The sequence below is a fragment of the Dipodomys merriami genome, unplaced genomic scaffold (assembly GCF_024711535.1).
Source record: "Dipodomys merriami isolate MVZ:Mamm:240054 unplaced genomic scaffold, mDipMer1.0.p SCAF_5, whole genome shotgun sequence".
In the NCBI taxonomy this organism is placed as follows: Eukaryota; Metazoa; Chordata; class Mammalia; order Rodentia; family Heteromyidae; genus Dipodomys; species Dipodomys merriami.
Window position 1 is genome coordinate 45,012,576 of NW_027206068.1, and position 72,089 is coordinate 45,084,664.

Consider the following 72,089-nt stretch of genomic DNA (forward strand, 5'->3'; position numbering starts at 1 on the left):
AGATAGATGGATGGATAGATAGATAGACAGACAGACAGACAGACAGATAGTCTCTTTTGGGTAATCATATCCAGTTTCAGAGTCCAACATCACCTTCCAGTGATTAATCCTTTTATCTCCCTTATACTCAGAATTCCTAAATTACTCTATTGAATTCATTTCATAGTATTTTCTGCAGAAAAGATGTTTGATTGGATATATGAGTTTTGTTGAATACCTAAGCCATCCCACTGTTTTCTGGCCTCTTGATGGTTCAACAGTATATGCTGAGATCCTTTATATACATTGTAGCCTTCTTGTTTTTATTGTTTTCCTCACAATATTTGCTTGCTAAGAATTCCATTCAAGGTGGAATCCGCTACTTGAGTATAAATTGGCATCTTCCAAACTGCAGTTTGTGGGACCATCAAAAATCTTGTTTTGTTCTTTCTACTTCCTCTGCATAGTTGCTAAATCTGTGTATGTTTTGTACAGTGCTGCTGTTATCTGTGGTGGAAAGTTGGGTAAAATTCACTGATGTTTTGACATTCCTACAGATACTTTCAGGAGAATGTGGTGTGACTTTTTGTATTCTAGCTGTTCAGTACGTGTTTAGGAAAGGATTGGGGAAATGTAAAAGATATGCATCATGACCTTCATGATCTTGACCTGACCAAAAATATCGAGTTTATTTATAAATCATGAATACATCAAGTGTCTGAATCTGTGTCACTCAGTCAGCCTGACTGACTTGTAAACTGTAATTTCTCTCAATATATTTTCTCTTCAACTTAGTTTAGTGTTCATTAGGTTTCCTAAAGATATTCTTCTGAAGTATTATCACCTTTTATCTCAGAGATTTCTATATTCTTGTCCCACTTTCATTCTCTTCACTAGCGCTCTTTAAATTTTAGCTTCCTTCATTAGCTAACCTCAGCCAAAGTACAGACATGTAATTCTGAACAATTCCTTCAATCAATGAGATTCTTTTCCCTTTAACATCAGACTTCATTTGAGAACTGTCTTAACACTAAAATTGCTGTATTTTCCTCCTAGGCATGTTTCAAATTGTTCTTTGTATTTTAGGAGCACCAGTCAGAATGCCTAGTTTAATGTTCAGAGAACTTGCTAAATTGAAAATGCTTTCATCAAGTTACTATTACATTAACTTTATAGTACATTCCTTTCCAATGAAAATTGGCATATCTAAGCCTATTACTCTCACACTGCTAAGATATTACTGCTGAAATTACTATATTTCTCTGAAATTTTGTAAAGTCCTACCAACTGCTTGGAATCCCTTAGACTGTCCCACTTTTCTCTAAAGAAAAGACATTAAATGAGAGAGGAAGATGGGTAAAGGGAGAGGGGTCTCTAGTCTCCTACTGCAGGATTTTATACTTGACTCTATTCAGCTTAATTCAACCACTTTCCACAATTCCATGAGTACCTCCTAAATGTTAAGTTTTGTGTTGAGTAGAAAAGATAAATGAGAAATCATTTAAGAGAGCACTGGAGTTACACAGAGGTTAGGATTTGGATTCTACTATTGAATAGCATGTGGTCTGAGTCAAATATCTAATCTAAGTCTCAATTTCCATACTTTAGTGACACAGCTGTTGTGAAATTTTTACATATATACTTCATGTTATATATACTTTATATGTTATGTATTTGTAAATATATGTGTGTATTTGTATATAGTTTACTCTGCATGTCTGTGGATTCCATATTCACAGATTCATCTAATCATGGAACAAAAATATTTTTAAAAGCTGCATATGTACTGGACACATATAGACTTTGTACCTTATTTCTTAAGAAATGCAATATAGCAACTCTTTATACATATTTACATTATATTAGATATCATAAGTAACTAGAGATTTAAAGCACAAAGAAGAGCTAGGCACTGTGGCATGTGCCAGTGATCCCAGAACTCAAGAAGCTGAAGCAGGTGGCTTGTGAATTTGAGGCCAGCCTGAGCTACATAGTAAGTTCCAGGACTGCCTGGGCTATATCGTGAGACAGTCTCAAAACACCCAAAAAAGCACACAAGAAGATGTTCATACATAAATAAAATTCATTTTAGATAAAGGACTTGAGCAGGGCACTGGTGGCTTATACCTGTAATCCTAGCTACTCAGTAGGCTGAGATCTGAGGATCATGGTTCAAAGCTAGCCAAGGCAGGAGATTCTTTTTTTTTTTTTTTTTTTGGGTCCGGTCATGGGGCCTGAACTCTGGGCCTGGGCGCTGTCCCTCAGCTCTTCAGCTCAAGGCTAGCACTCTACCACTTGAGCCACAGCGCCACTTCCAGCTTTTTTCTTTTTGCTTATGTGGTGCTGAGGAATCAAACCCAGGGCCTCTGGCATGCAAGGCACGCGCTCTACCACTGAGCCACCTTCCCAGCCCCAGGCAGGAGATTCTTATCTCCAATTAACCACCAGAAAACCAGAAGTGGCACTGTGGCTCAAGTGGTAGAGCACTTGCCTTGAGCTGAAGAGCTCAGGCACAGTGCCCAGGCCCAGAGTTCAAAACCCATGACTGACAAAAAAAAAAAAAAAAAGACGAGTACTTGTACATTTTGATATCTGGAGGGTTCTGAAACTAATCTTCCTGAGATACTGAGGTATCACTACATACATATACATTTCTGTATGCATGTAGTCTGTATTAATAACTTCTTACAATAACTGTACCTTATAGGAGTCATACATACATATTTATAAATTCAAACATAAATGCACGTATGTATAGTAAGTGTTCAAGAAATATTTGTCCCTTTTGGATTTACTTGTAATTGTACATTTCTCCTTCTCCCCCCACCCCATCCCAACCACAGAAAATGGCTACTACATAATCTAATATTTTTTGTGGGTCATGGGGCATTATCCCTGGGCATTTTTGCTCAAGGCTAGTGCTCTACCACTTTGAGCCACAGCTTCACTTCCACTGTTCTGGTGGTTAACTGGAGATAGGAATCACATGAACTTTCCTGACTGGGCTGTCTTCAACCCGCTGTCCTCAGATCTTAGCATCCTGAGTAACTAGGATTACAGGCATGAGCCACCAGTGCCTAGCGGCTGAATTATTTTTGTAAAAGTAAGTTAAAATTTATTATGTTTTAAGACCCTTTTCCTATTTCAAATTCTGTGACATTTGTGAAATATATTGAGACACTAGCAGGTTCTAAAATCAATAAACTCCAGTGAGTTGTTGAACCTTCTGAAATCATAGTCAAACGGAATATATCTATGACTTACACATTTTTTAAAAGAGGCAATTCATTGCTCTCACCAGATTTTAATGGGATTGAGAAACAGAAAAAAAGGATCATGAGGATGTTATAAAATCCACAGCTGGTATTCAATAGATTTATAATCTTCCAGAATGCAAACTGAAATTTCCTTCTTATAATACTTGAAAGAGAGCCAGAAGAATTGAGAAGTCAATTTTTTTTTTTAATGATAGCAATGATATTCCTTTTTCTACTAGAAGGGGCAGGTATAAACACTGGAACTCAGCAATGAAAAGGGAAAGAATCCGGGAACTCGTGGCTCACACCTGTAATCCTAGCTACTCAGGAGGCTGAGATCTGAAGATCACAGTTCAATGCCAGCCAGGGCAGGAATGTCCTCGAGACTCTTATCTCCAATTAACCACCAGAAAACCAGGAGTGGCACTGTGGCTCAAGTGGTAGAGCGCTTGCCTTGAGCTGAAGAGCGCAGGAACAGTGCTCAGGCCCAGAATTCAAGCCCCACTTACCAAGCAAAAAAAGCAAGCAAGCAAGCAAGCAAGCAAGCAAGCAAGCAAGACTGGCAGTGCCATAAAGGGTCAGAAATCAAACAGGAGGAGGAGAGGGAAGAAGAGGAGGAAGAGGACGGGGAGGAGGGGGAAGAAGGGGAGGAGGGGTGGGGAGGGGGGAGGGGAGGGAGAGGGGGAAGAGGAGGAGGAAGGGGAGGAGGGGGAGGAGGGGGAGGAGGGGGAGGAGGGGGAGGAGGCGGCTGAAAGAAATAGACTGCGTAAGTAACTGAGACCTCCACACTCATAGAAAGAGAGTTGGACTATTGTGGTTTGTTCTCTTCCTTCCCATCCTCCTCAATCATCTTTTCAAGGCAAAGGCTCCCTTGAGGTTCAACAGATAAAGAAGTTTTACAAACTGAATAAGAGTTCATCAAATTGTAAATTAGGCTGAATTAATTAGACAGCGATGCCTTTGGCAAGTCACTGTTTTTCTGTCTTAAATTTCCTTTTCTGCAATCTTTAGATAATTAATGTTAGTAAAATAGAAAAAGATCCCTCTCTCCATATGCTCTATATTCCAAAAGTTCATTTTAAGATGATGCAGTTCAAAGAATGTACTTTTCTACACAAATAGTTCAACAGTTCATAAAAACACATTTAACAAACAATGGAAGAAAAGGGAACTGGCCATTCAGTCAAGTGTTGCAAGTCTGGCAAATTGGATATTTCTTATCATTTCCTTTCTCATACACTGGGTAATTTTTCTCCCCTATCCTCCTTCATATTCACAAATTGGGGAATATGTCTGTACTTCAAAGGCAGATGACTACAGAATCATAAATGAAGTAAAACTAGTTAAATTCCCGGACCTCCATTCCCTCCCTCATTCTTTCCTTCATACATCCAGTCTTTACATTTCATATTGGGTACTAATTTCAGTGTCCTCACCTAACTAGAGCTCTGGTTCTTCTAAACTTGGGGAGTTTCTTTGATTTCTATTTGTACTTATCTCTTGACTTTCCTTCTTGATCTTTCAGTCCTTCAAGAAGATATCTTCCTCTTCAATCTCTACTTTCCACCTCCAATTCTAATTAATACCTATTATTTTCCTATTTCTTAACTGCAGTCTGATGTATAATAGAGTGTATAAAGAGTATACTCTTGGTTGACTGTCCTAATATATACATTAGGTGGTTGACATACAGAAGGAAAGGAAACAAAATATTACCCTGTTTCTTGTGAGAAATCAGACTCTTTTTCTTAGGTAAGAATTAGGAAGATGTATGTAAAGATAAATATGTGGAAGAGGAAAAAAAACACCATCTATATGTTAGTTACCCTGGATTGATTCAGTAAAAGATGCCAAGTTCAGCTCAAAGTAGAGATAAGGTTTGATTCTAACTTCATTCTAACTACATACATGCAACTTATTCCTAAACACAAAAGATGAAACAAAAGGTATGTGTTTAAGCATCTGCCCAAAAGTATATAGTGCCGGTTGCAATTATATTAGAGAGATCAATCCCCAAGACTAATATGTTGACAGATGATAAATAGAAAGCAAAACTCTCTCTTTTGTTTAGGTCTAACAAACCTCCACACATAAAGACAGTAATCAACAGAAGTAATTATCATTGAGAGAAAAATACTGGGCCATAATAATTTAAATAGGGTAGGTAACTGTAAGAGTAGAACAAAATGATGGGTAGTAACTTCCACTTTCATAAAAAATTGTTACTTTGACACTGATAAATATTTTGTACAATGTTAGAGTTTAAATTTTTTTGCATCTGATCACTAAAATAATATTTATTGAAATGAACTTCAGGAAACGGAAACAAGAGTTGTTTTTTTTCTTTGTTGGTTTTTTTTTTTTTTATTGTGAAAATACCGTACAAGGGGTTACAATTACACGGGCAAGGTAATGAGTACATTTCTTATCAAGCATTGTAGCCTCCTCCTTTGTTTCCCCTTCCCATCTCTTCCCCCCAACCTCCCGAAGCCAAAGTTGTAAAGTTCGTTTTTCGACATAACGTCTTGTACATCTTACTGTTGCAATGAGTCTGCCTTCCCCTGCACAAATTATGCCTACATCAAATACAGTGAAAACAGGGGTTATACCGTGGGGGAGGAACATACAAAGCAACAAAGAAATCATCTTATAAATATGTTAGAAACAATAGCAAGAAAGAAAAAAACATTTGAGTCCTTATCTTGGGGTTCATTTGAAGCAGTGACAGAAACAACTGATTCTAATTTTTGGAGGGCCATTCTATCCACAGACTTTTGTGGCTTTACCAGTTAAAAAAGAACCCAGAAATCATTTAGTCCAATTCATGTGGTTTAGAGATAATTGCCTCTTGGATAAAAATCCACTTACACACATTTCAGTATAAGCATCTTTATAGTGAGTATCTTTATGTTTGCTAATCAGCACTTGCTGCTAAGGGACTAAAAATGTGGTAATAACTTGAAGTGTTTGTGGAAAAGATACTGCCTCTTAAAATTTCAGTCAATCCATTTTTTATCATTATAATTGTTGATAAAAATAACTACCATTTACTGAGTACTAGCAGTGTGCTTAGGCCCACAAATATCCTCCCATTTAACTAATACATCCACTCTAAAAGATGAGCATTATTACCTGTCTTTTACAACTGAAGACCAGTGGCTCAGAAATAAGTAACAGAGACAGGATTAAAATAACATCATGTCTCATACCTTATACTCTATAAATAGTTTGTGGAATTTAAATAAAACATATAAACATAGGAAAACATGAATTCTTTCCATTCCATGTATTGTTATAAGAAGCGTGAATAGAGAGGGTGAAGGAGGTTGAATGTGGTCAAAATACTTGATGTTTATGTGTGAAAAAAGAACAATGAAGCCTGTTGAGACTGGTTGAGGAAAGTGGGTGGGGAATGAGGGAAAGTGATGGAGGGGAGGGGAGTCTAATCAAGGCACATTGTATGTATGGGAATGTCAAAAATGAGAATCCCTTGTGCAATTAATTGAAGCTAATAAAATGTTTTAAAAACTTCTTAAAACATACATATATATATATATATATATATATATATATATATATATATATATATCTTCTGCTTCTATTGAAGTTTGCCTTAGCACAAAGACAAGCATAATAAGGATATCAGTATACCTGTCACACTGGAAGTATTTCAAAATTCTCTGATTAAAGGTAAAAGTTAAAACAAAAACAAAAACAAAAAACAAAAAACTTCCTTAATTGCTCAGGTCACCAATGATTAGCATGGTGAAATGATCTTGAGCCATGCACCCAGTTCCATTTGTATATAATTTTAGAAGAAATGTCTTCTCATAAATTTCTTTCCCTATTTTTTAGTCATGTTGTACATCTTTTAATATGTTAATAGATTTGTTTTACTGTTCATTTGTTAATCTATTCATTTGTCACTCTTCATTTGCTAATTCGGTATTCGTAAAGGATATTAATCTATATGTTGTAATATTTTTTCGTGGGTATGGAATAAGGTTAATGTTGGTAGTTTATCTCTTCTTTGTTTCCTACCTCAATTTTGGGATTGATGATGTTCTTTAAATATTTAGCAGAATTCAACAGTGAAGCCATAGAGTCCTAAACTTTTTGTAATAACCCAGCCTTTTTCATTCCTTAATAACCCCCAATTCCAAGCCTGAATCTCTGGCCTCCAGAATACTGTCTGCCTGATCCTGACCACAGCTGAAGAATATCCCCTCCCCCAATCATCTTTGAGCTTCTGTAAACCGCCACCTGTGTGTGATTCTGACTTATAAAACCTCTGCCCTACTGGAGGTTGGGGCTGTTCTGGGTTCCTGGAGGAGGCTCACAGCTAGCCAAATAAAAACTCCTTGTCACCTTTGCCCAAGCCCCTGTGGATTTTCTCCACCCTGAGGTCATAACATTGTCTTGTTGGGAGGTTTCTTAACACTGACTTAATCTCTTTATTTCCTATGGTTCTACTGAGATTTTCTTTTTCACTTCCAGTCATTTAGCTAGTGTTTCTAGTAATTTTCCCAGTCAGTGTAGGATATCCAACTGTTGTACAATTACTCACATCGACAATAAATATTCCTTTATAATTTTTATTTATTAAAGCCAGTAGTATTTCCACACTCATTTCTGATTTTCAGTTGTCCTTTCTCTTTTTTCTTTGCCAGTTGAACTAGACGTTTGTCAATTTTGACAGTCTTTTCAAATATCAATTTTAATGTTGCCAGTTATTTATTTTATCTTTATCATTTCCTTCCATCTGCTAGTTTTGTGTTAGTTTGTTCTTCCTTTCCTAGATTCTCAAGAGATAAAGTTAAGACACTGATTATTGTTGTTTATTTCAGGTAGGTATTTACAGTCATAAATTTCCCTCAGCAGTTTTCACTGCATTGTGTAAGTTTTGATGTGCATGTTTTTATTTCATTAGCATTAAATGTTTTCTAATATTCCTTGTGTTGTTTTTATCCATTTGTTGTGCAGTAATATGTTGCTTAATTTCCACATATTTTGATTTTTTAGTTTTCCTTCTATTCTGATTTCTAGTTTCATTATATTCTAGTCAGAAAGGATATTTTGTACAATTTAGCATTTTCACCTTTATTGAGACTTGTGTTGTGGTTTAACATACAACATGCCTGGAATGTTCATGCACCTTTGAGAATTTTTTTTGTTACTAGGTAGACTGTTCTATATAATGTCTGTTCAACCAGATTTGCTTGATGGTCAAATCCTCTAATTCCTTACTCTTTTATCTTTATGTCTAGAAATTCAGTTTTTGAAAGTGTCATCCTGAACTATGATTGTAGAATTATTTGTCTCTCATTAATTTGACCATTATTAGCTTCAACTACTTGGGGTCTCTGATGTTTGGTACCTATGTGTTAGTGACTATAATATATTTCTGATGAATTGACCCTCTTAATAATATATAATGTCATTGTTTTCATTAGAATGTTTGCCTAATGTAGCATAGTCACCCCTCCTCTGTTGCGGTTACTACTTAAATGCAGTATCTTTTCCCATTGTTTCACTTTTAAGTTATTTTTGTCTATTGATCTAAAATGAATCTTTTGTAGACAACAGATGAATGAGTCATGTTTATCTATTCTTCCTGTCTCTGATTTTTGATTGAGAATTTAGCCCATTCATGTTTAAAATGGCTTTTTGTAACAAAGAACTTTTGCCATTTTCCCACTCACGTTCTATATGTTTCACACATTCTTGGTTTCTTATTCCCTCCATTGTTGCCTTCTTCTACATTTAGTTGATTTTTCAAGTAAACCATTTTCATTCTCTTTTCATATATCTTCTCAGTTATTCTTTGTAGTTGCCATGGTGACTACATTTCACACCCTTAAATTTACAGCAATATATTTTGAACTGATACTAACTTAACTTCAGAAACATGAAAATTGTGTTCTTCCTTGATGTTGGTGCTGTCTTACTACACCTTTATATAGCATGTGCCCAACAGATTTGTAGTTTTTCCTACATGTGTCTGTGAACCCTATAGAAATAAAAGACAGAGCTGGGTGCTGGTAGCTCATACCTATAGTCCTAACTACTATGGAGGTTGAGATCTGAGGATTGTGTTTCACAGCCCACAGCATGTGAGACTCTCATCTCCCATTAAATACTAATACTAATACTAATTAATACTAATACTTATTAATACTAATTTTTTCTTTTATGACTTTAAATATCTTCTTTATTGTCATCTGCCCTCCATGGTTTCTGATGAGAAATAGGCCTTTTAACTCTCATTAAGGATTACTTGTATTTGATGACTTGCTTCCCTGCTTTTTACTGTTCTTTTTTTTAAAATAATACTTTTATTTAAATTAATTTAGTTTCACAATGAAGTTATTAGGAATCTTCATGTATATATAAAACTTTCTCCACTGTCAATATGCCATATCCATGACACATCATCAGCAAGAGAGTCCATAAAACTACACTACCATGAATCTGTGGTTATATATTCTATATATTTAAAAGGTGTAATTTCATGTATCCACTATTTTAGTATTATATAAAATATTTTCCATAGCCTGGTGGTATACACCTGTAATCCCAGCATTCAGGAAAGGCTAGGCAGTAGGATTACAAGTTTAAGACTAAATAATGAGACTCTATATCCAAAATACAAAGCAAATATAAAAAAGCAAAAGAAAGTGAAACCCACTAGATACATGTTGCAAATGAAATCTACAATCCTGGAGGGAGGGAAGTCTGGAGGGGAAGAACTAGGAGGGAATGAGGGGAAAAGGGGTGACACTGATCAAAAGGAAATATACTCATTACCTGACTTATGTAACTGTAACCCCTCTGTATATCACCTTTACAATATTAAAAAAAATTAAAGTAAAATAAAAATCATTAGATCACTCCAAAAAGAAAAAAGAAAAATTTCCCTATCTTAAAATCTCCCATATGTTCCAATTTCATCTTTCCTTCTCCACAACTTCTTAGTAACACCTGATCATTTTATATAGTTTTGCCTTTCCAGAATGTCACCTGGTTAGAATCATGCAGCAGGGAGCCTTTTCAGATTTTCTTTTTTTTTTGTCAGTCATGGGGCCTGAACTCTGGGCCTTGGCACTGCCCCTTAGCTCTTTAGCTCAAGGCTAGTGCTCTACCACTTTAGCCATAGCACCACTTCCGGCTTTTTCTGCTTATGTGGTACTGAGGAATTGGGCCCAGGGCCTCATGCATGCAAAGGCAAGCACTCTACCATTGAGCCACCTTCCCAGCCCCTCAGATTTTGTTTTTATTTAGTAATATGCATTTAAAGTTCCTTTACTATCCTGGAAGCTAATCTCTTTTATTTACTGAATGGTATTCTATTGTCTAAATGGACCACAGTTTATCCATTTTCCTTGTGTTAGCCTGCTCAGACTATAATATCACCAGCTTGGTGGCATAAACAACATAAATTTATTTTCTCAAAGTTCTGAAGTCTAGAATGTCACATGGAAAAACTGGTTTCTGGCTAGTGCTCTTTTCAGCTTCCAGCTGCTCACCTCTGTTGTGCCCTTACATAGCCTGTTCTGTGTGCCCTTGAAGAACAACAGACAGGAGTAAGAGGCCACCAGCTCGATCCAGCCCTTCCCTTATGACCTCACTTTCCCTAATTACTTCCTTATAAGTCCTGTTGCATTGGAAGTTAGGGCTGCAACAAATGAATTTGAGGGTGGGGAATTGCCCAATTCGGACTATAGTATACCCATTCAGCTCGAAACAGACCATATTCAAACTGACAATCATTTTCAAAGTTTGCTTTCTTCCTTCTGGAACATAGTAAACAGTGCTGTACATAGTAACATTATACCAGCAGCTGCTGTACCAGACATGCCACTGCAAGACTACTGCCACTACTGTCCCTGTGAAGGGAAGAGGACAGGGAAAGAAGAAAGCAAAATCGCCACAAAACATAGTTTTCAAGTGTGTTTCTTGCGACTCGGCTTGTTTAATTGGTATAACCTTATGACTTTTCCAGAGTTCTCAGAAAACTGGCTCTAACAATTTCATCTTGCTTTTAATGTTTATATGGGAGGACAAGAACTTTGAGCTTCTCACTCTGCCATTTGGTTCCTGGATTCAAAAGACTACTTCATGCAAGCTTTTCAAAAGCCTTGTTATTTCATTAGACCAGATTTCCTAGAGACACAAAGAATTGTCTTAAATAAAGTGATAGAATATATTGTATTTACTTATATGTTTGTTTGTTGAGAGAGTCTCACTATGCTGTCCAGGCTGGCCTCTATCTTAATGGCTCAAGCACTGGGATTATAGGCATGCACAAGCATACCCAGCTAAACCTTATTCTATGTGTGTATGTTTGGATTGAAACCAAGGCCTTGTGCATGGTAGATAAATGCTGTACTACTTAAGCATTTCTCTAATCCCAAGAAGGAACACACACACACACACACACACACACACACACACACACACACACACACACACACACACACACACACACACACACACACACACACACACACACACACACACACACACACACTTGAACTCAGGGTGGGGGCACTGTCTCTGAGTTGTTTTTGTTTTGCTCAAGGCTAGCACTCCACCATTTGAACCACAGCTCCACTTCTAGCTTTTTGATGGTTAATTGGAGATGAGTCTTATAGCTTTCCTGCCCAGGCTAAACATGATCCTCAGTTCTCAGCCTTCTCAGCTAGAATTGCAGGCATGAGCCACCAGTATGCGGCTCCAAGAAAATATATTTTAAAGAATGGAAAAAGTACTCATTCAAAGTAATTTACTAACAGCCAAACTCTTATAATTCAATATAAAAACCAGGGTAGACATTTAAGGAACGAAGCTATAAAGCCATTTATGGAACCATGGCTATGGAAACATATGGAAACCTTTCTGAGAATTCAGAAAGCTAGTTTCCTCTTTCTTTCCTTCTCCCTCAGGGAGCCCCACAGGTCAAGGGCTCTACTCAGATTATCTGCTGCTTTATTATTCTCTCCTTGTAGAATGACTTCTATCTGTATATTGTTTATGTGCTTGGTTAAAACCCATGTTTGGTTATAGTTTTCTATATTTAAGAGATAAAAGTTAACACTTCTGTGTCCCAATTTCAGATTTTTAGAAGGAACGTGAATCAAATTCTTCCATAGATCCACACTGTCTCATCAGCTGTAGGCAGGGAGGGAGAAAGGTCCCCTCGCACAAAACCAGCCATGGGGTCTAACTTCTCAATGAGACTGAGGAATAAGGAAAAAGGGCTACTCAACAGAGATGGACAGAAATCCAAAAGCATTTACACCAGTTCTTTAAATAACAGCACATATTATATATATATATATATATATATATATATATAGTCATTTATGTGTGTGTGTATATATATATATATCTGTTGTCATTTCATAGTAAAGCAAACCACATATTTCATTTACAACATATGTGTTCTGCTTTTCATGAGCCACAAAGGAAGGAAAGTTATGACTCTTATTTCAGGGAACTAAAGGAATATAGTACAACATCAGGGAGGGAGTATTTCTTGAGACATCACTTCCTCGGTGCACACGTGGCAACCTTTGAGGTTATAAGTATTACCTAGACTTTATCTTCTCCTCTGCTCTATTCTCCATCTTTGCCTCATTCTAATACCAGTCAGAATAACACCAAATTGTCTCAAACTCTTGAAAATATAGCTGTAAAGAATAAACACCTGGGGCTGGGAAGGTGGCTCAGTGGTAGAGTGCTTGCCTTGCATGCATGAGGCCCTGGGTTCGATTCCTCAGCACCACATAAGCAAAAAGAAAAAAGCCGGAAGTGGTGATGTGGCTCAAGTGGTAGAGCGATAGCCTTGAGCTGGAGGGCTGAGGGACAGCACCCAAGCCCAGAGTTCAAGCCCCATGACCAGATTCCCACCCCCCTCCCCCCAAAAAAGAATAAACACCTTGCCTGGCTCCAGTGGCTCATGACTGTAATCCTAGCTACTCAGGAGGCTGAGATCCGAGGACCACGGTTCAAAGCCAACCCGGGCAGGAAAGTCCATGAGACTTTTATTTCCAATAAACCACTAGAAAACCGGAAGTGGCACAATGGCTCAAGCAGTAGACTACTTGCCTTAAGCTGAAGAGCGCAAGGACAACGCCCAAGCCCAGAGTTCAAGCCCCACGACTGACAAAAAAAAAAAAAAAAAGAAAAGAAAAATGCTTTTTCAGGTTCCACAGAATTAGATGGGCATATATTTTCAACAGGAGAAGAAAGCCCTATTTCAAAGCACACTTTCACTTGGCAGACTTTCTTGGTTTCAGGTTCCTAGTGTCCACTTTTATTCACTTCCAAGTTTGGTACTAGAAATGGAACATGTGCAGCTCTGCCCTTTTTTTGTCTTAGAATTTTTTTGTCTACTAAGAAATCATTTACAACTACAAGTAATCTAATGTCTAACTGTTTTGGAGGCATAACTAAATGGCTAAAGAAATTATATAGTAATCTTCCTTTATCTAGAGTTTCACTTTCTGTAGTTTCATTTGCCTAGACTATCTGTGCTCACAAAATATTAAGTAGGAATTTCCATACATAGGTAATTCATAAGTTTTAAATCATTATGAATAGTATGACGAAATGTTAGGCCACTCCACCCCACCCAGATCCATGAATCACCCCCAGCAAATCCCCATCCATTTCTGTCTTATTGAAGCTGATCTCAATGATTGGGTGGCCTATCACCAATTACACAGTGCTTGTGCTCAAGTAACTTTATTCTACTTTACAATGACCCCAAAGCACAAAGATAGTGGTACTCTTTGATATCTAAAGAGAAGCCATGGTTCCTTTTAAATGAAAAGGGGAAGTTCTTAATAAGAAGAAAGAATTATATACTGAAGTTGTTAAAATCTACAGTGCAATACAATATTGTGGAGCAAGAGCATATCCATGTATCTTTTACTATAATATATTGTAACAAATATCTTATTAGTTACTGCTATTAATTTCTTAGTATGCCTGTTCATAAATTAAACTCTATCATAAGTACATGTGTTTGGCAAAAACACAGGACCATTCCCCAACAAAACCAAGGAGTTCAGACCATTAATTCAATACATAATCAGTGTTTGAACCTTAACTAAGACTCTGTCATATGAATCCTTATAAATTTACCTCTTAGGTTACATTTGCTACCAAACTGTGCAGTACCAACAACTGCAAACTCTCTGCTTCTGATATTCCTTCCTTTGTATGCTCCAAGTCCTCTCTAAAGAGACATGTAGTTCACCATCTCAGGTGAAATTTGCTTTAGGATGAACTTCTAGACCAAATTACTGGTAAAATATATGTATGTTACTAAATATTTAAGTACCACTGTTGTTATAAAGAGGGGCAAATACCTAGCCAAGTTACAAATTTATTCATATAAAGAAAAAGGAGTAAGTCATAATTAGCTATTCTTTTTAAGGCACAATAAATTTTCAAGAGGCTAATAAAATGAGATCAGACACGTAATAACCTACCATTCTGCCATATACTTAAGTCCAAACTACTTGCTATGAATGACACTTCTGCAGGGATCAAAAATGACAGTATCATTATATGTAACTTATTTAGAGTAAAAGAGATATACTTCATTTGATTATTTATTCATTCACAATAACTAAATTCCTGCTTATGTGACAGACATTATATTAGGCTCCAGGCAATTGATTATTGTTGCATGACAAATTATCCAAAAACTTAATGATACAAGACAATTATTTAAACATGGATTATCTTAATTCCTGTAGACCAGGAATTTGAGAGCAGCTTACCGAGTAGTTCTAGATCACAGTCATTTTTGAGGTTAAGATATTGACCTGGTGCAGAAGCTAGACCGAAGATCTAATATACTGGGACATGACAAATTATACAATACTCTAGGTATTCACAGGCAATGAGACCAAAGGAGGATACTTCTAGGGGAGGGAAGCAAAGGTACAATGTCTCTATACTTCTGATCATATAAAATAATATTTCTCTAAATGAATTCCAGGAAACAGAAACAAGAGTTAAAAAAGATATTAACCTGGTATACAAGCAGTCATTTGAAGGCTTCAATAGGGATGATGAATCTACTTACAAGATCACTTGTATGGCTATCCACTGGAAGTTCATTACTCACCAAGTAACTCTCTTCATAAGTTGTGCCAGTGGCCTTACAAATATGAGTTGACAGCTACCTTACTCAGAAAGTAATTTCAGAGAGAAAACAGGAAGAAATCTAGCATGGTTTACAAATTCCCCTAGAGAAGTCATATTACATTATTTCCACCTCATTCTACTCATGAGAACAAGTCATTAAGTACAGCCCAAATTTTAAGTTAAATGGAATTAAGCACCACCCCTGGAAGGCAGTATCAAATAATTTATTATTATATTTTATGACTACAATTAGAATAACTGTAAGTTAATTTACAAAATTAAAATCATTATAAAATGATTTGTAGATATATTTAATATTTGGGTAAAATAAAAATAAGTTTATTAGAAGTAAGTTTATTGTAAGTAATTATTGATGGTTTGTACCTTCTATTTCTATATTCTGTTTACCTTACCACAAATTCTCTATATACTGATGAATAAATGATGACCTGTCTTATTATATCAAGTGGGAATTGCATCCAATGCTTACAACCAAACACCCACATAACAAAACCTAATAGAGAAGAGGTTTATTTTTTGTCACATAACAAAAATCCAAAAGTGAGCAGTTAAGAACTAGTACTCTGGCCCTCCAGAGTAAGCAAAAATGCAAGCACCTCTGGCTATACTATAATAGCATGTGGGGCTTCTATTTGTGGTTGGAATATGGCTAGTCAGAGTTCCTGTTCCAGGTCAGAAAAAGGATGGATGCAAGACAAACTCTCCTAAAATCCCTCCTAGAGACATTTATTTTGCTCTCACTGATTGTGTCATATGATCTGCTATGACTCACAAGTGTTTGGGGGGAAGTGAATCTTTTTAAAGGACACGCTGTCACCCTGAGAAAAAAGTCAGGTTTGTCAGGTTTGACTAATAAGAGAGAAAGGATATTGGCATAGACTACTCACAATGTTTATTTTCCTGCTTAAAGGAGTTTTGACATGCTTTACTGAAATATTAGATACCAACCAGATACTTCCTGAGATTTATGTTTTCAAATGAGAGAATCCAGTGAGTTTTGAGTCCCACTATAAACTATATTTTGCAAGTAACCACAACTTAGTTTTTTCCCAGTTGATAACAATGTAGCTGATATGTCATTTTTAATAATGTGTCCAAGGAGATCATTGCACAATTGTACAAAATTAGAAGCATAAGAAATTTCTTAAGAATTGTTTATAATAGTAAAATCTTGAGGGGAGAATCCATAAATATCAGCCAAGAAAATATTGATGATACACCCAGTTAACAGACACTATGCAACTTTTAAAAAACATTTTAAAATTCATGATGTAGTCTTCCTGTAAAAAAAACTGTGCGTTGGATATTAATTTTAAAAATCCTGTATTTATATTTCCTTAAGTGTTTACTTTTAAATGTGTGGGAGAATGTAACACAGAAATTTTAAAGTAAGCATCTTTAAGATTATGAGAATTAGTCAAATTATAACCATCTCTTTACATTTAAAATTTTTGTTTGAATATGCTTATTTAAAATACCTTTCAAAATTACCAAAAAGAGAAAGATTAAGAGATCTCAGCCCTTTTTGCCTGTAATTTTCCAAAGTATAACTATAGTTTACCTTATCTTCAGAGTTTCTTTGTTCACTGAAAATAATATTATTACTTATTAATTATAACTTTCAATAAATTAAATGAGATAATAAATCTTGAATTTTGTTTTGCTTTCTATTGGAACACTTTGACCACAGAGGGGTCTCCTTTTTCTGTTTTACAGTGGGTGGAAGGATACTGAAGAAAGTTGTAGAGGGGGATGGGGTTGGAAAGAAGTTGGGGAGAAAAGGATAAAGCTAAGGCTGTAAGGGAGAACAAGATAGAGATGAGCTTGGGAAAAGACACTAACTTGGATATTATGCCCTTCTTTTCTAGTGTGGACCTATAAATTTATATTTCTGCCTTCAGTTATTCATCTGAACAAAAAGATAAATTTGGATCAGTATCATTAGATGTAATTTAAGATTTTTGTATCATTTGATGTAATTTAAGTTTTAATTATGTTCAGAAGATTCTTTTAGATCCATTGATACATCCTGGAAAATGGTACTAAAACTGAACCTAAAATATGTGAAGGACAATAACAATAGTTAAAATACATAGGTGATTCTCTTGAGCATACTCTTAAGTAGTGGTAAGAACGCATAGTTAATGGGTGAAGGTACCAATATTTCTGCCTGCTATGGTTTGAATATGGATGTCCCCTCCAAAACTTAGGTTGAAACTTAATCCTTATTATGAGATATTAAGAAGTGGGTTCAAGTGGAACCTTTAAGTTGATTAGGGTTCTGTTCTTATAAATTGTTCATTCTCTCCTGTGATTAATGGATTAAGGAGTAAGGGTGGGGCAGTGTGGTTACGTCTCCTATCAACTCCCTTTCTTATCTTACAATATCCTGCTTCACTTCAGATCTCTGCCAGCTGTCAACAGCTGCGGTCTTCTTTGACCATAGTCCAGAACCAGAGTAAAAATTAAACCTCTTAGAGCTTTATCACTTCATCTGTCCACACCAAGCACAATAAGCAACAGAGAATGAAGAGGGCCCATGCAGTTTGACTTCCGAGTCCACACTCTGCCGGTCAAAGCAGCAGAAGAAGCAGAGAACAGCTTCCTCATCCTGGAGCTCAGCCTAACGTCAGTAAGGTCCAGGCCTCCCTCCCGCCTCAACAGGTGGCAGCCCTCCCGTTTCAAAGACAGCTTCCCGGTTCAAAGTCTTTGCCTTGTAAGGGCAGAAGACTTGTAGGAGACCCCAGGAACTTCTTCCGGTGCTTGGGGCAGATTTGAATGCTGACGGAACTCAGACCACTCACTCGCCCTCACTAGACTTTCTGTTACCACCGACGGGGTGGATCTTCTGATCTTTTTCTCCCCTCCCAAACATACCTCAGATTGTCAAAGTTCCTTTCCTTAAGGCCACTCAGATAGAGTAGAGTTCAGGGAGAGGACAACAAAAGGAAAAAGAAAAAAACCAGAACCCCAAACTGGTTAAAAGAGGTCAAGACACTCCTAGAGCGTGACAGTCTGTTTCTCAGGCAAAAGCCCCTCAGGCATGCCCCAGCTTCACATCCTGCCGATTACTTGATGCACTGTGCACCTAAGTCCGGAAGCCAGAGATGAACCGCCCCCCCTCCCCCCCCAGCACGACTGAAAAGGCGGGACGCGACCCAGTCGCTCCGCCAGGGGGCCGCAGTTAAACCTACAGCTCCTGAAAGCCCCGGCTTCCCAGGCCCCTTCGCAGAAGGGCGGGGCTTGAGCTCCACAGCCAATCCTCGTGTCCGCACGTCTCCATAGCCCCGCCCACTCTGCCCCTCCGGTCCCGCCCTTCCCCGGGGCTGGTGCGGCGGCGACGACGTCAACGCTAGGAGACCCCTGGGTGGCGGCTGCGCTGAAGGCGGGCAGCGGCCTGGACGCGCTGCGGGGAGGGGCGGAGCGAGAGGGCGGGAGCGCACGCTGGGCCCGCCTCGGCCGCCGCTGCCGCCGCCGCCACCGGTGAATGATCTGGGCGGCCGCGGGCGGCCCCGGCTAGCGGCCACCAGCCACTTCTGCGGCTGCCTACGGGAGCGAAGGTCGCCGGGCCCGTGTCGTCCCCCCCCTCCGCCCCCTCCGGAGGGGCGAGAGGGCGCCGCGGCTGTGGCAGGTACGGCCGGCGGAGGCGCCCTCCGGCTGCGGGTCCCAGGTCCCGGCTCCCCCGGGGTGTGTGTGAGCTAGCGGGGAGCGTGGGGGGGGGGTGCTGTGGAACCGACGCCGGACGCGGCCAAACAGGTGTCCGGGTCGGCGGCGGGCTCGGGAGCGCCGAGGGACTTCCTGTGCCGGTGTTTCCGCGCACGCCGCCGCGGCCGGGGGGTCGCGGCCGCGCCTCGGCCGACACGGAACCCCTGGGTGGCGGTGGGTCGTTCCTTTCGCCCTCCCGCGCGCCCCTCGCCGCCGCCCCTCTTCCCTCCTCCGGGCGCGCGGCGTCCGGGCGTCGGGACCCCTCCGCTTAGCGGTCCGGCCCCGCCCGCCCCGCCCCGCCCCGCCCCCGGGTCCTCCCCGAGCGGATCGGCGCCCAGGTGTGGGGCTCCGGTCGCGATCGCCGCGGGGCTGCCGCGCCGCCTGAGCGCCCCGCCGTCGGGTGCCTCGCCGGAGTACCTGCGGTTAGCCCGCGGCTAATGTGGATCATCAGGTTCGTCTGTACACAGATTTAATTGTATTTTAAGTTTCCTTGCCGCCGACGGAGTGAACCTGCCAGGTGTGCGGTCGTGGCGCTTGGTGTGTAGAAAGGCAAAGGAATTGATGATTTTCTTCCCTTCCCAACCAAGGTGTGAGGGATTGCTGGCTGCTGGGTAATTGTCCGTACGACTGTGAACTTAGATAAATTATGTACTCTTATGCTTATCATAGGGGTGTGTGTGTGATTTTTTTAGCTCTTAGAAACCCCCATTTTCCAAAACAACATTAGCAATTTAAATATATTCTGGGAAAGCTACCTAAATTTCTAATCTAGATTGTCAAATTCACTGTGGATATCAGCGTTTTCTTTTAATATTTAAAGACATAAGGCATGAATTGAAAAGTTACACTTACAACTTTAATGTATCAGACAGTAATTAGGCAACGTGTAAGGGTCAGAGATATGTTAACTTGCTAAAAGTTGGACGTAGGACATAGATAGCTGTGCCTGGATGCCAAGAAAAAATACGTTATGCATAATTTCAAATTGTTCAATTCTAGTGTAAGTTTGGGAGGTGAGAATCTTGAGTTTTTAGGTGTGTAGATGACAGCTTTCCACTCACCAGATAAATGTCAAATGAATTTTAGTCGCTTAAAAACTGTCTTGTAAGTATTGTATATAATGAACTGCTTGTTTTATTTTCTGCAGCTCTACTAAGTATTGATGTACAGGTTAAATGAATATAAAGTTTTAAGTTATCAGACACTTAACTCTTTGCACCATATGCTGACTACAATAGTGATTTAGTAAGGAAAATGACTCACTTAAAATTCATAGGAAAAGAGAATGATTTTGTAGTACGAGTGGAGAACTATTAAATGTCTTTTAAATTTCTTTGGAATTTATGTTTCTGTATTTTTTTACTTAGGATTCAGCATCTTAAAAATACTTCGTATTACCACTCATTTAAGGTTTTTCTTTTCAGTTACACTTTTAAATTATACTAGTCTGTATTTGTGAATATATTAAATACCAAGAAATGTTTAGATTATCACCAGTTTATTTAGGAGTACATATAAGAAGTTAATGTGTACCCAATGTAAATGTCAAAGTGTGTCTTAGGTGTATATTATATATTATTTGTATGTATGTTGACTGGTGCTTACTTTTGAAAGCCATAATAATTTAAAGTAGTCTTTGATAGTGAACTCAGAACTTGAAGTATTTGTGAGTATGTTTATAAATGAACCTTCAATAGAAAAATGTGAGCTTATGTTGCACTTCAGTTACACTTGAGGTACAAATTTTTGTAATACCTTCAAATGATTTGTTGGAATTCTAGTGAAGAGGCTTGTGTACAAATTATTTTGCAAGATGAAAGAAAGGAAGTGATACAATTTTTTATCAGTGCAATTAAGTTCATTCTTTCAAATGAAAGATTTATTTCATAAAATGTGAGGTTAACATTTCATTTTGAGATCTGGTTAGAAAGAAATTTCAGTATGTACTTAAATACTTTACTTTGCACCTAAATCACATATCCCAGGGGACATAATATACTTCATGCCCCAAATGTGTGTGTGATGTGTGAAAATAGGAATCATCCTTTGGAGAAATAAAATTAAACAAGTCCTTGAGCTAGGGGAGGCCACAAGAAGGTTTGAGAAACCAAAAAGGAGATTGAAGTTCTCTAGCATATGTGATATGAGGTGCTTTGTACCTGAAGAAACATACTAAATTCTAAAACAGGAAACCTCCTTAGTTGACAATGAAAACACATTTAAACTGGTAGAAAGTGAGTAGTAGGCAGAATTTGATGTTTTACACCACTTGGTTTAGTCATTTGCATTGTTGGTTGTTGTATTAACTTCCTAAAGCTGCCATAATTACCACAATCTAGGTCATTCCCCAAATTTGATTCTCCAGGCTACATGTCTTAAGATGTTGGCAGAGAGTTGCTCTTAAACTTCTAGAAGAGAATGTGCTCTATAACTCTTTGCTTGTATAACTGGCAGTCCTTGGTTTTCCCCTCTATCACTCCAATCTTTACATTTTCTGTGGTTCTGAAGCTTGGTTTTCAAGAAATGTGGTGCCTGGACCATAGCACACCTGGAACTTGTTGGAAATGCAAATTTTCAGACACAGCCTCAGATCTTTTGATTTGGAAACTGTTTTAACTAACCTTCCAAATGAAGACTCAGGGTCAAGAAGCACTGACCAAGAGGGAGAAGAGTAATAAACAAGATGAGTAAATAGAATAATACTAGATAAGTATTAAGTAGATAAGCATGATAAGTGCTGCAGGTAAGAATGGAATGGTGAAAAAGATCTCTGAGAAGCAAAAACTTGCAGTAGTTGGGGAAATGAGACATGAGTAATTGGTTCAAATACCCTGGCTTTTTTTTTTTTTTTTTTTTTTTTTAAGGAACTGCAATGAGTCCCTACTTAAAACACAGGGAAACAGTATTAGGATCAATCATATGAAATGAAAATGAGCTGCTTGCTCACTTTTTTGTCTCCAAACCACCAAACCACCAAAATAGATGAGAAAGAAAGGGGTAGAATAAGACTGCAGACTAAGTGAAAGTCATTTTAAGGTTTGGCTTTTTAAGTGAAATAGGAAGATGGCTGAAGTTTTTAGCAAATGGTTGACAAGATCTAGTTTCTATCTTAAAAGGATCACTGGCTACTGGTAAAAAGAGACTAAAGAAGAAAAGATTGAAGTAAGGGAAAAGTCGGTTAGAACTTTATTTATTGCTGTAAGTAAAAGAAAAGGGTACATCATATCAGATTAAAATTATAGGGAAGTACAATAATAAAACAATGAAGTAGAAAGTAAGCTCTTCTTTTCTTCTGTTGTATTTACCTCAGTCACTAAGTGCCCCTCCTGGAAGGCAACCAAGTGTTACAACTTGTCTTGGCCACTGAATTTGGGATGACAGTGAGGGGAACATTAAGAAAATCTCCTGGGGATGGTGTGTGTGTATGGCTTTGTGGTATAGTGTGTCTTGTTATGTGCAAGACCTTGAGTTTCTAGTTTCTGTACACAGGATAGGAGTGAAATAGAAATCCATTGATGAGTAATTTAGATAATTACCATTTACTTAAGACAAGATGAGCAGATTTAAAGGAGGATGGTAATGACTCACTTTTGGATAAGTTGAATTTGAAATGTTTATGGTACAGGTAGCAGTCATTTCCTGAAATTTGGGAAAGTCTGAAAAGGACCTAGAGATCATTTTGTATAACAAGTATAAGGAAATTAGTCCTCTCTGGCCTTTTACTGTGTTCTAATAGTAGAATTAGTATCTTACTATTAGTAAAATACTACTATACTGTAGTGATAATACTAATTCTACTATTCTAAAGGTAGAATAAGTCTACCTTTATTCAGTTTTTATCAGAAAAGTCACAGGTAAAATGCGAAGATTGAACATTAAAATTAAAACATAGGGTATGAATTTGCTATTCTTGCATGTCATCCAATATACATTCCCAGAAGTTTACTCATAAGATATGTGTGTGTTTATATGTCTGTTTATATGTCTATTAACATGCTTATACACAAGCATTTAAAAAAGTGAGACTATGCTATGCATACCTTTTTATTTTATATTAAAAATAAATCTTTTACATAGATATTAAAGTGGGTAAGGTTGCATTGAGGAAAAAATAAGGATAAGGTAGAGACTTAGATATAGCATAATTTAAATGTAAATTAAAAGGTGAGCATGCATATGTACTGATATAGGCATTACTTTTTTTGACAAGATTTTAAATAGTGAATAGCACTTACCTTGAGGGAGAACTAGTAGTAGAGATTGTAATGAAACAATTCTTTTATTTTATCTTTATTATTTGAGTTTGTTTTCTCTTTTCATTTTCTAATTTTTTAAAAAAACACTGTATTATCAAAATAACATATAGAGGCCATTGGTTTTGTTTATTTATTTTTGTGCCAGTCTTGGGACTTGACTTCAGGGCGTAGGCTCTGTCTCTGGGTTTTTTTGCTCAGGGCTAGCACTCTACAACTTGAGCCACAGCTCCACTTCAGGTTTTTGGTGCTTAATGGGAGATGAGTCTCTTGGACTTTCTTGCCCATACTGGCTCCAAGCCTCCATCCTCAGATCTCAGCCTCCTCAGTAACTAGGATTATGGTGTGAGCTATTGGTTGGTGCCCAGGGTAGGCCATTGTTCTCGACAGAGCATTATGCTGTATGAATGTAATTCTATCAACAAACAGGCATGTTCCAGCTGTCATGCACATCTCTAAAGGCATCCATGATTGTGTCCGTAGGATAAATTTTTGATGATGAAAGGTATATTCAGTTAAGAATTTTAAAAGGTAGGGCTGGGAAGGTGGCTCAAGTGGTACAGAGCTAGCCTTGAGCTGAGGGACAGCTCAGAGTTCAGGTCCATGACCGACAATAAATAAATAAATAAATAAATAAATAAATAAATAAATAAATAAATAAATAAATAAATAAATAAATGCTCTTCCAAAAGAGTAAAAATGTGTATTGTGACAAAGAATGCATATATGCCAGTTAATAAACTTGGAAATTTTTGCCACTATGCTAGTTTAAATATAGTATCTCTTCATTTGACTTGCTTTTCTTTAATCATGAGCAAAGTTTGAACATCTTTGACTGTTGTACTTTCTCCTGTAAATTTTTAATTTTGATTTGTATTGATCATTTTCTCTCAATACCATACGTTAAAAAAAAAACCCATGTTATAATGAAACATTCTTTTTAACCAACTGCTTTGCCCTCAGAAATGTATCTAGAGACTTTTAACATAATTTTTCTATAGTCATAGCTTCAAAGTTTTGGGAAGATTTTAATTCATGATAAAAATATGCAAAAAGATGTTTTTCTTCTAGTTTTGTTTTAATTTCAGTTTTTAAAATATTGAAATCTTGGAAACATTTGGAATTGCTAATTATCATAAAGGAATCCAGCTGGTTGCTTTTTATTTTAACCAGATGATTAATTATTTTAATACCATTTCTTGAGTAAGTCATCTTATTCTTGATTTCAAATGGTATATGAATTATGTATTAAGTTTCCACATGTACTTGTTTTTTTTTTTCATAAATGTTTCGAACTGATGAAGTTCCTCTGATAAAGACCACCAGGGACATATCTGTAGGCTGACAAAGTGAGGCTAATTAATTTCCTGCAGTAAAGGAGATTTGTACAGCAGAGGACTTACCAGCATTTTACTGAAGAAGAAATCAGCATTATAGGATTTTGGAGAAGGGTTGTGATAAACAAAATTTAGCTGCAGTAATATTTGAAATTTTAAAGCACAGCAAGACTTAGTATTCATGAGTTAATAAATTGACCTTTCTGAGGAGCAGAAAAAATGTCTGTTGTTTCTTTGGGGAGCGTTAAGATGAATGTGGAATGTTATGTTGATAACCCTAAGCTGAAGGTTTGAGTTGGAAACGGAGTGGATATATATTTGGGATTGTTTTGTCTTACTTTTAAAAATGCCCTGAAGTTTCATACATTTTTGTAGCATATGTCAAAAATTTTAAGGCTGATTAACATTCTCTGTATATTTGCTAACATCCATCTGTCAGTGGATGTGTGGTATGTTTCCATAGTTTAGTTATTTTTAATATTGCAGTTATGAATATGGGAAGTGGAATTGATGGATCACATGTTAATTATTTTCAATATTTGAGGAACTGCCATACTGTTTTCCACAAGAGCAGTATACCAGTACAGCAATACAAAGGGTTCCTGTTCCAGTTTTCCACATACCTTCCAATTCTTGTTGTTTTTTTTTTTTGGGGTCCGGTCATGGGGCCTGAACTCTGGGCCTGGGCACTGTCCCTAAGCTCTTTAGCTCAAGGCTAGCGCTCTACCACTTCAGCCACAGCACCACTTCCGGCTTTTTTCTTTTTGCTTATGTGGTGCTGAGGAATCAAACCCAGGGCCTCATGCATGCAAGGCAAACGCTCTACCACTGAGCCACCTTCCCAGCCCCCTCTTGTTATTTTTTATAGTAATTATTGTTATTGGTAGTAGACATTCTAAGTGAGTATGAGGTCCCATCTCATAGTTTTAGTGTTCCACTAATGATTATTCATGCTTAGGAATTATTTTATGTACTTATTTACCATTTATATACACACATATATCTTTTAAAGAGATAACAAGTTTTGTGCTCATTTTGAATTAGGTTGATTGTTGTTGTTGAATTTTATAAGTTCTCTATTTTGAATACAATCCCCTATCATAGGTATAGTTTGTAAATATTGCCCGTTCTGTGGTTTGCCTAAACTTGATTGATTGTGTCTTCCAAAGAACATTTTTAATTTTTTAATGAAATCCAGTTTTGCTGCTGTATTTTGTTTTGTTTTTGGTATCATAACCATGTCACTGACAAATCCAGTGTTGTGAAGTTTTTGCCTCTAAGAATTTTATAGTTCCAACTCTTAAATTTAAGGCTTTGGTACATTTTGAGTTAGTTTTAGTGTATATATGCATATATTCATTCCATTGTGTAAGTGACAAATATCATTCTTTTACATGTAGATATCCAGTTTTCTCATATTTGTTTAAAAGACTGTATTTTGCTTGGTCAGTGGTTCTGGTTCCTTGCCAAGAACAATGAGAGTTTAGTTTCAGACTTCAAGTATGACTTTATGCCAATACCATACTGTTTAGGTTACTAGAGCTTGGTAGGAAGTTTGGGGATCAGGAAGTATGAATCTTCCAGCTTCATTTCTCTCTTTTTTCTTTAATACCATTTTGATTATTCCGGTCTTTTTAGTTACCTTAAAAATTGTAAGTGGATTTTTTTCTGTTTCTGTAGAAAACATTGACATTTTACTAAGTAGTTCATTAAGTAGATCCTTTGGCAGTGATACTGACATCTTAACAATATGAAATATTAGTCTGTGAACATGAAACTGACTTTAGTGTTAATTTTTGTATCCTGCTACATTTATGTAATCTGAAAATAATTTTACTTTCTATCCAATGAATGTCTTTTATTCAAAGATCTTTCTTTTTTTAAAGTTAATAACTGTAAATGCCCTTCTTAGCTGTCTTTGTATTTTATGAAAGTTTTGATATTTTTTTTTCATTGGTCTCCAAGTATTTTCTGATTTCCTTTATTTTTTATATGCTTGAGTAATTTCTATAATTTTTCAGTTTCCTTCTGTTATTTATTCCTAATGTGACCTTTTTGTGATTACAGACATCTTTTGGTTGTCTGACATCTATCTTTGGAAATATGGAGATTTTTGTGACGTGGCATATGATCTGTCTTCAGAAATATTCTCTGTATACTTGAGAGGAATATGTTTTCTTTGGGGTAAGGTGTTTTGGATATTTATTAGATCTGGTTGGCTTATTGTATACTTCAGGTCCTCTATTTTCTTATCCTCTATATCGTTCTATTCATTATTGGGGGTGAGTGTGATAGAACTCACCCCCACTTTTTCACTTTTTTCACTTTTTCATTTTATATATTTTAGTGGTCTCTTACCAGATATATACATTTTTTATAATTATTATTTCTTCTCTCTTAGAGCATCCTTTTATTAAACAGTGTCATTTTGTCTTGTCATTTTTTTAAAGTGTATCTTACCTGGTATTATTTTATCCACTTCTATTCTCTTGGCTACTAGTCATAGGGAGTATCTTTTTTCTGTATTTATATTTTCAATGTCATCATATCTTTTTTAAAATTATTTAAATACAAAGGAATTTCTGTTTAACAAAGCAGTTTACAAATAGTTTATCTTTATCTTCATCAGTGTCACCCCTTTCTTACTTCACCCCTTTTAAGTACCAGCGTCCTGGTGTTTTTTTAACTTTGACTTTGCCCTTCTAAGAAATTACATTGAATTCTCCCTTGAAGCTACCATATTTCAGTCAATACATTTGTATATATTTGCATACTACCCAAAATATAAGCTCACTGTCTAAAACTAGCTTCTACATGCTGGGCAAACATGCATCCTTTGGGCCTTTGGGCTTGACTTCACTTAACATAATTTTCCAGGTCTTTCTGTTCCTTTACAAAGGATACACTATCATTCTTTCTAATAAATAACTAAAATTCCATTGTGTAGATGTACCACATTTTATGTTCCAATTGTCCATTGAGGGGCATCTGGGCTAATTCTAAGCCTTTACTATGGTAAATACTGCTGCAATGAAAATGGTTGTGCCTAGTGGCTTTACTGTATCCTGGTTTGTAATCTATTAGATAAATGCCCAGGAGTAGACTTGCTGAGTCATAGGGTAGTTCTGTGTTTAATTTTGGGGGGAACCTCTATACTGCTTTCTAGAGTGGTTGAACAAGTTATATACCAGCAGTATATTGGCCACATTCACGTCAGCATCTGTTATCATTTGTTTTCTTGATTAATGGTCATTCTAACTGTGATGAGGTAGAATCTCAGTTTTTGTTTGTTGTTGTTGTTTTTGTTTGTTGGTCCTGGGACTTGAACTTAGGGCCTGGACACTTGTCACTGAGCTCTTGCTCAAGGTAGAACTCTACTACTTTGGGCCACAGCATCATTTCCAGTTTTTGGGTGGTTAATTGGAGATAAGAATCTTAAGGACTTTCCTGCCCGGGCTGGCTTTGAACTGCGATCCAGATCTCAGCCTCCTCAGGAGCTAGGATTACAGGCATGAGCCATCAGCACCCAGATTAATGTTTTTACTTGCATTTCTTTTATGGCCAAGATGTTGAACGTTTCTTTATGTATTTCTATTGGCCATTTTTCTTCTAGAAAATTCTCTTTATTTCATTTATTAATCTATTAATTGGATTGTTGATTCTTTGAGGGTTTAATTTTTCAGTTTCTCTGTTTATTCTGGATATTAGGCCATGGGTAGCTGGCAAAAATCTTCTCTCATTCTGTAAGTTGTCTTTTTGGCTTCTTGCTATATCTTTTGCCTTGCAAAAGATATAGGTTGATGTAGTCCCATTTATCAAGTCTCCCTTTGATTTTCTGTGCTTCTAGATTTTTACTCAGAAAATTCTTACCTGTGCCAAGGAGTCCTAATGTTTTTCCCATTCTTTCCTATAGTTGTTGCATGATTTTAGGCCTTACCTTGTTCTTTGATCCATTTGATATGTTTCATTGACTTTGGGGATTTTCAGCTATTACTTCTTTAGACTTTCTCCCCTCTTTTGGGGACTACCTTCATGTGTAAATGGGTCTGTTTAATGATGTTTATCTAGCTTTCATTCCTCAGACTATAAGTTGTTCTATTTTCAGGTTTGAATTATTTTTTCCTGACTGCCCAAATTTGGTTTGGATTCTCTTTAACAAATTTCAGTTATTTTTATTACTCCTAGCTTCAGAATATCTTTGTTTTTACTATAGAGTTTTTTTCTCTCTTTTCAAAGGTTTTAAAATAATCTGTGATTACTTCTTTGTATGCCTTAGTATTATTTGGTGAAAACCAGGTATTTGAATATAATAATGTAATTACTCTGTAAATAGTATTCTCTCTTTTTCTGCTGTTTGCTATGTTTTAGTTTAGGTTTTGTTGTTGTATTGTTTTGAGCATACTGAGTTTTCAGGTTACCATATTTTAACTTGTCAATGACCTCAATGTTATCATGCTGGCAATTTGATATTCCAAAATAAGCCATAAAATTTTAAAAAATCTCTATAAATGAGAAGATAAAAGTTCTCCGTTTAATAAGGGAAGAAAAGTATGTATTCTAAAGTTGGTAAAATCAATAGTACAATAAGTTATTTTGAGACATACCATTTTCAAATTATTTTCAGTATGCTACTTTTATTCTGTTGTTAATTCTACTGTGCTTAATTCATAAATTGAACTTGTCTTAGTTATGTACGTATCAAAAAGCAATTGGGTGAATGCTATCTGTGCCAATACTCACTTGGTCTTTTAGCAAATTCCCCACATAGAAGAGAACAGGGATTACATTATTATAAAACTTTTAAACAAGACTTATGTGAAACTTCTATAAAGTTATTGGCTCAGAGGAGAATGAGTAAGGAATGGAGGGAAAAAAGTATCATCACAGAATGTCTTAAAATAGAGGTACAGAGATAGACTTGGTGGTGAGAGAATGAATAAGTGTACTGATTTACTCTGTCATTTCTAGTTTATTTCACAATTCTTGTGAAAAGCATAATCAGCAAATCTAAGAGACAAAATGTATATGATATTGTAACAAATTCTATGTAGGAGATAAAGTATTTCAGATCCAGCTGTTTTCTATTAAAGGATACTTACACAAGCATTTCCTTTCACTCTCCCTTCTCTTTTAGAAATATGTAATTATTTTTTACAAGTATTTGAACAGGTACTAAGTAGATTTATCATCACTATTGTCAGTAAATACAAATGACCTTTGGCTTAGTTGTTCAGTTTACAATTTCTTTTTTTTTTCTTTTCTTAAACCATAATGTGAACACAGTATATATTTAGCATAAACCATTCTTGGAATTGTGAGTTTTGACCTTTTCCTGGCCTAGTGATATGTGGGTACGTTCCTTGAAACACAGAACTGGAGCAGCTCCCAGTTGGTACATAATTGCCAGGATAAATATCCAACCCTCCACAGTGTGCTGTATTGCATGACTGTGGTATTCTATATGTTAGCTATATTAACATTTCAAAATCTAGTCTTTTCTTCTTACAGTGGATTTAACTTGAGGATCATCTGTAATTTAGGCTTTTTAGGGCAGCAGTAAAAGAAAATACTCCATCATATAGTGACAATTTTGTACATTTGTCCAAACCCACAAAATGGACTATGGAGTTAGATTAGGAGTATATACTTTGGGTGATAATGTAGGTTCCTCTGTTATGAAAAGTAGCAAGAGATGTTGTTAATAAAGGAGACTGTGTATTTGTGGGGGCAGGAAATATACAGGAAATCTCTACACCAGCCTTTCCATTTTTTGTGACTTTAAACTTGTTCCCCTCTCTTTTATCTGGGCCTATAAACTAATATGTAACTATCATAAATATTATTCTTTTTCATCACCTTGTTTTTAATTTGTATCTACAAGGTAAAAGTTTGCTTTTAGCAAAAGAGATTTTTTTTAACTTCTGTCTAAACTTTACTGTTAAGCTTTTAAATAGTTCAATATTTTAATTTGAAGTTATTTTATTTAGTACTCAGTTTTCTTAGCTTTTCAGGGTGTGTGTGTGTGTGTGTGTGTGTGTGTTTATATGCTGCACTTAGCTTTTCGGGGTGTGTGTGTGTGTGTGTGTGTGTGTGTGTGTGTGTGTGTGTGTGTGTGTGTGTGTGTGTGTGTGTGTGTGTGTGTGTGTGTGTGTGTGTGTGTGTGTGTGTGTTTATATGCTGCACTTACAAAGCAGGCATTTTACCACTTGAGCCACACTTCTGGCCTTTATGTCTTGGTTATTTTCAAGGGAGTGTCTCACTTTATTTGTTGACTGACCTGAGCTGTTATCCTCCTACTTGTGCTTCCCCACATCAGGAGAGATGACAGACACACACCACTGTATCTAACTGTTGTACTAATTCTGTAGCTGGCATAATAAGTGTTTGCCACCCCCACCATGTACACACTATTGGTTGAGATGGAGTTTTGAGAATTTTTATGCCGGGCCTAGCCTTGAACCACAATCCCCAGATCTCTGCCTCCCAGGTAGCAAGGATTATAGGCTTTGAGCAGCCACTTTTAAGATTCTTGAACCCTCATAGCTTCATACTACTTACAGCAGAGCTCTCACAGAGGCCACCAGAGTCTGATGAAGAATAATCCTATGTTGTTGACATACTTTAGTAGCACAGGTTTTTGGAGATTTAATATGTTCTGTTTGTTCTCTGATTAAAAAAAAAAAACTAGTATCTTATTTCATTAATGCAATGAGATAATGTCTTATTTTTAAAATATTAACGGTAGCTTTTTGTTTAAGTTTTTATATCATTATATAGTCTCTTCCAAGTTTCTCTGTTATTTGTCCTTCTTAAAGCTTTCCTTAAAATGTCTGGTAATTCTTAACTGTTCGTAATTTAGAGTAGATACTAAGAAATAAATTAAAATTTCATCACATGTTGTTGGGCGAATCACCAGCGACCTCAATTGTAGGGTGATCTAACTAGAATGGTCTATTACTCATCCTTTTGGGAGTACCAGAATGCAAATCCACACCAAGTGGTTTTTCCCTGTCCTAAACTCATAGTAACAGATGACGCCAGTGCTTGTCCAAAGGTCAGTTAAAGCCTTTCAGAAATTCTCCTCTTAGAGCTGCTGTTTGTATCCATTCCCAACATGAATCTTCCAGGGTTGTTTATGGGAACTGTCCTCACAATACTAGAACCTGCTTTCCAGTGTTCATGTGGGAGACAGATCTGGAAATTTTGTTCCTAAGGACAGATTTCAACCAGTGACTGATGGTTTAAGTACACTCTGAGGTATGACCTACTTTTGTGTCCTGTGCCACCCTGAGGGATTTAGTTAGAATTACCTGCCCTCCATGGGATGTAGCTTGCTAGCTTTTTTTACTTAGCTTCCTTCCTTCTTGTGTTATTTCCCCACAGGTTTTCCCAAGGAATAGTTTTGTCGACCTTAAGAAAAACTAGGGCACCAATTGATTAAGAAACAAAGAATTTATTTGGACTGATGTTAGTTACAACTCAGGAGACACAGACTTCAAGCAAACTGAAATGTGCTCTGAGATCTTACAAATTAACAAGAAGATTTAAAGGCAAAAACCTCAGCAGGAAGAGGAATTATATATTAGTTGTTTGCCAGGAATTGAGTGGAGACAAACCAGCAGTTTTGTAAGAAAGAGATTGCATAATTTAAAGAATATGAACAAATCAGTTCTTAGAAAGGGAGGGAAGAAACAAGAATAAGGAAATTCTTGGGACAGGAAAAGAGTTCCGTAAAAGAACCCTGATGGCTTTCTGTAGGAGTATTCGAGTCTACTCTAATGGAAGTGGAAGCTCTAAGCCCATTTCATTGTAGATATAGCAAGTTGCACAGGTTTCAGAGTTTATTTGGAAGTAGCTGTGACTGAAGCCAAGTCCTTCATATTCTCTTAGCCTAGTATTTGTGATGCCTTCATCTACCTTTATCTTTGTGATTTTATTTTTTCCACACTTCCTAAGAAATCACTTTCACCCACATGTCTCATTTTCCAGTTTCTTCGAGGGGACCCAATTTAAGATAACCACTAATAGTTGTGCAGGAACCTTTGATGGTATAACATTTATATCAAACTCATACAGAAAATAAGATTTATCAAATTCTGGCACATAATATTTAGAATGGTTAAGGTAGTATAAACTTACCTTTGAAAAATTGAAGTATTTCTTCCAAGATAAATCTCTTTTTAAAAATCTGGTGCTTTGTAATAAAAAAAAAAAAAAAAGAACCTCGGGGAAGGTAGGGAGGGAAAGGATGGTAGGGGAAAACAATGGAGGGGGTAAAAATGCTCAATAGGAAGTGTACTCATTACCTTACTCATGTAACTGTAACCCTCTGTATAATATCTTGACAATAAAAAAATAAATAAAAACAAAAAAAATCTGGTGCTTTGGCAAAAGTTTTTATTTCTGCTATGCTGGTTTAGGTTTTGTATGCTGAGTTAGTTTTGATAGTTACCTTCTGCCTTCTTACCCGTGGTTTTCACATCCATAGATTCAGGCAATTGTGAATTTAAAATACTGGGGAACAAAACTACATACTTACTGAACATGTGATGATGATTTTGTCATCATTCCCTAAGCAATATGATATACCTATATAGCATTTACCTTGTATTGAGTAATTTAGAGATAAAACATGAGATATCATGCATAGATTACATATACATACCAGAAGTAGTGTTTTCCTATACCAAAGGAACTTTCCATGATAGTTAAACCTGAGACTTTTTGTTTTTGTTGTGTATAGTGCTTTATAATTTTGAAATATCCTGCTAATATATTCCCCCCTCCCTTTTTTTTCTCTTTCAGAAATATACTTTCAGGAAATGGCCTCTAAATCTTGGCTGAATTTTTTAACCTTCCTCTGTGGATCAGCAATAGGATTTTTTTTATGTTCTCAGTTATTTAGTATTTTGTTGGGAGAACAGGATGACACTCAGCCTAATATTCTTCATAATGATCCTCACGCTAGACATTCAGATGATATTGGACAGAATCGTCTAGAAGGTCAAATGAACTTCAATGCAGATTCTAGCCAACATAAAGGTATGGTTTTGTGTTATTAAAGTGTTATAAGAGCTGGAAAGTGGTAGCTCATGCCTATAAACATAACTATTCAAGAGGCCGAGCTCAGGATCATGGCACAAAGCCAGCAGAAAAAACTGTGAGACTCTTACCTCCAGTTAACTACTGAGAAAGCCACAAGTGATGCTATGGCTCAAGTAGTAGAGTGCTTAGTCTTGAACAAAAAAGGTCAGGGACAGTGCCGAGGCCCTGAGTTCAAGCCCTAGGACACACACACACACACACACACACACACACACACACACTCTCTCTCTCTCTCTCTCTCTCTCTCTCTCTCTCTCTCTCTCTCTCTCTCTCTCTCTCTCTCTCTCTCTCTCTCTCTCCTCTCTCCCCTCTCTCCCCTCTCTCCCCTCTCTCCCCTCTCTCCCCTCTCTCCCCTCTCTCCCCTCTCTCCAAAAATCTACATTCCTGACATTAAAAGGCAATTTTTAGTTTGCTTTAGGAGAAGGAAGTTGTTTAAAGTCAGTTTATTTAGAAAGCTACTTTTAAATTTAGTTTTAAGTAAAATGGTAACTGTTTAAAAAGAAATGTACTCATCACCTTACTTTTGTAAGTGTAACCTCCCTGTTCATCACCTTTACAATAAATAAAAATAAATAAAATATATAAATTTTTAAAAAATGGTTCAAAGGGGCTGGGAAGGTGGCTCAGTGGTAGAGCACTTGCCTTACATGCCTGAGGCCCTGGGTTCAATTCCTCAGCACCACATAAGCAAAAAGAGAAAAGCCGGAAGTGGCGCTGTGGCTCAAGTGGTAGAGCGCTAGCCTTGAGCTGAAGAGCTGAGAGACAGCGTCCAGGCCCAGAGTTCAAGCCCCACAACCGGACCCCCCCCCCAAAAAAAAATGGTTCAAAGACCATAAAATGGAGAACAGCATAATATTTGGAAAAGTTTTCTTTAGGTCCAGTTTTTTTTTATGGCTTTGTTATATTATCCGTGTTTTTTTAATCTCTACTTCTCTCTCTTTATATATATATTATATATACATATTCACATGTAAATGTCATACACAAATCTCAATTTGTATTTTTATTAGTAGGTAATATAACCTTTTTTTCCTGTTGAGCATCATGAAAAACTAAGAAAAATTTTTAAAAAGTAATGTGTTATGATGACTTTATGTTCTCCTGATCTCTTAGGGTCATAGAAGTTGAGTCTTGTAGTGCCCTAATTTGCTTTTTTCCAAGATTTTGTCATTTAGATGTCTTAGCTTTTCTCCGAGATTTTTGTCAGTTAGGTTGATATTATCAACCTTGTAATTTTAATTTCCTTTCCGTGTTATGTAGCCTACTGGGAGAAGACATAATGCAAACGCTGATTTATTTTTCTAAGGAGAGTACATATAGCTTGAAAATAACCAGAATTCTAAGATGTGTAGGATCCTACATTCAGTTGTTTATCTAATCTTTCCAGTAGTAAATTATTTCTTACCTAACCTCTCTCATGTAGAGACTGGAAAGTGTTTTCAAAGCTGGGTGAGTTTTATCAACTATCAAGCAGATACATACTACTACACATTTTTATGTTACGTGAACATTAAGTAACAATAATTAAGCTCTGAGTAGTACCCTGTACTTACTACAGATCAGTTTGGTTGCTGTGTACTTGTGCTGCAGCATGGCTCCATGATGAATGATGAATTGGAGTCATCATCCCAGTTATCAGGCTAAGCTGGGCCTCATTGCAGGTACATATATTGGATCAATATTGGTTCTGCTCAGTGGCCCACAAGAAGTTGGTTATCATAAAGTCTTTTATTGCCTCAGATTTAACATGTATATTGAATTCTTGTTTTTCTTCCCATTCCCATTCTCAAAACTTGTTCTTCCCCAGTATATTCCTTATTTTATATTGCAGTTACCATCACTTAAGTCAGAAAACTGAAACCGTGATACATGGTTTCCTACACATTTGAATCAATTCCATTTGTCACTGAATTCTAATAATTCTATTTCTTTACCATTTTTTCAGATCTCCTTCTCTCAGTACATACAGTACATTCCCTTAATTCTGGCTTTTACTAACACATGTACTTACACTTAACTTCCCTGTGTCTTGTCTTCTACTCATATGAAGCACTATTTTTTTTTCTGTATCGTCTCTTTCTTAGTGTCACTGTATCTTTCCCTTTTCTGGTTGATCGAGTCCTTATGTCACTGTTCTATAGAATTTACCAGTTATACTTAATTTCTTTCAACACACTGAAGCCCTTGTACTTACTTCTATTATGGCATCTCCTACTATGTAGCAATTACTTGTTTGCCTGTGTGTGAAGTTCCTCTGTTAAACTGAATTCATCTGAGGCAAGAAATAAATCATATTCATCTTTTCCTCTTTTGTTCTAGCACATAGCTGGTACACAGTAACTAGTAAATGAGCAATTTAAAAGGTGAAAATATCTATCAGATCCCAGCAGTGGCGTCTGAAAGCTGTCTTATCCTAAGTTAGACAGATGGGGGGGGTTTTATCGATCCATCCACACTAACTGAAAATGGAGGGATTTTGTTGGCATTTTGTCCTTCTGGGTTGTGAATTCTTGTTATTTAGATTGTAATATTTTGATTTCCCACCCAAAATTCTATTCAGTCTCAGTTAACTGCTAAGCTAGGATATTGTTAATTTTCTTAAGCACTGAAGTTTTAACTCAATATTTAACTTTAACTCTAAGGGTATGCTTTCTTAGAAAATAGCCTACAGTATTTGTACTCTCAAGTGTGATTTGCAGACTTTGGCTGGTCTGCCAGTAAAGTATTAAAGCCAGGGACCAGTGGCTCATGTCTGCAATACTAGCTACTTGAGAAGCTAAGTTCTGGAGGATTGCAGTTTGAAGCCAGGCAAGGCAGAAAAAAATGCATGAGGTTCCATCTCCAGTTAACAAGCGAAAAGGTAGGTTAAGATGCAAAGCACCAGCCACGAGCAAGCAAGTACAAGACCCGGAGTTCAATACTGACACCAAAATAAAAAGTATTAAAATTGAGTAATGCAGCCAGGAAGTTAATTTGGCCAAATACTTTTGTGTGAATCTAAAAATAAATACTTATAGACTGAAGTTTATATATTTTCCAGCTCATGTTTTTCTGATTCATTTTTATCATATTTGTAAAAGATAGATCCCTTACAAACAAAAAGATTGCTCTTTTAACCACAGATAGTTTGAAAGGCACTAGTCAGAATCATGTAATTGGGGTCTTCTTGCCCAATTGTCACTCATAATGTGGCATTTGCCTGATATCCTGTGAATTGTTTGTATCCAGATGCGAAGCTTACACCAGGATGCAAGTCAGTTTAAGTCCCTAACTTACTTCTTTTTTTTTATTAAGTGGTTTTGTTTTGTTTAGTAGAAATCCTTCCTTGATGAAATAAGAAGCATGCTGCTTTATACTCTGACTAGCTCCATATATCTTTGCAAACCTGTAGTTTAGACAATACTACAGTAGACTAACTTGGAAATTCCACCTTTGTGAATTGTCCTATTCTGTTTGTGGCTGCTGGATTTGTACTTGAAACTGAACTATATAATACTACCAGAAATAGCCTCGGGCTTTCATTAATCCCTCTATTTGAACTGGTTTAATCAGACAGCCTTCAAGGCCAGCACATATTACTTAAGAAATTCATAGAAGTTGATTCTAGTGAATTTAAAAAATGAACTGCACTTTATCAGCATGTTTTTCCCCTGCCATTTAGAAACTCATTCAGAACAATGAGAAAATGCTGTGAATATTCTGCTAAAAAAAAAAAAGTTGGCGCTTTCTTTGTAACATAAAGCAGCAAGCAGAGACTTAAGTATTTAAAGTGCATATGAATTAATAGGAGATTTATTAATGCAGCAGGTCTGACTGAAATTTGCATTTCTAACAAACTTCCAGTGTATACTGATATTTTTAGTGAATAATTGTTGGACATAGATAACTTTAGCTATCTTCTGGATAAAATTAACATGAGACTAATAAATCAGAGTATCAGTTACATATTAGATTGGGTTTTGATTTATTTAATCTAAGTCACTAGTAAGTAAATGGGTAGAAGACAGTCCTTGAAATAAGTTTAAACAAATGTTTTCTTAATATAGTATTTTTGTTTTTTACATCTAAATATAACTTTTAAAAACATTTGTTTGCTAGATGAAAACACAGACATCGCTGAAAACCTCTATCAAAAAGTTAAAATTCTTTGTTGGGTTATGACAGGCCCTCAAAATCTAGAGAAAAAGGCCAAACACGTCAAAGCCACATGGGCCCAGCGTTGTAACAAAGTGTTATTTATGAGTTCAGAAGAAAATAAAGACTTCCCCACTGTGGGATTAAAAACCAAAGAAGGCAGAGATCAGCTGTACTGGAAAACAATTAAAGCTTTTCAGTATGTTCATGACCACTATTTAGAAGATGCTGATTGGTTTATGAAAGCTGATGATGATACATATGTGATACTAGACAATTTAAGATGGCTTCTTTCAAAATATGACCCTGAGCGACCCATTTATTTTGGAAGAAGATTTAAGCCCTATGTGAAGCAAGGCTACATGAGTGGAGGAGCTGGATATGTACTGAGCAAAGAAGCCTTGAAGAGATTTGTTGATGCATTTAAAACAGAGAAATGTACACATAGTTCCTCAATTGAAGATTTAGCACTGGGAAAATGCATGGAAATTATAAACGTAGAAGCTGGAGATTCCAGAGATACCACTGGAAAAGAAACTTTTCATCCCTTTGTACCAGAACACCACTTAATCAAAGGTTTTTTACCCAGAACTTTTTGGTACTGGAATTACAACTATTATCCTGCTATAGAGGTAAGTTTAGAAATTTCATTACTGTATAAATATACTTGGGTCTGACTTTTATTAGGTTAATAAAGTAGCTAATGTGTTTATGTAGCTTTAATGCAATAACTAGAACTCTCAGTCTTTATGTTTTACATAGAGTGACAGAATGAGAACAGGTATCAGCAATAGGTCTTCAGTAGATACCGATAGTCATGTAACACTGGACACAAAAGGCATAGAGTAAGGAGTTAAGTTCCAATTACACAATAGACAGACTAACAAAGATTTTAGGTAGAATTAGTCTTCAGAATCCAAATAAGGTGATAGGGAGAAACTTATAGTGAGATAGGGCACTATGATTTGGGTGCTTACAGAAAGCCTCTCTCACGGGTGACTTTGAGCAAAAACTGAAGCTAGAAAACAAACTATGAAGATTTGGTTAAAGAGCTTTCTGATTTTCAGGAACACAACATTCAGAAAGATCTATGTCCCAATCCTATACTCTGCCTAATGATTGAATGACATTAGCTAGGCAAAATTTACATAATGTCTAAGCCTTTTGTTATTTATATATTAGACATATCTACCTGTGTCATTTAACCATAATTACAATGTAATATAGCTTAGCACATGATAGATTTTTAATCTGTCTCTAGTTTTATACCTTAACATATATTTCTGTGACTATCCAAGGCACATAACTTGATAAATTATTTTGGATATACAAACATTTCAGAATAATATGATACCTTGTACTCACCAGTGTCTCCTTTAAATAACCACTTTTTGAAGAAAGTTGAAATGTTACATATTTAGTAAGCTGCCCAAAGTTAAATACTAGTAACCAAAATTTAGATTCAAACCTAAGTCTGACTTGAGAACTTTTTCCCCTTCGCACTGTTTAGGTTGATAGACAAATTATTAGGTTGTAAGCAGATATTAGGCAAAGCTATATACCCACTGATTGAATGCTCTAGGGGTTTCTTTCTGAGGCTGAGCCAACCATAAGATTATAATAAGAAAATTATGCAGGAAAGCAAAAAAGTTAGACAAATAGAATCTCATTCTTTATATACATGCCTTATTTGAAGAAGTCTCCAGAAGTGTATCTCCTAAAATACAGAGTATGTAGGAGAATACATTTCTTTTAGAAATACTTTGGCAGCTTAATACTTGGTTTTAAATCATTAGGAATTTTAGGTTTGTTCCACATGTCTAATAAAGCAGGTACTTACTCTACTTTGCCAGCTTTAATGCTCCAATTCTCTTAAAGTTTGTGTGTCCTTTATCAGTATATGTATATTGAATGTTAATGTGCTGCTTGCTAACAGTACCTTTTTCTGCTACTTTTTAGGGTCCCGGTTGCTGTTCTGATCTTGCAATTTCTTTTCACTATGTTGATTCCACAACTATGTATGAATTAGAATACCTCGTTTATCATCTTCGTCCATATGGTTATTTATATAGATATCAACCTGCCTTACCTGAGAATATACTAAAGAAAATGAGTCAATTAAACAAGGATGAGGATCCAAAAGTAAAATTAGGAAACCGTTAAAAAAAAAGAATGAACCCAGGTAAAATGGTCTAGCATTGCACTGAGAAGGACTTTTCTGCATTTCTGACATAAAATCCTGAAATCCCAGTGAGGAATTCATTCTTCTAACTGAACATTCCACTTAGAAATCCACTTAGAAATTCCAAATTAGAAATCTTTCAAATGAGTGACTGCAAACTGAAGCTTTAAGTGAACTGTGAAGTCTGTTAAAATGTATTTTGATACAATAATATATATATATATATATGTGAAAAACATGTTTTTAAAATGTTAACATAGAAAAACCAGAAGCAATTTTGTTGCCTGTTCCCAACCATGTGTATTATTGTCACTGAGAAACTAAAACAGCTAAATTTGCTATACCTGTACTGCATCATGATAGTAACATCCAATGCTAAACAGACCTGCCTTAAAGAAATTTTAGAAGGAAATACTGTTGCTCAGTGTTATTTATAAACTCATTTGCAGTATAGTACAAATGAATCAGCCCAACACACAGTTACCTAATTAAAATTTTTCTGTGATTATTTATAATTGGCAGCATTTCTTCAAGGAGAAGGTAGAATAATAGCACATTAATAAAATACATTTTGAAGTTCTCAGCCCTGACTATGTTATATACTTGGTTCTAATGAATCCTACCAAGTTCCTATGTCTTTTTTCACTGTTGGCCACTCTTAAATATCATTCTCCAGTACTAGTATTTATTTGCTTAAAGCTATAATAGCATTCTGTAAACATGTATTTTCAAATATTTTGTTTTCAGCTTTACCCATTGTTAATTATGGGTACTTAATAAATAGTAAATTTAATGCTATTTGGGCATGCTTTTCTTCTATCAATGCCACTCTCAGGAATAACTAAATGACATTATTATTTTAAACTCTATCCAACTACATAATTGTTATGCCTTTTATTTTCATTCTGTTGAAAAATGAGAACTTGTTTGTGCCTTTTATAACTTGTTTTAAAATTCAGTTTTAAGTTTGAGGTGGCTTTTATGCTGGCAAAATATTTCAAATGTAGGTTTTGACCAGAGTTGATTAAAACCATTAAAAAATGTTATTTTCCAAATGTTATTAAAATGTTACATTAAAAAGTAAATGCTTAATTTATGAATAATAACTTGGAATTTGATGCTAACTTACTATTTGAGGATAATTGCCCTGCCCATGATAATTCTAACAAAGCAGACTACTATTCAAGTCTGCTGTCAAAACACATTTACAAATGTTTCATTCTAGTTTTAGTAATTTTCTGTTTAACGAATTTCTAGTGGGTAGGGAAAAATTATTTAACTTTTGTTGTCTTCAGCATTAATGAGTGTCTTACAATATTTAACAGAATGTTTTACATTTTCCATAAGATTATTTCAAATGTAGCATATATTTGCATTTCTTATGATAATTTTATGTACTTGTCATACAGTTGATTCAGCGCTTAGATAAATAACTTAGATTTGTCGTGCCAAAACATGTCGAAAGCATTGACCTCTTTGGATAGTATATTTTTGAGGATGCTCCTTTCAGTGGCTAATTATGGTTTCCTCTATCCTTACAGTGAAAACACATACCAATTTACCTATTAAAATTTTTCTTTGTTGTTTTCATTATGATATCATCTGCCATAATTTCAAAGTACCCATTCTTTTCTATGAGCAACTTTTTATTATGGTTTAGCATGAATTTATCTGTGTTCCATGTATGGTACTCGTCCCTTTTTTTTTATTTTCTTTCTTTTTTTTGGTCAGTGGTGGGGCCTGAACTCTGGGCCTGAGTGCTGTCCCTTGGTTCTTCAGCTCAAGACTAGCATTCCACCACTTGAGACACAGCACCACTTCTGGCTTTTTCTGCTTATGTGGTGCTAAGGAATTGAACCCAGGGCCTCATACATGCAAGGCAAGCAATCTACCACTGAGCCACCTTCCCAGCCCATATGATATTCTTAACTAGAAGTATCAATAGTTTATCCTAAATGTCCCTAAAAGTAACAGAACATTTGCTTAATAAGACCATAAGTATAGTGATCAATCTTGGGCTCTAGAGTTGTTGTTGTTGTCGTTGTTTAATTTATTTTATTTTTTGTCGGTCGTGGGGCTTGAACTCTGGGCCTGGATGCTGTCCTTCAGCTCTTCAGCTCAAGGCTTGCGTTCTGCCACTTGAGCCACAGCTCCACTTCCGGTTTTCTGGTGGTTTATTGGAGATCCAGAGACTCACGGACTTTCCTGCCTGGGCTGAACAGCCTACTTTTTAAATTCACTTCCTCACTATTTTGTAACCTGGAACAATTTACTTAATGTCTCTGTGCCTCAATTTCCCCATCTGTAAATTAAGGATAATAATACTGCCTACCTCACAGGACTTTTATGAGGATTAGATAAGCGACTATATGTAAGGCCTTTTAAACATTGGCCCAGTATAGGGAGCAAAGATTTATTATTCTAATACCTTGGAGTATAGGTATTGATATAAATTAATGAAATGATCAGATTAGCTACTGAAGGAAAGTATTTTTTACATTTCTTACAATAGCTCATATTCATCTAGTGCCTGTTCTATACCAGGGACTATGCTTATTCTGGGTACATTATTTAATCCTCACAAATTAAGTATTATTCCCATAATACAAATGATGAAACTGAGGCTTAGAGAATTAAAGTAACTTTTCCATTGTAACAGAACTAGTAAGTAACATAACTAGAATTCTACTCCAAGCCTGTGTATTCATGTGTATTATGTCAGCTTTGAAGTTAGTCATTTAGCTCTGTTTTCCTTTTTACACATATGACATATGGCATCTGATACTGTTAGCCAGTAGTAGGTTAATCAGCCAAACGGTCATAGTGAGTGTTAAATTGTGGTTCTCATATTCTTGCCTGGGGACATGTTTAAATGGAGGTCTTAAGATCTCAAGTCCAGAAGTTCTGATTTAGCATGGGTCCAGGAAGATACATTTTTACCAGACACAACAAGGTGTAGGAAACCTTTTTTTCTGTCAAGGGCCAGTTGGATATTGTAACATTTATTCTTAGGCCATACACATTTTATCAGTGCAAGCAGACAGGCTGGGGGAAGCCTGTGAAAAAACATGTGTCTCTCTTCATGAACAAAATGGTTTTGTGGGCTTACTGTGGCTTATAGGCCTTAGCTTTCAAGTAGCATAACCTGGGAACACGTTGGAAATGGAACTCCTCTTCAGCTCCCTACCCAGACCTATTGGATCAGAAACTCCAAGGCAGAGTATATTTAAACAAGCCCTGTGTTTGTGGTTTATTCATCTCAGTTCAAGATTTATTGACCAACTACCTATATGGTTCTGGTGCACATGCTCAAGATAACTATCCCATGATGAGAGAGGCAAATTTAAAGCCTTAACACATGTTAAAATTAATAGTCTAGGATCATACTATATTCAGTTGAAGGTAATTTAAATTGTCAGTGGTTCATTTATTTTTGCAAATAATTCTTCAGCTCTTCCAGAGTGGCTAATACCTGTAAAATTTGTAATTCTCCAAAATTTCACATCTGGCAAGAACAGCTTATTACTTATTAATAAGTTCATTCATTAAAAACATACGTAAGTCTCATCCAAAATGTCAAATTTTATAAATAGCAAAATGCTGTTTTGAAGCATGGCAGAATATGTTTTGCTAATTCATACTATCAATTCAAATTATCACTTTGAAGCATCATTTGTCCTATATGATCTAAGGAAGCAAAAAAATTCAAGTATTTCATAGAGCACATTAAGAAAGACTTCATAGTAATAATCTTTTAATAATAATCTTTTAGATTAAGATATTTGTCATTTGGATAAATGATTTCAATGTGATCCTAAAGCATAAGCCTTAATGTCTTTTGTTCTCTAATAACATTATACTTACATGTTCTAATGGGAAGTTCATAAATACAAAGCTGATTTTTGTCTCAGTTTGATGATTTGCTTTCAATACCTTACATTTCAGATACTTTGTTACTCTTAACTTTAAACTAGTAAAATTAGAAATTTTAAACTACTAAAATTAGTTATATCATGTTTTTAACATGGTAATTGGACTTGAGCTTTACATTTGCTCACATGCTGTTTTCATAATTGATATTTGAGTGTTCATTTCACTTCCTTGAGCCTACCAAATTGTATTATCATATTAGGTCCTATTGTCTTGAAAGACTCCCTCACTTGATTAATCTGCTCATAGCTAAGACATTATTCATTTAAATTTTCAGATTATTAGATCCTTATTCTGTCTTTAGCAATGTCTGTTGCTTTGTACTTACTGCTTTTCTTTATTTCTTTACAACTAACATGCTTTCTAGCTACTCTCAACGCTGCCTTTGTAAGATTAATTTGACTGTTTTTAGTTATTAGAATTTGTATCACTTTATGACAGTTTTATATTACTAAATTTAGGTTTCCCTAGGAGATTAAAAGTCTTTAGAATAATGTCTGCTAAGGATTCTTTCTCTACTTATGAAACTGCAATTTTCAACTAATATATGTCCATAGTTACTAAATGAAATGAAGTCATTTGGGTCCATCCTCACTACTCACCTTCCTCTTGAAAACAAAACCCAAACTCATTTGGCTTTATTTCTCCACTTGTATATTAGACCTGACAGAAACATGTACAAGAAATCTTGAGAGACAACCTGTGGTATTTTTGTGATCAGTATAACCTCTTGATTTAAAAATGACTTGTGTTTATATAATCAAAGTTGAAATGGAAATTATAGCACAGATGAATTAAGAGCGTATCCAAATGCTCTTTAGAGAAACCAACTCTAAAGCTAGTTTTAGAGTTGAATTGTGTTCTGTTTCAATTCTCTTACCTCTTGTTTTCAGATTATAAATTTGAATCGGTTTGCAGGACCCTACAAATTAATAATCTACAGGAAGTATATTATTAGAGGGAAACTAATCTTACTGCTAAGCAGTGTGTTGTACTATACAGTGAATGTTTGTGTTTTGGAATTTAAAAATTATTTAAATAGTGTCGTGAATGATTTTTAAATGTCTGGTGAGTTGCTTATTTTAAGTGATCACCATTAAAGTTATAGAAAAATGTATTTCTAAATGTTTTTTAAAGTGCCTTTTAAAAGTTTTTAAATGATGGATTTAAACTGCATAAAATAAATTACTGTGTTCAAAATTGTTTCATCTCATTCTTTTTAAATGATGTAAAAATTGTGAAATAAATATTTTCTGGGTTGTGTGTAGGCTTTTTTCATGAAAGGTTTTCAGTTTGAATTAGTTTACATTATTTTTCTGCAATATATTATTTAACACAATAAAATGCCCTACATCTGACTTAGAATAATATACTTTAAAAAAATTAGAACACCTCATTACATAGTTCAGGTGAGAGAAGGAAAGCAGTGCAAGATGTGGTTAGGACATGGAGAACAGGAGCATTCCATTGTGTTTATAAGCCACGTTTTCTTGATCCATTCATCTGTTGAGGGGCATCTGGGTTGGTTCCATATCTTAGCTATGGTGAATAATTCTGCAGTGAACATAGTTGTGCTGGTAGCTTTAGTGTGGCCTTTTTTTGTGATTGAGTAAATGCCCAAAAGTGAGATTGCTGGGTCATAGGGGAGCTCTATGTATAGTCTTTTGAGGAACCTCCATACTGTGTTTCCACAGTGGTTGAACAAGTGTAAACTCCCACCGACAGTATAGTAGTGTTCCCTTTTGGCCACATCCCTTCCAGCATCTGTTGTTACTAGATTTCTTGATTACATCAGAAAGAATGACACTGCCCCATTTGTAAGGAAATGGAAGGACTTGGGAAAACAATACTGACAAGTCAGACCCAAGGAAACATAGGTCCCATGGGACAGTTTCCCTTATCTAGGATAATCAGCAGATGAACAATAGCTCAGTAGCTATGTACATATGATTATGTAAGATGATGCTAAGGGAAATGAACTCCCAAGACATGGACATAAGAGCTTTTCCTTTGTTATTTTTAATGGCCTATGTGATTTACTTTTTCCCCCTATAGTTTATCACCTGTTGTCACTGTATTTGATTTTGGTACCCTGGGTGTTGTATATACGTTTATCAGCATTAGGGAAGGGAAAGGAAATTTTAAAAATGATGAGACAAAGGGGGAACCAATGCAACAGTGATACAAGAAAATATGTTGGAAATGACCTGTACAACTTGGGGTGGGGGGTTGGGACAGGGAAAGTGGGAGGAAAATGAGAGAGGGAGCAACAAGTTAGACAAGAAAGGTACTCACATAACTAACTTTAACCCCTCTGTACATCACCTTGACTATAAAGGTTTTTTTTAAGTATTTGATTCCTTATCATGAATGCATTATTACATGCCCTAAAAGGAGCCATTTAACTGTTTATGTCTCAAGTTTTCTACCTTTAAAAGAAAATATTTTTGCTACCAAAAAAAAAAAAAAGGTCTGTAAGGAGCCAGGTATTTTTATATGGTGTTAGGAGATTGATTCCTGATGTTTAAATTGATGGGTAGTGGCAGGATTTTTGTGTGTGCCAATCCTACACTTGAATTCAGGGTCTGGGCACTGTCCCTGAGCTTTTTTGCTCAAGGATACCACTCTACCAGTTGAGCCATGGCTACATGGCTATGGTCTTTGGTAGTTAATTGAAGATAAGTCTCTCAGGCTTTGCTGCCCAGGCTGGCTTTGAGCTGCAGTCCTCAGCCCAGCTTATCATGGAGTTTTAATTTTGTTTGTGTGTACCAGTCTTGGGACTTGAACTCAGGGCCTAGGCACTGTCCCTACTCACGGCTAGCTCTCTACCATTTGCAGTTTGTTGCTTTATTTACAGACTTGCCAGCCCAGGCTGCCTTCAAACCACAATCTTCAGATCTGAGCTTCCTTAGGAGGTAGAGCATTATAGGCTTGAGCCACTAGCACCCAACTGTAAATTCTTATTTTTTTATTTATTTTATTTTTTTGGTCACATTGTGTAAGGGAGGTGAGGGCTTAGCAATTAAGATTTCAGCCACGTGCTTGTGATGCCAAGTCTCTTCCCCTCTTCCACTCAGGAAAGTTCTTTAAATTCTAATGTGGTCAGTCATTTCTTTCCCAACTTTATTCATTCCTGCATTTCACTGGATTGTTTTTTGTTTGTTTTTTTTTGTTTTTGTCTGTCAACCCGTTTTTATTCTTATTATTATCTTTAAGTAGTTGTTCAAAGGAGTTGCCATTCAACAAAGCAATTTATGAAAACTGCACCTTTTTGACATTCTCACCTACTCCTAGCCAATCCCTTCCCTCACTTGATCTTGATCTATATCTTCACCATCTTTACCTCCCTTTGACTCAGTTCTTCCCTTAATTTTCTGGTATATTCAATGCATTCTTGACTGCATTCTCCACACCCCTTTTCCCCCTTTCATTTGACTGCCTCTCTCCACTTAACTCTTCTCTCTCCATCTTCAAGTCATCATTTCCTGGTATGTATTTTGTTCCGCTTTGAATTGTCTTTCTATTTGTCTTTTGAGGCTAGTAGTCCATTAACTGTCTTTTGTATGCTGGTTTAGTGGTCATGAATTCCTTTAACTTTTATCATGAAAGGTTCTTATTCATCAATTCTTTTTTTTGGGGGGTCCAGTTGTGGGGCCTGATCTCTGGGCCTGGGTGCTGTCCCTCAGCTCTTCAACTCAAGGCTAGCGCTCTACCACTTGAGCCACAATGCCACTTCCAGCTTTTTTCTTCTTATGTGGTGCTGAGGAATGGAACCCAGGGCCTCAGGCATGCAAGGCAAGCGCTCTACCACTGAGCCATCTTCCCAGCCCCCTTATTCATCAATTCTAAAGTATGGCTTTGCTAAGACTATGTTGGAAGTTGTCCTTCAGGGCTTAAATTACATCTTTCCCTGTCCTGGCATTAATGTTTGTGTTGAGAAATCATTTTAATGGGCCTGCCATTGCAGGTCACTTGTCTCCTTTTTTTTTTTCACTGCATTTTGTGCCTTAATGTGTCCAGGGGTATTTCTTGAGGTTGGGAAAGTTTTTCTGCTATTACTTTGTTGAATAGATTTTCAATGCCTTTAGTTTTATTTCTGCTTTCTCATCCTATTATATGTAGATTTGATCTTTTGATAGAGTCCCATTGGGATTTTCTGAGTTTTTCATTGTCTAATTAAATCTAGTTTCTCTGCTTTATCTTCAACCTCTGCTACCATTTTCAATGACATAGTTTCAACTGAGTTTTTATCTGAGCAATGGAGCTCTTTATTTCTAGGACCTTGGGGTTTTTTTTTCTTCCCACTTTTTTTTGTATAGTTAGCTGTTTATTTTCATTCTCTGTTGTTAGTCCAGCTTCTCAGCGTTTATCTAGTCTTTTAAATTACTTTTTATGTAAAAATACTGTACAGAGGGGTTACAGTTACATGAGCAAGGTAATGAGTACATTTCCTATCAAGCATTGTTACCTCCTCTTTTCTTTTCTTCTTACCATCCCTTCCCTTCCCCCTCCACAACTGCACTCCTCCCCCACCCCAATTGTAAAGTTAGTTTTTCAACATACTGTCTTCTATATCTCATTGTTACAATGGGTCAACCTGTATCCCTATTTAAGCATTTTGTTTTGTTTTGTTTTTTTAAGATTTCTTATTTTGTGGGCCATTCTTGCCATTGGTTTAGTGAGCTCATTGTTTGGGCTACCTCTTTGCTCTCACTGAAGTTTTTCATTGTGTTGTTACTGTTTTTTAAGGGTAACACATTATTTTGTTTGTTCATGAATTTCATGATCTTTCACTAGGATTTACAATTCTGGGTTCAGAGTTTTTGGTGACTTTGGTCTCCTAAATACTCTTGGAAGTGGTTACCTGCAATTTCATTAAGATAGGGTGATGACTGAGTGGTTTGTTGTTTTTTTTTTATAAGTGTTGGGATGGTGATTCTCAGCTTACAAATAGTTTCCATGCTCAGGACTCTAGGATGTTTTCCCTTTCAATGAAGCTTGGTTTCAAAGATTATTGTAGATGTAAAACCACAATCTTCTGCTTGTGCTAAGTTCTAAAGAAAGAGTTACTGCTTCTTTTCCAATCTTTTTAGATTGAGGAACCTAAGCAACTCCATTTCACTTAAGACCCCCATCTCAGTTCTGCAACTTAACCCTTGACCCACTTCAGCCCCAATGCTAGGAATTAGGACAACAAGCCTTGCACAAACAATTCTCAAAACCACAGATGGTGTTTTCTCAAGACAGTATGTCAAGGTATCTGAAATTCCAGAACAGCCCCTCCTAGAGTCTGGTGACCATGATCTAAACCAGACACCCTGCAGTTTAGCACCTGTCCTCTTGAGACTCCACTGTGGTGCAAGCCAACTAGTTTAAAGTACCTCAGCCCCCTTGATCTAACCAACAACCTGTTTCTGGTCCTTTCCCACTTTACAGTGCGCCAATCATACTATAGAGTTGTTTTATGATTTTCCCGCGGTTTGTAGTCATTTGTTACAAGAAGTTATGATGTATGCAAAGCCCCTGCCTTCCCTAAAAAATGTATAAAAAGTGCTGTAACCCTGGGCTCGGGGCCTCTCAGCGTCATGGGCTGCTGCCATGTATGGGGGGGGGGGGGGACCAAGCTCGAGCTTGCAATAAAGACTCCTTTGCTTTTACATTGGTGACGGTCTCTGGTGGTCTTTTGGGTAAGGATTTCCGAATTCAGCTTTACAAGATAAATTTAGGGTTTGGTATATCTTTGTGTTCTAGGAGGGCCTTCCAGTACCAAAGTGAGAATAGTGCAGAGATTGAGGGTATCTTCCTGTTGGAATCATTCTAAGTGTTTTGTTATCTATAGTGGGGGAAGAATAGGAATTAAGATTTATATAACAGGCTGGGAAGGTGGCTCAGTGATAGAGCACTAGCCTTGAGCTAAAGAGCTGAGGGACAAAGCCCAGACCCAGAGTTCAGGCCCCACGACTGGGAAAAAAAAATTATAGAAGAGGTTAATAGTTAAGGTACTGATGTATGCTAATGAAAATAAGAAAATGAATTTTTTTAAGAAATTATGTGAAAATTATCTATCAAATGACACATCAGTCTGGTGTCAGTGGCTCACACCTGTAATCTTTCCAACCCAGGAGGCTGAGATTTGAAGGATTACAGTTCAAAGCCAGACCAGGCAGGAAAGTCCCGCTGAGAATCGTTTTTTATTTTTTTTATTGTGAAAATACCGTACAGAGGAGTTACAATTACATGGGCAACATAACAAGTACATTTCTTATCAAGCATTGTTGCCTCCTCTTTGTTTCCCCTTCCCATCCCTTCCCATACTCCCCCCACCTTCCCCCACCCGATCCTCCCCCCCACCAAAGTTGTAAAGTTCGTTTTTCAATATAACGACTTGTATATCTCATTGTTGCAATGGGTCCACCTGTATCCCTAGTTAAATGATTTGTTTTTGCCCTTGCCCTCCACAAATGATATCAACATCAAATACAGTGAAAACAGGGGTTATGCCGCAGGGGAGGGACATTCAAAGCAACATAGAAATCATCTTATAAATATGTTAGAAACAATTGCATGAAAGAAAAAAAAATTGAATACTTACCTTGGGGTTATTCCCCTAACATCAACTTATCTGACCTTTTCTGCTTGACTCATACATACACTAGTTATTGCAAATAAGGGAAACCATGGGACCTATGTTTCTTTGGGCCTGGCTTACTTCACTTAATATAATTTTTTCCAAGTCTTTCCATTTCCTAACAAATGGGGCAATGTCATTCTTTCTGATGGAGGCATAGAATTCCATTGTGTGTGTGTGTGTGTGTGTATGTATGTATGTGTGTATATATATATATATATATATATATATATATATATGTCACATTTTCTTGATCCATTCATCTACTGAGGGGCATCTGGGTTGGTTCCATATCTTAGCTATGGTAAATAATGCTGAGATAAACATAGTTGTGCTGGTAGCTTTAGTATGGTCTTGTTTGTGATCATTTGGGTAATTGCCAAAAAGTGGGATTGCTGGGTCCCCATGAGAATCTTAACTCCAATTAGCCACTCAAAAGCCCAGAAGTGGCACTGTGGCTCAAGTGGTAGAATACTAACCTTCAGCATAAAGAGGCTCAGGAACAGCGCCCAGGCCCTGAGTTCAAGCCCCACAATCAACAAAAAAGAAAGAAATGAGACATCATATCCCAAATAGTTATTAAAGTAATTAGCAAAATAAAATTAAAGCCTACCATTGATTAAAATGGAAACAAAATTAAAGATATCAGGCAGGTCATAGTAAAAGATGAAAAACTTAAAATTGAAAGTATAATGAGATGACAGAATTGAGGTTGTGTGTTTGTGTGTGCGTGTGTGTGTGTGTGTGTGTTTACCTCTGGGGATTGTTACTGGAACCAGGAGATTCACTTTTTTGCATTCTATTTTGGACTTTTCTTTTTTCTTTTTCTTTTTTTTTGTCAGTTGTGGGGCCTGAACTCTAGGCCTGGGCACTGTCCCTCAGCTCTTCAGCTCAAGGCTAGTTCTCTACCACTTGAGACACAGCACCACTTCCAGCTTTTTCTGCTTCTGTGGTGCTGAGGAATCAAACTCAGGGCCTCATGCATGCAAGGCAAGCACTCTACCACTGACCACCTTCCCAGCCCATCTATTTTGAACTTCTAAAATAGCCAGGTTGTGTGTTTTCATAGTTAAGAGACTTAAGGAAAAAAAAAAAAAACTAATTACTCTAGGTCATTAGCTACTTACTCTAGGTCAGTGGTAAAACGTAGCCATATCCACAGATAACCAAGCATTGCAGGTAAGCAGGTATACACATGAGCAGGAAGTGTCTCAAAGCTGATATGGGTTCCTTGTTAGTTTTGTCAGGAGCTGTCCCGACCCGCAGGACTTCAATGAGGGCAGTGAACCTAAGTGAGAAGGAATGAAGGGACAAGAGACATGAAGAAGGACAGCAAGACAAGGATTCTGATCAAGTTGCCAAATTTTATTTTTCACACAGGGGTATTTATATGCTTAGAATAAGGAAGCTTTTTCATTGACCGTAGCAGCTGCAAGATGTTTGCTTAGGGCAATGTGAAAAGGTGGTCAATAGCAGCTACCTGGTCTTTGTTTGGGGCAGGATGCAAAGACCAGATAGTCAAGCTTATCATGCAGATAGACTCCCTGCAGGGCTCTCCACAAGGAGCCAGGACTTGGTGTAAAGACTACTGAGTTAGTCGTAGAGTAGATGACATGAAGAGTGGGAAATATCTGATCCATCTTAATGACTAACAGCTGCATCTTAGTTTCCTTCCATCTGTTCCAAATACAATGTATATTTACTGGTTTCTGTTTCTTGAACAAGCCTTAGCATCAGAAAATATTTTTGTATCTTAAATCATATCTGGTTTAACTTAAAGGTCTTTCCTCCATGTTTCACAGAGATAAGGGAAAATAGGTGAGCCCTTTCCCTCATAAAAATAAAACTACTGGGTGACATGATTCAAAAAGAAATGTACTCATTACCTGACTTAAGTATCTCTAACCCCAATGTACATCACCTCTACAAGAACAGTAAAATACTTGTTGTTCTGAAGATCCAGAAACAGGTTCAGAGTCATTGAGCTTATCAGGATAACACAGTTAACTAGATCTGGAATAGAACTCAATTCCCTAGAGTCACAGGACAGTGGTAAACTGAAAATTTTACCTGAGCTGTTTTATTTCTAGATAAACTTAAATAAATGTATTTTGTTTGCCATTTACAAATATAGTTTCCAGGCTGAATAAATTTTCTCTAAACATCAGAAATACTAGTACACATATTAATAGGTCCCTTTGTTAATATCACAGGGCAATGGTCTTGATATTAAACTGAACTTTTTATTTTTCATGAACAACCTGAACTGTTTTATTTTTACATAAACTTAAATATAAGTGGTCTGCCATTTACAAATATGTTTTAAATATTGTAATAGTTTCCAGACTCTTTAGATTTTCTGTATTAATCAGCAGTCCTGTAATGCAAGTATTAACTGAATCACTTTGGTAATAGGATATTGGAAGCTGAAGGAGATTTGGGTCTTACTTTATAAAAAGTGTTGAATAGTGATTTCTTTTTTCTTTTATGCTTTTCCCCCTCTGGTTTATCCCCTGGTGTCACTGTATTTGATTTTGGTACCCTGGTATTGTATATATGTTTACCTTAAACTAGGGAAGGGAAGGGGAACAACAAAATGGTGAGACAAAGGACAAAGTAGGAACCTTTGCAACAGCAATACTCACAAGACAATATGTTGGAAATGATCTGTACAACTTGGGGGGGGGGAATGGGAGAGGGAAAGTGGGAGAAAAATGGGGGAGGGGGTAACAAGTTCAACAAAAAAATGTACTCACTACCTTATTTATGTAATTATAACTCCTCTGTACATCACCTTGACAATAATTTTTTTTTAAAGAATCGAATTTTTTTTAAAAGGTGTTGAATAGTGTCTACTAGAACCTTAGAATGTGGACATAGGGTCTTTATTAGTGTAATGAGTTAAGGATTTTGAGATCATATCATTCTGGACTTGTATTGATCCAATGACTTATCTCTATTATACAGAGGAGAAGGATCTGTGACACACAGAGAAGGTCATGCAAAGACAGACAAGTTGTGCTACTACAAAGCAAGAAATGCCAGTAATCACCAGAAGCTGTGCAAGGGTGTCTCCTAGAGTCTTCCGAGGACTGTAGTATCGTAAATGCCTTTTACATTTTTTGAAAAAAATCCAAATTGTTAGAAAAATTTCTGTTTTTTTTTCATCATCAAGTCTGTGTTTTTTTTTTTACAGAAGTCCATAGAAACAAGTACAATTCTTATTGCAACAGACTTGGAAAGTGGCCATGAAGGGTTCAGCTTGGGGCATCTGACTCTAAAGCTCATGAGAACTGGGGAAAACACTCAGTGAAATGATCCAGCCTGCTTCCTGGATGACTGTTCAGCCTAGAAATCCTGTTTTTGTGCTCTTAAGTATGTTCCTTTAAATCATAGATTAAATTCACATTTTCTAGATGCATTCGATGAGTTAGGGTTTACTCTGGACTTCCCTTTAAAGCAGTTTTCCTCACAATTATTTTTAAATTAGCTAGGGGAGTTGTTATGCTTTAGGAGAATAGTGATCATATGTATTATTCCTCTTTTACCAAGACTATGCTTGGGATTTTATAGATTTTAGACAAAGAAATAAATTGTGATCACCTTGTCATTACCAAGGAAAGGCAAATAGATATACATCCTCCACCTTCTTCTGTTCCATATTAATGGAGATGTTATACAAAACATTTTACTGCCGGGCGCCAGTGGCTCATGCTTGTAACCTTAGCTACTCAGGAGGCTGAGATCTGATGATCACGGTTCAAAGCCAGTCTGGGCAGGAAAGTCCGTGAGACTCTTATCTCCTCCAATAAACCACTGAGAAACTGGAAGTGCTGCTGTGGTTCAAGTGGTAGAGGCGCTGGCCTTGAGCTGAAGAATTCAAGGATAGCACCCAAGCCCAGAGTTCAAGCCTATTTTACTTAGGGATAGAGTGATTCCTAAACCGGTTTTCTACTCTAGAAAAAGTGCATTTGAACTTCTATTTATCATATTATCAAGCAAAAAAGTCTTGCATTTATCTTATAGACTAGGATATAGACCAGGAAAGGGGAGAATGAAGCCATAAAATTACACAGATGATTTTGTTTATTCAGAGAAAAATGAAATCCAAGCTTTTCTCCATAATGGCCATTAAACATTCCAAAGAACTATTATCTGCTATATCTCAGTGTTCTTTTACTAATGAAACAGGAAGACTATATTGGCAAAGAAGCAAAGCCAGGTAACCATATGTTTGTAATGAGCATTAGCTAAGAGAAAACAGTATGGAGAGATCATCTTCAAATTGCATTTCAAGTCACAAGTTTCAAATATGAATATGAATAATCATTTTCATATAATGTTCTTTTGTTTTTATCTAGAGGTAACATGTACATTTGGCAAAACAAAGTTTATAAAATGAAAAGAAATAGACTCTTCCCACTACCCCTGAACAACAATCCCTTTCTCCAGATATATACTAACAATGCCTATCCTCTGGAAGAAAAATATGTTTATATTTTTCAAGTTCCACTTCACAACATGGCAGATCTCTGAGTGAACATGTCAAGGTTTATTTCACCATCCCTGATGACAACTGACCTAGACTACAGACTTCTATTATAAACACTGCTGAACTAAACAGCCTTGAGCTGATTATGTGGGAAGAGCCAGAGGATGATTCCCTGGCAAGGACTGCTGAGCTAAATAATATATCCATTTAAATATTAATAGATAATTGCTCAGTTGCCTTCGAATTGAGAAAGCATTTCCCTGCCTCTTTTAACAAACAATTATAATTAGTGAACTTTGTGATTTTGTCAATTAGATCTTTACTATCTGATAATTATATTGACTTGTACTTTTTTAGTTTAAGTGATTAATTTTTACATTGGAAATTTGCATTCTATTTTAATGGGTTGTTAGAGTTCTTATTTTTTAACTCTTCAAATATTATTTATATGATATGCTTTATCTTAATTTTTCTGAACATAAGCGTTTTTGTAAATTTTTCACACAAGGAAATTTATCAGTCTTTCTTAGGAACACTAAGTTCTGTCTTATTCACAATGCTTGTAAATAAATGCTCTTATGTTTTCCTCTGTTTTTCTTATAGATTTTTATGTTTATATTTTATCTCCCCTCATTAAATTCATTGTCTTATATGGAATGACAGAAAAATAACCACCCAATTGTCCTCCAAAGACTCTAGTCACTAATATATTTTTCCAGTGTTTATTTTAGTTCATCTTCGTCTTTTATGAGATTTCAATATGTTTGGATGTGATCTGTGTTGTCCTTTCTTCAGCAGCACTGATAGGTAGCAGGTAATCATGAGTAACTGGAAAATGCAAAGGCAACCTAAAATGTACTTAAGCTTCCCAACTCACAGGTCATTTCAGCCCTTTTAGACTGGACTTTGGGACAGGAATTTCTCACAGTCTCAAGCACTCAAACCCCAAAGGCTACTGCTATGGTTTTCACTATAGAGATAACCCACTTTCAGTCTACTGAAAAAGTATTTGTAACAGGTACTTAAAACTATTTTTTGCTGCCAACAATTAACTAAAAGCAGGAGAAAGCCTGACATGTGTGGTTGTGGTTTGTGTTTATCATTGGTCTAAGCCATTCTCTATAAAGAGAGAATGCAATCATCTCAACTTCCAGGAAAAATAAGAGACTGATAAACATCTTTATAACAAGAACTAAACAATCCTTGAGGAATGGCAGAACCTTGCAAGACAGATCACCCCCAAATGAGGACAATTACCTGTAATGATCAGGCTGCACACTGGAGCCAGAGAGATCATTCTTAGAGAAACCAGATTGCTCCCCTCAATGATGACAGTGAGAAGTTCTCCAGAACCCTGGAAAACTATAACTGATAATAATGGCTAGCCAGGCCACAAATAACTGGAGCTCTTACTCTATGCATACCTTTGACTCTGCTCCTCATTTTTCCTCTACCTAAACTTAATGCTTAGGTCAATACCCTGAAGATGTCTGAAGGTCATCTGAAGTGGCATCTTCTAATAGCATCATGCCACATAATCTCTTTTGACATATTGGTTTTTCTTAATAAATGTACATGACTTAAGTCATGACATAAGTCTTACCTGGATTCTCATGTTAGGAGCAAGAAGTGAGGTTGATTAGTTGTACTGAATTTCTGGTATCAGTATTATATTATTCTCAGGGTTAGAGAGTCATTATAATAATTGTCTGAATGTGTTACCTACTTCAACAATTTTAACATAGTATAGTTGAGCATTCTATGTATCATGCATTATGCCCAGAACACTTTACAAAATTATTGCCATGAGTAGCAAGCACCCTTAAAAAACGCCTAGTTGTTCCTGAGATGTTCCCAGGCACAGTGTCACATATACCCAAAGAGGTTTCCCTGCTGCCCAGCTTCCAGGCTTGTAACTCACATAAAAGAGCTACTCTAAGGGGCACTGCCATCTTCCTGGGATGACTTCCTTCCAACATCTTTCTTGGCCTTGGGAAAGGTTATTTCTTCTTCTCTTATTACACATAGCATAGAAAACATTGCTCTTTCCCAACTTCCAGAATAGTAAAAGTCAAAAGAACACTTATAGAAGCTAATAAGCACCAGTGGGAATCTCACCTCATACTAGGCTGGCTCTCTGACTTCTTTGCCACCTATTTCCAAGGCCCAGAGGTGGCTCAACCACCTCACTAGAAGCACTGAACATCTTTAGAAACTGAAGAGCCAAATGGAACATACCTGCCCTGAAAAATGAGAAAGGTTTCTTTTCAACTGTGTCCAAAACTCTCAGCACTCGCCTTCCTGCTGGAGACTTAGCCTCACCCTGGGAACCTGACAATGAAAGCATTTATTCTCTTCTGCTCAATGAGGCTGTACTTTGGATTCATGACTCCAATAATAGAAATATCTAAACGAGCAGATATCATTAAGCATATTTCACCAAGCATGCAGCATTTATATATGCAGTGGCAATGGCTAACCCTGGTAAGACACTACCAGGTTCAGGGATGTTCCTGCTTTATTTCACTGATCTGAGGTTTTACACACATCTTAGGATTCAAACTACCATGGTCACTAATCAGCTCTGGAATGTAATATAATACTAAAAATTTATTTATATCATGTTTCTTTTTTAAATGAACTATTTCCACATTATTCTTCATTCTCCATAACATATACAAAATTTGGAAGTAGAAGAGGGAAAAGGAGTTGAGACAGGTGAAATCACCTTTATTTTCTTAGTGAGCATAACTTAGGCATGGACCAATTATACATGTCTCTGTGTATGCATATGTTTATGTAAACCATACTATACTCACTTTTTTGCTCACAGCTGGCATTTTGCCACTTGAGCCACACCTTAAGTCTGGCATTTTTGGGTGGTTAATTACAGGAGTCTCACAGACTTTTCGGCCCAGACTGATTTTGAACCTTCATCTCGAGGTGTCAGCTTCCTGAGAAGCTATGATTACAGGCATGAGCCACCAGTACCTTTTAGGATAAATAGTGTTTAGTATCAAAAGTCACAATCCTTACTAGGTTAGCATTTTATTCCATGTCTTGTTACATTTATATCTGTAGCTTATTCAGGCTACAGATTTTGTTGGATAGATTTTCCACCAAAGTTGCCAAAAGGAAAACTGGCATCCAGATGTTGAGTGACTCAGAGTGAGAGCAAGTGATGCAGAATGGAGTAAAGAAATTTAACCTGAGTCTGAAGATTCAAAACACATCAAGATCGAGTCATCTTTGTATTTGAACAATATACAGACAGGCAATAGGAGGGATGAAAACTGCTGTGTGTTCACAATTCTTTCTTTTAAATTATTTTAATTTATCCTTAAGTAATTGTACGAAGGCATTCAGTTCACCATTATGAGTACAATATATCTTGATCAATGTAATTTCTAGTATTTTCCCCCACATCTATCACAACTCTACCCATTCCTCTCAAGTTTTCTAGTTCCCTCTCCACAGATGTTCATTGAGTATTTTGACTGTATCTGCATTTGCTCATGATTTCTCTCACCTCATAAATCTTAATGTAGGGTTACAAATAACCTCATAATAGGGCTAATTATCTCATAATAATGCAAAGTAGTTGTTTAATGAATAACTTTTGCTCTATAGTAAGTGGTAAAAATTTGCTTATTTGCTGTCTTACTAAGTTTGTATTCTTAGACCTAAAGAACATTTTCTAACTTTTTCTAACTGGACAGTGACTTTTCCAAGCAATGCCTTTTAGCATAGGTGAGATTTTTTTTAATGAAATTAAACCAAGTTGGGCATCCTCTTTGAACTGATGCAACTTTTCTCTGTACTTTATAATATGTGATATGGTAATTCTTTTCTCTCTAAAGAATTAAAAATTAACCTCATCCCAGGCATTGTTGTGCTTGCTTCCTCTTTTACCTCTCCAGCAGGAATTCTATCAAAGATTCAAGTCCAACTATCCTATCACAACACCTACAATACAGACACAAATCCCTTCATGCCTCAATAACCAGAAGCATCAATGTCCTGTTTTATATGTGAAAGAACATGGAACCAACTTGACAATTAGCAATCTTGACAAAACTTGATGATCAGGCTTCTAGAGCTAAACAAGATCACTGTTAACTCGACCATTTCTATCATTTGAGAACTGTCTTTTATATGTGAAAGAACATGGAACCAACTTGACAATTAGCAATCTTGACAAAACTTGATGATCAGGCTTCTAGAGCTAAACAAGATCACTGTTAACTCGACCATTTCTATCATTTGAGAACTGTCTTTTAGGAATACTAGCCTAACAGAACTCATTCTCAAGAGTCCCACTATTCATTTAGGTAGAGTTTGGTTAGAGAGAGAGAATAGAGTAACAGTAGTCCCATTTTCCACCTGGCTACATTGTACATAGAGCAAGCTGTAAAGTTATATTTGCTGACTCATCTATGTAATATTAGTCTTGATTTTAGACCTTAAGAAATGAATATAGAACAAAATAAAATTTAGAGAGAATTTTATGAGCACTATATTAAATGTCTTTTTGAAGACAATCTTCATGAAGAATAAAAACAGAATTTGGAGAGGGTAAATTACATGTATTTCTGAAAATTAGGTGATAGTTTAGATTCAAAGGACAAGGACTGTCTCATTCTATTTTCCACCAAAGTTTGCAAAGAATAGGTATTAGACCAATACTTAAGCTTTATAATATAGTATGTGCATTTTAGACACAGCCAAGAGATTAAAACTAGATTTATCTCTAGTGTTAGAAATAATTATCCTGTTTTACCAACTTTACCAATTTCCTTCACATTTTTCTGATTCTTGAAATTACATGGTATGCTAACTATGGTATAGAATATCAGGTCTGAAATGGAATCTGATTTTTCAAAGTCATTCCAAGATGCAGTGTACTCATAAACTGACATGTTGAATTGGAACTCTTTGTACAGCTATTTAAAGATAATTAAAATAATTTCAACAGAGAATAAAAATAAAAAATATCATTCCAGATGATTCTATTAAATAGATTGTGAAGCCTTGCTTTAAAAGCATTGAATTATCCTGTGTACTGTTCCGAATATGTTTCTAGTGTGGCAATTTATACAATATCACTCTAAAAAATTATTTGACTCATGGTAACTTTCTTTTTATCTGTATGTTACATTTTAAATCATCTTATTGCCAAGATATCTATCATGGGAAATCAGACTCTTCCACTCATTTCTTGACCAAAGTGGCCTTCTTGATTTGCTACTACATTTAAGAGAACTTTATGCTTTGTTTAAGGTTGTTGTTTTTTCTTCAAACTATCCTAATTTTTATAGGAGATATCAGAAGGCTTAAGAGTATCGTTGCCATTGTTGTTTGGGGCATGAAATAAAGCTACATACATGAATCTCACATGTCTAATATCTAGACTGATGCCAACTGTTTCATTCTCAGATATTATTTGTTCTTCTCCTGGAAAGTTTTCAGGTTCTAGCTTAGCATTGGCCTATCAGTTACCATCAATCTAATACCTTGGACACTCTTTACTGGAGGTCAGAAGTGTATCTGTTCTACAGAAGGGCCCAAAATATCACCAGGAACAGCATTTCATCAAGACCATTTCTTCAGGCCTCATTCCAACGATCTTGCCAGCTACTCCACGGAGCATGGATGGATTTGTAAGAAATAATTTCCTTGAGTTCTTTTTCAAGAGATGGAATATTCTTTAATGCTATTAATTTGAACTTTGAAATAGTGCCATTTTTTTGTTACCACCACACCTTGGGAAGCTATGTATAGCTGACAATCCGTCCCTCATCTTAACCACATCCAAGTCATGATATGCCAGTGCCGTGAAATGAATCTGTTGCTTTTATGGCCTCTCAAAGTTTCGTCTCTCTATCATTTGTTTTTGAGACTCTTCTGGGGAATGAAGGCATAAAAATTGAGGCATAAAAAAGAGAAATTGAATTAAACTAATGGGATTTAAAATAGAAAATAAATATTCATCCTAACCAAATTGTAAATTGCCAGATCATCAGCCCCTTCTCAAATTCAACACAAAAACACACGCTCCCTCCACCCACCTTGATCACACAACCTATCCACCTAGAAGGCCTCTGAGCAACAATCTGTCCTCAGGGTTGGCAGAATTTTCAGAATCTGTTGCCAGCCAGAGATGAAGGCAGTAAAACAGTTTTTAGCATCATTAGAATTAACATCCAGGGAGAGAGAAGGAAAGGACTGCACAGAGAAAGGGACAGAATGGTGAAGTTATTTTTTAAGGTGATGAACAGGGGAGTTACAGTTACATAACTAAGGCTGGTGAAGTAGTTCTAACCTACATGTGAGCCAATTGCCTAGAAAAGAGCTGAAGCTTAGATAGCCTTCATTTTTGTCCTACTTGAGACAAAGACACCTTCTCTTTGCACATCAACATTTCTTCCCAGGGAGGAGGGAAAGCTCCTGACCTTGGACATGATGTCTCTTTTCAACTGAAGTTAGCTCCCTGACAGACACCCAGCTGAGAACCAGCACTCAATAGCTGCCAACATTCCTGGCAGCTTCACACTCAAAGTGAGGACTCGGCCATGTACCACAGTGTTCACTGTAGAATCACAGTAGAAAAGCAGCCAAGAAAGCTCACCTACTGAAAAAGGCAAAAGAAACAAAACAAAAACAAACAACTTACTTGTATTTTATGTCTTCATACCAATAGTTTATTTTCATCTTAGCTTGTATCCCAGACTTGCTTACTAATAGTACCATTCTATGTGGTTTTGTTTTTAATATTTTTAAATGTTTTCAATGTGAAGACTGAAAATCAGACTAAAATGCTCTGGACAACTGTAAGGTATGCCTTGCTGAAAAAGTTTAATTTTAGATCTGTCTGAATGAAGCTAGGCTTCTGGGGAAAGTAGAATGGCATTTAGCAGACAGGGAAGAAAGCAGGTGCCTAATTCTTAGCATTATCATAGAAAGATTCCCCAGGAGCATCTGCTCTAAAATCTTTCTCATTCATAACTGCCTCTGACCTCGGTGATATGCATCTGTCCGTGTCACACATCTGACCTGGTATTGGACTGACCTGTCTCCTCTTATTGTTTATCACGTTGTGTTTACTGCAATCCCTAGAGGGGTTCCTATGACTGATGCCTCCAGTCCCTTCAGGTCAGGCCAACCTGTGGTTCTTCCTTCATACCATGGCTGGAACACACAAGTTGAACTGGCATCATTTCTACCCTGATGTTTGCCTAATGTTGTACACAAAGCATTCCAACATGCAACTACAATAAGAGACCTCATAGGTACTGGAGTTTAGTAGGAGATTCCTAAGTGCTAAGCAATAATCAGACTTCAGGATAGATTAAAACCACTGGGGAAGTAGTGCTCAGCCAGAGAGTAGATAGGCAACTGTAGCAGGTGGAATTTCTGAAATAGCTTCCTATCCTAATCCTTGAAACCTTTGACTGATGACATGTTACTTCCATTTCCATAATGATGCTATGTTATAAAGTATGATCAACCTCAAGATAAAATTAATTTCTCAGATTATCCACTTGGGCCCAGAGTAACCACATGAGTCTTGTGCAAAAAAATCTAACTGTCGAAAGGAGAAGGAGAGAAAGAGAGAGAGAGAGAGAGAGAGAGAGAGAGAGAGAGAGAGAGAGAGAGAGAGAGAGAGAGAGAGAGAGAGAGAGAGAGGAGAGAGAGAATGAGAGAGAGAGAATGAGAGAGAGAGAGAGAGAGCTTGAGAAGGACTTGACTCACTGTAACTGTTTTAAAGATGGAAGGGATCTTAGCTGGCATCCAAAAATAAACAAGAAAACATTTATCAGTCCCACAACCATGGGGACTAAAGTCAGCCTCTAACAACTTCGGTAGGCTCAGAAATTGATTCAGATAAGCTCAGTCCAGTCAATCAATTTTGGTCTTATTAGTGTCTGAACATACAAACTAGCCCCACCTACTAAACAGCTAACCTATATTAAACCATGAGATAATGAATTAGTTGTGTTTTAAGCTAATGAACAGATTTGTGATCATTAGTTACTGCAGCAATAGGAAACTAGTATAGTAGCCATGACAACAAGTCTAATCTTTACTGCTTTGAAAAGAAGTATTTCTTTGAAAAGAACTGAACTCTGTTCTTAAAACTAGCTGGCAAACAAGAAGATCCAAAACTTATGGTGCTTGTATTATGTGCTATCTTAAGATTCAACTGTATATGCCTCATTTCCTCAGGTAGAACCCCCAAACACTGAAAAGCGAAGTACATGTATAAGGCCATAGGGTTATATAGATCTGGCTGAATTTTCACCTGAGCACTTCTCCAGGATGATCCCCCATAAAACCTGATATGCTCTTCTCATACCCCTACCTCAAACACATCTCCTTTATGAAGACTAAATGGAACAGATAAGTATTTACCTTAAACAAATAACATTCTGCTGTCTTAAGGGGGAAAATGGACAGATTTTGCTTATTCTTCTAATGGGGACATGTAACCTCTACAGTATATCACATACAGCATGAGCAGTATATAAAAATTCACTATGCATTCTGTGTTCTGCGTTCTGCATTCACTGTGAATATATACTAAAACATTTTCTGAACTTCTGAACTCCTCTATTTTTACCTCACCTTCTTTGTATCCCTGTTCAATATTCTGCAGCAAAAATGGAAACTCAATAAATGTCTGAAGAAATAAGTCTGTATTTCCTGGAGTCACTAAACAGATGTTTCTTACCTTAAGGCAAATTTTTTTGTGAGCTGAAAAACAAAAACAAAAAAAAACAACAAATCAAAGACTCTGAATTCAGTTACCTAGAATTGCTCTACTATCAGAAGGACTAATTGTTCATCTGGGAGGAAAAGCAGACTCATAATGAATCAAAAGATTTGTTTCTTTCTCCCCTACGGTCCTGAGGGTTGAATCCAGGGCCCCATGCATGCTAGATGAGTACTCTAACCTTTCGTTTTATATTTTTATTCTTCATATTGTCTCACCTTGAACTCATGAACCGTCTGCTTCCTCCTCCCAAGTGGTCAGAATTTCCGGAGTGTGCCACTGTGACTGGCTATTCTTCACCCTGTGGCCAACATTAAAACTGACATATTTTTCCCATAAACTCATAATTGACAAATTATCTTGGAGGGAAAATTTACAACTTGTTTCTGTATTTTCTTATTCATAGATACATGGAGACTTAGTCTTCAGAATCTGGGGATTCATTTGTCCTTAATGGGGAAGGGGGACTCAGTCATGTATCAACCTAACAGCTCCTGTGGGGTTTCTAGAACATATTTCCCTCAGGGGTCTACTTTCACAATTTCCATCTCTAATGCCTAATTCCATCTGTCCCTCTCAACAGGCCCAATTCAGACACTCAAGGAACATATACCAGGTTTCTCTGTACCTCTCCTAGCACTTGTGTTACAATCAGTTAGTAAAAAAAAAATCATTTAAAATATAATTTTGTCGTTATTATTAAGGTGTTGTATAGAGCAGTTATCATCATAAGTCAGGTAATGAGTACATTACATTTTTGGACAATATCACCCCTTCCTTCAATTTTTCCTAGGTCAAATCTTCTTTCTTTTATTATATAGACTTGATTTCTAAGATAGTAGGGACTAAGTTTGACTTGCATGTCTTTCAACATCTAAGAAAAGGAATTGATACAGACAATTGTTGGCTCCCTGAATGGTTAGTTCATCTGAAGTTATCAGAATAGCTTTTTCTCTATAAGAAGGGCTCATATCCACACGGTCCCAAGAGGAAAAACAAAATGAACAAGAACAGTAATGGTGTAAGCACCTAACTATGTCTAATCTTGGTAACTTGCTACTATCCTGACAGCCCCAACCTACTCAGGCTTTGTTAATACTTAACAGTTTCCCTATCTAAAAGATCATCCATTGTTTGAACTTTACACTTAAATGAGTGAGAATTTACCTAAGAGCATAGATTACACCACTTGTTGATTAATTATGGCCAGTACCTATGAAGAATGAGTCATAAGGAAGTTTTCATGGTAGAGGGTGTACTCTGTCACAGGCTTAAAGAGAATAAAGGACATGTGAATGGAAGAGCACTGCATTATGGAATTCCATATTAAGAAAATTGTCCTTCCATCTTCTGTATGTATTCTTTTTTTTGGGGGGGGGTCCGGTTGTGGGGCCTGAACTCTGGGCCTGGGCACTGTCCCTCAGCTCTTCAGCTCAAGGCTAGCACTCTACTCTACCACTTGAGCCACAGCGCCACTTCCAGCTTTTTTCTTTTTGCTTATGTGATGCTGAGAAATTGAACCCAGGGCCTCAGGCATGCAAGGCAAGCACTCTACCACTGAGCCATCTTCCCAGCCCTGTATGTATTCTTTAAATCTTAATTCTCATCAGGCCTGAATTAACAATAATGGCCAGCCAGGAGGAAGGACTTGAGGTTCATGCAGTACAGCCTCACACAGGAAGAAGCAAGGCCAGAACAATAGCACGACGCTAATACAAACAATGATAGTTTTCCAAATGTTTTCTCAAAACAGTGGATTTAGTTTTTAATGAGCAGGTCTGAAAGTTTTGTGCAAATATTAAATAAAATATGTTTGAATCAAATAAAAATAAGTTTGCCACTGTAACAAATAGCATGTGTTCTGGGAAGGTCTGTTGTTTCAACTGTTTAAGATTTTTCAAGTGGCTGTTGCTTGTCTAATACACAAATGCTTTCTACATGAAGACTATATTTCTACATGAACACTAGATTTTTTTTTAATAAAAAGCATAAAACAACTGCTAAGGAACCCACCAGCCTCCAAATACCTAGAAGGCGAGCCATATTTTACTGTGCTTTCCTTTATTGATGTATGCAGATATTGCATTTTTTTACAGTGAAGCTTTATGCCATCCTGCATCAAGCAAATCTACCAGCAGCCTCTGTCCAAATACATGTGCTCATTTTGTGGCTCTGTCACATTTTGATAATTTCCCCAGTATTTTAATTTTTCCATTATTTTAGTATATCTTCTATAGTAATATTTTCAATGGCAATCTGTTATCTGCATTTATGGGAACTATGAACCTTCACAAAATGATGACCTTCATCCGTAAAGCTGTGTGCTCTGACCATTCACTCACCCCCCCTCATCTCTCTCTCTCTCTCCTTGGGACTCTATTCCCAGAAACAGAATAATATTGAAATTAAGCCAAATAATAATCCTACAGTAGCTCTAACTGCTCAAGTGATAGGAATATTCACATATTTCTCCTTTTAAACACAATTTATCTTAGTGATAAAGGCATATCTAAAGATGAGATAAACAGAAAACCAGACTTCTTGAACCAAACAACCAAGTTGTAAATGCAAAGAAAAAGTTCTTGGAGGAAATTAAAGGTGCTACTTCAGGGAACACGTGAATGATAAGAAAGTGAAGCAGCCTTATTACTGGTATGGAAAGTTTTGTTGGCCTAGATAATAGATCATACTTAACCTAGAGCAAATTCTATGGAGGGTAAAAGAAGTGAAGACGCTGCAGAAGGAAGTTCTGACCCTAGCAGACACTGATGAGTTCATGAGCTGGGTACATAACATAAAATGTCACAACATGATATGACATAACATAAAACAGTGCATGTTGAAACAGAAGATGTTTATAAAGTAGAAATTATAACAAATAATCTAGGAGGTCTTCTAATATCATTAATGAAGGTAACTAGAATAAACAAAAGATTTTCCATGTAAAGAACAGCCTTATATTGGGAAAAAATGCCATATAAGATTTTCATAGCCAGAGAGGAGAAGCTAATGCCTGGTATCAAAGCCTCAAAGGACAGAGTAGCTCTTTTGTTAGGGACTAATGCAGTTGAGACCTTACACTTAAGCCAATGCTTATCTGTGATCCTAAAAATCCTAAGGCATTTGAGAATTATAATAAATCTACTCTTTCTGTGTTCTATAAAACATTCTAAAATATAGTACATCTGTTTACAACATGGATAACTGAGTATTTTAAATACACTATTGAGACCTTCTGCTCAGTAAGAAATATTTCTTTCAAAACATTATATTCACTGATAAGGTAGCCAACCAAGAGCTCAAACAGAGGATGTACAGTGAGATAGTTTTTATTTTTCTGCATTCTAATACAAAATCTACTCTTCAGCCAATGGTCAAGGAATCATTTCTACTTCATGTCTTATATAAGAAATTATTTTGTGCCCAGCACTTGTAGCTTAAATTTGTAATCCTAGCTACTTAGGAGACTGAGATCTGAGGATCTTAATTCAAAGCCAGCTGGGGAAGGAGGTCTATGGATTCTTATTTCCACTTAACTAGCAAAATGTTACAAGCCATGTGTAGATAAAGTGGTAGAGTGCTAATCTTGAGCAAAAACAACAACAACAACAAAGAAAACCCTCAGAGACAGTGCCCAGGATCTGAATCCAAGCCCCAGGACTGGCACATTAAAAAATAAGAATGATTTTGTAAGTCTACTCTTGGCACAGATAACAAATCCTCTGATAGGTCTAGTAAAAGGAAATTGAAAAGCTTCTAGAAAGAATTCACCATTCTATATGCTATTAAGAGCATTTGTGATTCATTGTATGTCCAAGTATCAACTTTCACATGAGTTTGGATGGAGAAGTAGATTCTAGTACTTCTAGATGATCACTTGAGCAGCTCAAACCCTCAGAGAACGAAGCACCTGCCTATGTAGTAGGTGAATATTGTTAAAACGACAGTAAAAGATTTAGAATACTACATGGCTATAGTTAATAAAACAGGGGCAGAATCAGAGAGATAGGACTTTATTTTGAAGGAAGCTATATGCTGCTATCTGCAGCTTGCACAGAACAAAGAAATATTTTGGAGAAAGGAAATGCCAATTGATGTGGCACCCTTGGTTGCCATCTTGTTCTCAGAAATTGCCCCGGCAACTCGAACTGCTCCAGCACCACGCTCACCACGGAGGCAAGACCATCCATCATTGAAAAGATGATTACTCACTAAGGGCTCAGACGATTTCTTAACAATTTTTAGCAGTATAGTGTTTCAAATTAAGATATAGACATTAATTTTTAAGACATGATGCATGGCAACATCTCCAAGGCAACATCTCCTGATATTTCATTTGGTCAATGTGACAAAAGCTGTTAATAAGGAATGATGGGCATATATGTTCCATTATGCTTTTTATGTGTGATTTTGTCCTAGGCTTTTACTTGCCTTTCTGACAGCAGGCACTCTGCCATTTGAGCCACATCTCTAGCTCAACTTTTTCCTCTTTAATTGGGGATACGGTCTTCTAAACATTTCTGCCCAGGCTTTAAACTACGATTCTCCAGGTTTCAGCCTCCTGAGTAGCTAAGATTACAGGCATGAACCATCAGCTTCTGACTTGTATTTACTTTTTGAAGCGTTAACACATAGGCATGATGCAGAATTAGAAATCAAGATTGAATAAAGAAATAGACACCCTCTTTAACTTGCTTTAATTTTAATCTACAATGCAGTAGGCAAAAGTACAACACAGTGAACTTTGCACACTATAGTAGCTTAACAAGAGAATAGAGCAAAACGGATGTGGGTTTAGACAAGAAATTGAATCTGCAGAGAAGACAGGTTAATACTATATTCTACATAATCAAATTACAGTATGCACACTTACGGAAAAGCTGCAATGAAATATATTATTTTGCACTATTAATACATTAAAAAAGAAGGGAAAATTATGTTATCTCTACAAGTACAATAATAATAAATGCTACATACATTTTCAATGTTTAATATTAGATATCAAGTATCTGCCCTACTTTTATAGTGAATCCTCATTATATTCTGAAAAATCTGCTTAATTTTCCATTTTACTAATGAAGCCAACATTAAATAATTTTCCTAGGTGTGAACTCCAGTTCTAACTTACTTGCTGGGAGACCTTAAGTTAATTGATTGCAATGTCTGAGTTTCACTCTCCACATCTATATAAGAGACAGAATGTTGGGGGAATGCACACAAGTTAATGATGGGAACATGTTAGGAGTTAGTAATTCTTTTACTATTGAGTTGCATAATTGAGTCAATCTGATCTACACTGGGAAACAGCAAGTTAGAATGATGTGCCATCCTAGTTTACAATGTTCTTATTCTCAAGGTCTGAGTCATCCTACATGGCTGAAGTTTCATTTCCTAAAAAGGGAAATGGGGCCCAAGAATCTCATTTCCTAAAACAAGTGATTATATCATTAATGTATTGCTTACTTTCCATAAGTTGTGACCAAGTTACAAAGACATCTATTTATATGAGAGGAGAAGGAAAAAGAGGAGGAGGAGGAAGAAGAAGACGAAGAAGGAAGAAGAAGAAGACGAAGAAGGAAGAAGACGAAGAAGGAAGACGAAGAAGAAAGAAGAAGAAGAAGAAGAGGAGGAGGAGGAGGAGGAGGAGGAGGAGGAGGAGGAGGAGGAGGAGGAGGAGGAGGAGGAGGAGGAGAAGGAGGAGGAGGAGGAGGAGGAGGAGGAGGAGGAGGAGAAGGAGAAGAAGGAGGAGAAGGAGAAGGAGAAGGAGAAGGAGAAGGAGAAGGAGAAGGAGAAGAAGGAAGAAGAAAGAAGAAGAAGAAGAAGAAGAGAGGACGGGGGGAAGGCAGAGGAAAAAGAAAGAGACCCTTTACTTCCATTTCCCACCCATGATTCCCTGATTTTATGATTCTGTGTGTCTCTCCTCTCAGTAGTTCCATGATATATTAGTTAGAAGAGTGTGTAGCCTTCTGTAGTGTGGTTCATTACATTAAATGCCACTAATATGTGACCACTTAGACAGAGGGAGGAAAACCCTCTGTAGGGTTAAGATATTTTCAAAATCAAATTAAAGAAATGGTCAGTGGGGCCTTGGGCAAAGTTACCCATCTACAGGGGATCCAAATCATTTCTGAACCTACTAGGAAGGGACTTGTTCCTAGCAAAATCTTGAAGACGTGACGTTGCATGATTTTGGAATCCTGCATACAAAAATCCTATTAAATGGCAAGTTTATATGCCAAGGAAAGGACATCCCATTTAACAGAAAAACTTTCAAGTATTGGAAATGGTTTTTTTTAATGAATTGAAAAAAATTGTTTTTCAAAGAAGCTTCTGTTCATTTCTTCATCCAATGATGAGATCTGTTTCATGATTTATGTGAAAATTAGGATATCTACAGGCAAGTTATAGAGCATGCAAACCTTTCTTTAGAGTAGTTATTCAGCTTGATGAACCATGCGATGCTAAGAGCTATCATCAGCTGTTATTTTTGTGGCATCTAGGGAGTATAAATGAATGTCTCTTTTTTGAACTGCCTCAGATAACTATAGAAGGACCTGATGTTGATGTGTTAAATCTTCTGAGATTTTTTGAAACATAAGCTCACATGTGGTTTATGTGGATCCGTTTGTACTGATGTTACCCCCTGCTATGTTTGGTAAAATATCAAAATTTTTTTCTGCCTATATATATATTTTTGGAAAGAAGTAGCTATTTGTATAATAAAGCACAATTCAGTTGCTATAAGAACTTTGTCTATAAAATAAAAATATTCTGTTTTATATAGGAGCAAAATTCCACCAAGAGAAAAATATCTTTGCCTTTTTGTGTGTTTGGTTTTTCTAAGTGACAGAACTGGTAGCTGATTCATTATCCATGTCCTTCACAGAAACAAAGTGACTTCCCACAGCAACATATTTTGTGACAGTGATAAATGTTAATAAAGTCTTCCTCTCTTTTTCCTCTCTAGGAAAATGATCTCCCTCCAGTTTGCCTAGGAGCCCATATAATTGAAGGTTGGAGATAATTGCTCAGACTGGGATTTACAGTGACAAAGAATGCAAAATAACATGTATTATTTCATATTATTCAGTTCTAACGTAAGAAATATGATGGGTGACATTGATCAAGTTATACTGCATTCATAAAACTGCTTTATTCAATGAGACTCCTTTGAACAACTATTTAAAGATAATAATAATAGAGTGAAACAAAAATATGATTATGAACAAAAGAAATAAAAAGAGTTCCAAGTCAGATCATTGCTTTAAGAGAGGTTTTCCAAAATATTCATCTCTTCTGTTTAACACAACCCAACTGGGAAGAAACAGCTTATAAATGAGTTCTTTGTGGTCTACAGGAGAAACCCTCCTAACGAGGACAGGGACAGCAAAGCTTCAAGCTACAAAGTAGAAGGTAGAAGAGCACAAAATAAAAAACAATCCCTCCATGTTTCCCCCAGAGGTAGCAGGAAAAAGGAAGCAGGGTAGAGAAGGACTAGGAAAGACTGACTGAGAGCTGAATATATGATCATTTAATCATCCCCAATCCCTGGCTTAAAAACAAAAGTAGAATGTAGAGAATCCACTTGGCACTCTGAGAAAGACCATCTCAAAGCTGTTCTGCACCAACCTAGAGAATTCATAGCACTTGGCAGTGCAGAAGGTCAGGAGGAAGTAGTGGTTTCCCCAGCTGCCTCAGCTGGATTGTGATATGTAAGATTTCTACAACCACTGAGACTATAGTGAAGAGGGTCCCCGGGCTGGAAAATCAAATGTCTATTGACCCTGAAGAACTAGATTGGGGCTGAATCATCCTACAAAACACCAAATAACAGGGTACTCAGATGAGCCCATACTATAACCACGTGAATACCTAAGAACAGCATTCGGATAATGCTTTTACAGTTCCTGAACATCAGAATAAAAACCAGGAGATCCAGAAGTTTATGGCAAAAGTTAAAACATACATGGAGAATTGTAGTGAGAGAATGCAGATTCTTAACCTGTACACACAGGGACTATGCAAATATTCTACCTTATGCACCAAGTTATAAGCACCAGCTAGGCAAGTACCAACCAAGTAGACTTAAGTTCACTACCCCAAAGACCTCTGTGCCCAAGGCTGTTCC

The 72,089-nt window shown here is 36.6% G+C and overlaps 1 protein-coding gene across 3 annotated transcripts; it reads left to right on the plus strand.

Annotated features, from left to right (window-relative positions):
* Nucleotides 1–18,821: 18,821 nt before the first annotated feature.
* Nucleotides 18,822–53,800, plus strand: C1galt1 (core 1 synthase, glycoprotein-N-acetylgalactosamine 3-beta-galactosyltransferase 1). 3 transcript variants are annotated; one of them, XM_069996549.1, is made up of 5 exons: nt 18,973–19,053; nt 33,523–33,759; nt 37,921–38,588; nt 39,916–40,138; nt 53,664–53,800. In XM_069996549.1, exons 2-4 carry the CDS (start codon nt 33,540–33,542, stop codon nt 40,117–40,119), a joined length of 1,092 nt encoding a protein of 363 aa, XP_069852650.1. In that variant the 5' UTR covers nt 18,973–19,053; nt 33,523–33,539; the 3' UTR covers nt 40,120–40,138; nt 53,664–53,800. The 3 variants fall into 3 exon arrangements, with proteins under 3 accessions (XP_069852651.1, XP_069852650.1, XP_069852649.1); XM_069996550.1 differs by lacking the exon at nt 53,664–53,800 and having other exon boundaries at nt 18,822–19,053; nt 39,916–45,237; XM_069996548.1 differs by lacking the exons at nt 18,973–19,053; nt 53,664–53,800 and adding an exon at nt 19,498–19,578 and having other exon boundaries at nt 39,916–45,237.
* Nucleotides 53,801–72,089: the final 18,289 nt, after the last annotated feature.

Bases quoted from the DNA above. Each gene is read 5' to 3' on its own strand.
- C1galt1 (XM_069996550.1), top strand. From the start codon at position 33,540: ATGGCCTCTAAATCTTGGCTGAATTTTTTAACCTTCCTCTGTGGATCA. The intron at 33,760-37,920 runs GTATGGTTTTGT...TTTGTTTGCTAG, and splicing joins AGATTCTAGCCAACATAAAG to ATGAAAACACAGACATCGCT. The intron at 38,589-39,915 runs GTAAGTTTAGAA...GCTACTTTTTAG, and splicing joins ACTATTATCCTGCTATAGAG to GGTCCCGGTTGCTGTTCTGA.